The sequence below is a fragment of the Peromyscus californicus genome, unplaced genomic scaffold (assembly GCF_007827085.1).
Source record: "Peromyscus californicus insignis strain IS unplaced genomic scaffold, ASM782708v3 Scaffold_4__1_contigs__length_199733344, whole genome shotgun sequence".
NCBI classification, from domain to species: Eukaryota; Metazoa; Chordata; class Mammalia; order Rodentia; family Cricetidae; genus Peromyscus; species Peromyscus californicus.
This window is the reverse complement of record NW_026294562.1, coordinates 22,301,269-22,356,572: the sequence shown is the minus strand read 5'-3', so window position 1 is coordinate 22,356,572 and position 55,304 is coordinate 22,301,269. Positions and strand designations below refer to the sequence as shown.

General features: G+C 39.0%; 1 protein-coding gene across 3 annotated transcripts; it reads right to left on the bottom strand.

Annotated features, from left to right (window-relative positions):
- Positions 1-13,447: 13,447 nt before the first annotated feature.
- On the bottom strand, positions 13,448-35,163 carry LOC128125368 (cytochrome P450 2C29-like). 3 transcript variants are annotated; one of them, XM_052762723.1, is made up of 9 exons: positions 34,996-35,163; positions 33,661-33,823; positions 33,337-33,486; positions 30,059-30,219; positions 28,585-28,766; positions 26,353-26,489; positions 23,100-23,287; positions 18,964-19,105; positions 13,448-13,629 (listed from the first exon to the last, which is right to left on the bottom strand). In XM_052762723.1, the coding sequence occupies exons 1-9, from the start codon at positions 35,161-35,163 to the stop codon at positions 13,448-13,450; spliced, it is 1,473 nt and encodes a 490-aa protein (XP_052618683.1). The 3 variants fall into 3 exon arrangements, with proteins under 3 accessions (XP_052618683.1, XP_052618682.1, XP_052618684.1); XM_052762722.1 differs by having other exon boundaries at positions 26,353-26,494; positions 28,590-28,766; XM_052762724.1 differs by lacking the exon at positions 28,585-28,766 and having other exon boundaries at positions 26,353-26,494.
- Between the last annotated feature and the right edge of the window lie 20,141 nt (positions 35,164-55,304).

Sequence of the window (55,304 nt, the reverse complement as noted above, 5' to 3'; positions counted from 1 at the left end):
CTCCCATTACATCCCTGTCCTAGACCAACCATCAAGTTCCTTTATGTTCTCAATTCCCAGTCCCCTCCCCTTGATTACCCCCCACCCTTGCCCTGAGTCTACTCAAGGAGATCTCATCTATTTCCCCTTCCCAAGGTGATTCTTGCATCCCTCTTTGGGTCCTCCTTGTTAGCTACCTTCTCTGGAGCTGTGGGTTATAGTCTGGCTATCCTGTGCTTTACATCTAGTATTCACTTATGAGTGGGTACATACCATGTTTGTCTTTCTGAGTCTGGGTTACCTCACTCAGGATGATATTTTCTAGTTCCATCTATTTGCCTGCAAATTTCATGATGTCATTGCTTTTTACTGCTGAGTAGTACTCCACTGTATATATGTACCACATTTTCTTTATCCATTCTTCATTTGAGGGGCATTTAGGTTGTTTCCAGGTTCTGGTTATTACAAATAATGCTGGTATGAACATACTTGAGCAACTCTCCTTGTGGTGTGACTGAGCATCCTTTGGGGTATATGCCTAAGAGTGGTATTACCAGGTCTTGTTTCCCCATTTTCTGAGAAGTCGCCATACTGATTTCCAAAGTTTGTACTCCAACCAACAGAGCAGGAATGTTCACCGTGCTCCACATCCTCTCCAATATAAGCTGTCATCAGTGTTTTTTATCTTAACCATTCTGACAGGTGTAACATGTTATTTCAGAGTCGTTTTGATTTGCATTTCCCTGATGATTAAGGATGTTTAGCAATTCTTTAAATGTCTTTCGGCCATTTGAGATTCTTCTGCTGAGAATTTCTGTTTAGGTATGTAGCCCATTTTTTAATTGGATTGTTTGATATTTTGCTGCCTAGTTTCTTGAGTTCTTTACATATTTTGGTGATCAGCCCTCTGTCAGATGTGGGGTTGGTGAAGATCTTTTCCCATTCTGTAGGCCGTTGTTTTGTCTTATTTACTGTGTCCTTTGCCTTACAGAAGATTTATGCTTTCAGGAGGTCCCATTTATTAATTGTTGTTCTCAATGCCTGTGTTATCCGTGTTATATTTAGGAAGTGGTCTCCTGTGCCAATGCATTCAAGGCTATTTCCTACTTTCTCTTCTATCAGGTTCAGTGTAGCTGTTGAGGCCTTTGATCCACTTGGACTTAAGTTTTGTGCATAATGATACATATAGATTTATTTGCCATCTTCTACATTTAACATCCAGTTATGCCAGCACCATTTGTTGAAGATGCTTTCTTTTTTTCATTGTACAGTTTTGACTTCTTTGTCAAAAATCAGGTGTTCATAGGTGTGTGGATTAATGTCAGGGTCTTCAATTTGATTCCATTGGTCCACATGTAAGTTCTTATTCCAATACCAAGCTATTTTTATTACTATAGTTCTATAGTAGAGCTTGAAGTCAAGGATGGCGATGCCTCCAGAAGTTGCTTTATTGTAAAGGACTGTTTGAGCTATCCTGAGTTTTTTGTTTTTCCATGTGAAGTTGAGTATTGTTCTTTGAAAGTCTCTGAAGAATTTTGTTGGGATTTTGATGGGGATTGCATGGAATCTGTAGATTGCTTTTGGTAAGATTGCCATTTTTACTATGTTAATTCTACCTATCTATGAGCATGGGAGATCTTTCCATTTTCTGATATCTTCCTTAATTTCTTTCTTCAAAGACTTAAAGTTCTTGTCATACAGGTCTTTCACTTGCTTGGTTAGAGTTACCCCAAGGTATTTTGTATTATTTATGGCCATTGTAAAGGATGATATTTCTCTCTTGGCCCATTTATCATTTGTACACAGGAGAGCTACTGTTTTTTTGTTTGTTTGTTTGTTTGTTTGTTTGTTTGTTTTTAGTTAATCTTGTATCCCACTACATTATTGAAGGTGTTTATCAGTTGTAGAAGTTCCCTTGTACAATTTCGGGGTCACTTATGCATATTATCATATCATCTGCAAATCGGGAAAGTTTGACTTCTTCTTTCCAATTTGTATCCCTTTGATCTCCTTATGTTGTCTTATTGCTCTAGCTAGGACTTTGAGTACTATATTGAATAGATATGGGGAGAGTGGACAGCCTTGTCTTGTTCCTGATTTCAGTGGAATTGCTTTGAGTTTCTCTCCATTTAATTTGATGTTGGCTGTTGGCTTGCTGTAAATTGCCTTTATTATGTTTAGGTATGTTCCTTGTATTCCTAATCTCTCCAAGACCTTTAAAATGAAGGGGGTGTTGGATTTTGTCAAAGGGCTTTTCAGCATCTAATGAGATGATCATGTGGTTTCTTTCTTTCAGGTTGTTTATATGGTAGATTGCATTGACAGATTTTCATATGTTGAACTATTCCTGTATCTCTGGGATAAAGCCCACTTGATCATAATGAATGAATTTTTTGATGTGTTCTTAGATTCGGTTTGCCAGTATTTTATTGAGTACTTTTGCATCAGTGTTCATGAGGGAGATTAGTATGTAATTCTCTTTTTTTCTTGCATCCTTGTGTGGTTTGTATATCAGGGTAACTGTTGCCACATAAAAAGAGTTTGTCAATGTTCCTTCTGTTTCTATTGTGTGGAACAATTTAAGGAGTATAAGTATTACTTCTTCTTTGAAATTCTGGTATAATTCTGCACTGAAACCATCTGACCCTGGTTTTTGTGGGTTTTTTGTTTGTTTGTTTGTTTTGTTTTTTTGATTGGGAGACATTTAACGACTGCCTCTATTTTCTTAGAGGTTATAGGTTTTTTTTAAGTTGTTTATCTGGTCTTGATTTAATTTGAGTGTACCTATGTGGTACCTATCCAGAAAAATGTCTATTTCTTTTAGATTTTCCAAATTTTTAGAGTATAGGTTTTTGAAGTATGACCTGATGATTCTCTGGATTTCCTCATTGCCTGTTGTTATGTCTACCTTTTCATTTCTGATTTTGTTAATTTGAATATTCTCTCTCTGCCTTTGGCTAGTTTGGATAAGGGTTTTTGTACCTTATTGATTTTCTCAAAGAACCAACTCTGCTACATTGATTTTTTTATGCTCTTTGTTTCTATTTTATTTATTTCAGTCCTCAATTTGATTATTTCCTGGCATCTATTCCTCCTAGCTTAGTTTGCTTCTTTTTGTTCTAAAGCTCTCAGATGTACTGTTAAGTCACTAGTTTTAGATTTATCCAACTTCTTTATGTAGGCATTTAGTGCTATGAACTTTCCTTTTAGTACTGCTTTCATAGTGTCCCATAAGTTTGGGTATGATATACATTCATTTTTGTTCAATTCTAGGAAGTCTTTAATTTCTTTGTTTATTTCTTCCTTGACCCATTGGTAATTCAGTTGAGCATGACACGGACAATGAGATGTGTCTGCTCCTGGCAGCACCAATTTACTTCAGAGAGGAGGATGGGCATTGAAGACACTCCATATGGAGTTTATCTTCTTCTTGGCAAAAATAGCCATTTGGGCAAGAGGCTGCTCTTTCCTGGACTGCTGATAATATGTTGTATAAACTGGACATGCAGGACCCATAGGAAAATGACCACTGAATTTGCCAAAATGGGGCAGAATGGTTCTTCACATTCCTGCTTCTCAAAGGAGACTGTCAGACATTCTACAGGACACAGGGAGAAGTGACTAAAAGACTCTAGGCTTATAGGCTGAACATGGATGCTCCAACACTACAGAGGAACTTTGGGTGACTGTCCAGGGAGCCAAATGTCTCTGTCATTCCAGAATTTTAGAAGTTGCTTACATTGCATTTCCTGTTTGCTTAGGTAATACTATATCCTTCTGGCATCTTTGATGTAGTTGAAAACTAGATAGTTATAATTTTCCTTGGTTATGATAAAAGATAAATTAGATATAAAACTTTAGACTAATATGGTGATATTTTATTTGTATTAAAATGTTATTTGTATGTTAATAAATAAAGTTGCCCGGGGGTCAGAGCTATTAGCAAGCCATAGGAAAGCAGGGCAGTGGTGGCGTACACTTATAATTCCAGCACTTGGTAGGCAGAGCTGGGTAAGTCTCTGTGTGTTCAGGGATACACCCATTATTGGATACACATGCCTTTAATCTTAATACCAATCATGGAAAACCTGGAGGCCTATACAGACAGGCCGTGAGGAGGCGGTCATGTGGTTGGGTTTACAACCAATGAGAAGGCAGGACAGGAACTCTATATAAAGACTTTAACACAGGGGTGGTTCTGGTTCGGAGAGGTAGGACCACCGCAGGAGGAAGGGTAAGGTTTTAGCTCTTAGCTCTGACCTCTTGGCTTTCTTCTTTGCATTGGTTCTGTGTTTCTTATTTAATAAGAAGGTTGGATACATCTACAGACTCACAATATAGAATAGATGACAGAATATTTTCTTTAATTTTGAAAAATACAAATAGACTAGATATGAAACTGTAATTCTTTCTTGATAACCATTTTATTATATGTAATTTTTCTATGTTAAAGTTAAAACCTTCCTTTTTGATTAGACAGAAAAGGGGATATTCTATGGGATATTGTTCTGTATGCTGTGAATATGTGTTGCTCTGATTGGTTGATAAATAAAATGCTGATTGGCCAGTAGCCAGGCAGGAAGTATAGGTGGGGTAAGTAGATGAGAATTCAGGGAATAGGAAGGGCTGAGTCAGGAGTTGCCAGCCAGACACAAAGAAGGCAAGATGACTAAGCAGAACTAAGAAAGGGTACTAAGCCATGTGGCTAAACATAGATGTGAATTATGGGTTAATTTAAGTGTAAGAGGTGGTCAGTAATAAGCCAGAGCTAATGGCCAAGCAGTTATAATTAATATAAGCTTCTGAGTGTTTACTTGGGTCCAAGCAGCTGCAGGACTAGGTGGTACATGGGAAAACTTAACAACTACAAGTGGCAATCTTGAAAATTACAGTTAAGATGCAAAGAGTTCTGTGGAGCTCATGATTTCATTCCCATAGTACAGAATCAATAGTCCTAAAATTTGTACCATGCTATAAATCAATGGTATCGTGCTATGATGGTACAGACAGTAACCACAAATTACTTTTTTATGTTTATAGACCATAAAGAACCTCAAAAGAAGTTCAGAGGTTAGAAGAAAATAAACACAAGTAGAAAGTAGAACAAAAGTAAAAGACTTCAGTTTCTTTGCCAACCTATAAATCCTTAGGAGACTGGAGCTAAGTCAAAGATATTGTGACTCTGTGGCTTCCTAGGCATTCCATATATACCCTGTCATGGGAAAAGATTAGCTTCTTTTTTCCGTATTTTTATTGAAAATAGATTCCTTTCTCATACAATATATCCTAACCACAGTTTCTCCTTCTTCCATTTCTTCCAACTCTCCTGCACCACCTCCTCTCTCTGAAAAGATCAGGTCTGCAAGAGACCACAGCCAGATGGGACAAAACAAGATACAGTGCAACCAGGCAAAAACCCTCATACCAAGGCTGGACAAAGCAACCTAATAGGAGAAAAAGAGTACCAAGAGCAGGCAAAAATATCAGAGATACACCTGCTCCCACTGTTAGGAGTCTTAAAAGAACACCAAAATAGCAGTCATAATAAGTGCAGACACATACAGACCCCATGCTTGCCATTTGAATCTGTGAGCCCATGTGACCCCTGCTTGATTGATTCAATGAGCCATATTTTCCTGATATCCTCCATCCCCTCTGACTCCTACAGTCCTTCCTCACCCTCTGCTGAACTCCAAAGAGAGGAACCAATGGACAACTTGAATTAAGATTCCCTCTCAGTATATCTGGGTGTGGGTCTCTACACCCTGCTCCCATGTGCTACTAGAGGAAGCCTCTCTGGTGATGACTGGACAGGGCACTGATCCATTAGAAGAGCACAATATCATTAGGAATCACATCTTAAAATTACATTCCACAACAGTGTTACATTTGTTTATGCTGTCAAACATTTGTTTTAATGATGCAAAGACGTGTTGCACTGTTTTATGTTACATTTGTTTAACTCTGTGAAGCTGTATTACTTTGCCTGTCTAAACACCTGATTGGTCTAATAAAGAGATGAACAGTCAATAGCAAGGCAGGAGAATGGATAGGATGGGCTGGCAGGCATAGCAAATAAATAGGAGAAAAAAAATGAATCAGGAAGCAAGAGAGATCAAGAATGAAGAAAAGAAGGGGCCAGCCATGCAGCCTGCCATGGAGTAAAAGTGAGAGTAAGATTACAGAAGTAAGAAAAGGAAAAAGCCAAGAGGCAAAATGTAAATGGGGTAATTTAAGTTAAGAAAACCTGACTAGAAATAATCCAAGCTAAGACTAGGCATTCATAAGTAAGAATATGACTCAGGACTTCCCTTCTGGACCAGAGAGAGAGAGACAAGAGCTCCCATCCTGCCCCGGACTTCCCTTCTGACAAGAGCGCCCATCCTGCCCCAGACTTCCTGTCTGGACAAGAGCTCCCATCCTGCCCCGGAGTTCCCATTTGGACAAGAGACCTCCCATCTGGACAAGAGAGAGAGACTTCCTGAATCTGTCAGCTCTGTCTGAACCAAGTGCGCTGATAAGACCAAGAACAAACCACAAGGAGATGGGCAGACGTCAAGGCAGAAATACATACAACAAAATGAAGAGCAATACAGCATCACCAGAACCGAGCCCTCCTCCAAAATCTAGACCTGAACATCAAAAATTGGAAGAAGCAGAAGAAAACAGCCTTATGAATGACATCATGAAGAAGGTAGAGGCTTGTGTAGAGGAAAAGACAAAAAAAATGGGAAGAACGCTGTAAACAACTAGAGGAAAGGGCAAACAAATTAGAAGAAAACAATAAAGTCCTGGAAGAAAACAATAAAGTACTGAAAGAAAATCAAGAAAAAGTAATGAAACAAATGAAGGAAACAGCCCAAGATCTGAAAAGGGAAATAGAAAAAATGAAGAAGACACAAACAGAGGGAATGCTGGAAATAGAAAATCTGAGTAAACGATCGGGAACTTCAGATGCAAGTATAACCAACAGAATGAAAGAGATGGAAGAGAGGATCTCTGGCATTGAAGATGCAGTAGAAGAAGTAGATTCATCAGTCAAAGAAAGCACTAAAGCCAACAAAGTCATGAACCAAAATGTCCAAGAAATTTGGGACATCATGAAAAGACCAAACCTATGAATAATAGGAGTAGAAGAAGGAGAAGAATACCAACTCAAGGGCACAGAAAATATATTCAACAAGATCATAGAAGAAAACTTTCCCAACTTAAAGAAGGAAATGCCTATGAAGATACAAGAAGCCTATAGAACACCAAACAGACTAGACCCCCAAAAAAAGTCCCCTCACCACATAATAATTAAACAACTAAATGTACAGAATAAAGAAAGAATATTAAGAGCAGCTAAGGAAAAAGACCAAGTGACTTATAAAGGCAAACCCATCAGAATAACACCCGATTTCTCAATGGAGACTTTGAAAGCCAGAAGGACCTGTACAGATGTAATGCAGACACTAAGACACCATGGATGCCAGCCTAGATTAATATAACCAGCAAAACTTTCAATCATCATAGATGGAGTGAACAAGACATTCCATGACAAAGCCAGATTTAAACAATACTTATCCACAAACCCAGGCCTACAGAAAGCACTAGAAGGAAAATTCCAACCTAAGGAAGTCAGATGCACCCTCGAAAACACAGGCAATAGATAAAGCCACAGCAGTAAACCCCAACGAAGAGAAGTACACACACATTACCACCAAAAATAACAGGAATGAACAATCACTGGTCATTAATATCCCTCAATATCAATGGACTTAATTCACCTATAAAAAGACATAGGCTTACAGAATGGATACGAAAGCAGGACCCATCTTTCTGCTGCATACAAGAAACACATCTCAAATTCAAAGATAGACACTACCTAAAAATAAAAGGCTGGGAAAAGACTTTCCAATCAAATGGTCTTAAGAAACAAGCGGGTGTAGCCATCCTGATATCCAGCAAAATAGACTTCAAACTAAAATCAATCAAAAGAGATCAAGAAGGGCATTACATACTCCTCACAGGAAAGATCCACCAAGATGAAGTTTCAATTCTGGACATTTATGCCCCAAACACAAGGGCACCCACATATGTAAAAGAAACATTACTAAAGCTTAAACCACATATAAAACCCCACACATTAATAGTGGGAGACCTCAACACCCCACTTTCACCACTGGACAGATCTCCCAAATTGAAACTTAACAGAGAAATAAAGGACTTAACTGATGTCATGACTCAAATGGACTTAATTGATATCTACAGACATTCCATCCTAACAAAAAAGAATATACCTTCTTCTCAGCACCCCATGGAATCTTCTCTAAAATCAACCACATACTTGGCCACAAAACAAATCTCAACAGTTACAAAACAATTGGAATAACCTGTGTTCTATCAGACCACATTGGTCCAAAGTTAGATTTCAACAACAACAAAAACTACAGAAAACTTACAATCTCATGGAAACTGAATAATGCTCAACTAAATCACCAATGGTTTAAGGAAGAAATAAAGAAAGAAATTAAAGACTTCCTAGAGATCAACGAAAATGAAGACACCACATACCCAAACCTATGGGACACTATGAAAGCAGTGCTAAGAGGGAAATTCATAACACTAAATTCATGCCCACATAAAGAAGTTGGAGAAATCTCACACTAGTGACTTAACAGCACACCTGAAAGCTCTAGAAAAAGAAGAAGCAAAGTCTCCCAGGAAAAATAGATGCCAGGAAATTATCAAAGTGAGAGCTGAAATCAATAAAATAGAAACAAAGAGAACAATACAAAAAATTAATGAAACAAAGAGTTGGTTCTTTGAGAAAATCAACAAGATAGACAAGCCCTTATCCAAACTAACCAAATGACAGAGAGAGAGCATCCAAATCAACAAAATCAGAAATGAAAAGGGGGACATAACAACAGACATTGAGGAAATCCAGAGAATCATCAGGTTATACTTCAAAAATCTCTACTCCACAAAACTGGAAAACTTAAAAGAAATGGATAATTTTCTGGGTAGGTACCACATACCAAAGTTAAATCAAGACCAGATAAACTATTTAAATAGAGCAATAACCACTAAGGAAATAGAAAGTCATTAGGGTCTCCCAACCAAAAAAAGCCCAGGACCAGATGGTTTCAGCGCAGAATTCTACCAGATCTTCGTAGAAGAGCTAATACCAATACTCTCTAAATTGTTCCACACAATAGAAACAGAAGGAACATTACCAAACTCCTTCTATGAGGCTACAATTACCCTGATTCCTAAACCAAACAAGGATACAACAAAGAAAGAGAACTACAGACCGATCTCCCTCATGAACATTGATGCAAAAATACTCAATAAAATACTGGCAAACAGACTCCAAGAACACATCAAAACAATTATTCACTATGATCAAGTAGGCTTCATTCCAGGGATGCAAGGGTGGTTCAACATACGAAAGTCTGTCAATGTAGTACACCATATAAACAAACTCAAAGGAAAAAAACACATGATCATCTCACTAGATGCAGAAAAGGCATTTGACAAAATCCAACATCCCTTCATGATAAAGGTCTTGGAGCGATCAGGAATACAGGGAACATACCTAAACATAATAAAGGCAATTTACAGCAAGCCAACAGCCAACATCAAATTAAATGGAGAGAAACTCAAAGCAATCCCACTAAAATCAGGAACGAGGCAAGGCTGTCCGCTCTCCCCATACTTATTCAATATAGTACTTGAAGTTCTAGCCAGAGCAATAAGACAACATAAGGAGATTAAGGGGATACAAATTGGAAAGGAAGAAGTCAAGCTTTTCCTATTTGCAGATGACATGATAGCATACTTGAGTGACCCCAAAGATTCCACCAAGGAACTGATACAGCTTATAAACACCTTCAGCAACATAGCAGGATACAAGATCAACTCAAAAAAATCAGTAGCCCTCCTATATACAATGGACAAAGAAGCTGAGAAGGAAATCAGAGATACATCACCTTTACAATAGCCACAAATGACATAAAATACCTTGGGGTAACACTAACCAAGCAAGTGAAGGACCTATATGACAAGAACTTTAAGTCCCTGAAAAAAAATTGAAGAAGACATCAGAAAATGGAAAGATCTCCCATGCTCATGGATAGGCAGGACTAACATAGTAAAAATGGCAATCTTACCAAAAGCAATCTACAGATTCAATGCAATCCCCATCAAAATACCAACACAATTCTTCACAGACCTGGAAAGAATAACACTCAACTTCATATGGAAAAACAAAAAACCCAGGATAGCCAAAAGAATCCTGTACAATAACACAACCTCTAGAGGCATCACGATTCCTGACTTCAAGCTCTACTATAGAGCTACAGTAATGAAAACATCTTGGCACTGGCATAAAAACTGACATGTGGACCAATGGAATCGAATTGAAGACCCTGATATTAATCCACACACCTATGAACATATAATTTTTGACAAAGAAGCCAAAAGTGCACAATGGCAAAAAGAAAGCATCTTCAACAAATGGTGCTGGCATAACTGGATATCAACATGTAGAAGGCTGCAAATAGATCCATATCTATCACCGTGCACAAAACTTAAGTCCAAGTGGATCAAGGACCTCAACATAAATCCAGCTACTCTGAACCTGCTGGAACAGAAAGTAGGAAGTAGTCTTGAATGCATTGGCATAGGACATCACTTCCTAAATAGAACACCAGTAGCACAGACACTGAGAGAAACAATCAATCAATGGGACCTCTTGAAACTGAGAAGCTTTTGTAGAGCAAAGGATACGATCAACAAGGCAAAGCAACAGCCTACAGAATGGGAAAAGATCTTCACCAACCCCGCATTTGACAGAGGACTGATATCCAGAATATATAAGGAACTCAAGAAATTAGACATCAAAATGCCCAACAGTCCAATTAAGAAATGGGCTATAGAACTAAACAGAGAATTCTCAACAGAGGAAACTCAAATGGCTGAAAGACATTTAAGGAATTGCTCAACATCCCTAATCATCAGCGAAATGCAAATCAAAACAACTCTGAGATACCACCTTACACCTGTCAGAATGGCTAAGAGCAAAAACACTGAAGACACCTTATGCTGGACAGGATGTGGTGCTAGGGGAACTCTCCTCCACTGCTGGTGGGAATGCAAGCTTGTACAACCACTTTGGAAATCAATATGGTGCTTTCTTAGATAATTGGGAATCAATCTCCCCCAAGATCCAGCTATACCACTCCTAGGCATATACCCAAGGAATGCTCAATCACACCACAAGAGCACTTGTTCAGCTATGTTCATATCAGCATTGTTTGTAATAGCCAGACCATGGAAACAACCTAGATGCCCTTCAACTGAAGAATGGATAAACAAAATGTGGTACATATACACAATGGAATACTACTCAGCAGAGAAAAACAATGACATCATGAGGTTTGCAGACAAATGGATGGATCTAGAAAAAATCATCCTGAGTGAGGTAACCCAGACTCAGAAAGACAAACATAGTATGTACTCACTCATAGGAGGATACTAGATGTGGAACAAGGATGACTGGACTCCTACTCACATCACCAGGGAGGCTACCTGGAAAACAGGACCCCAAGAAAGACACGGGGATTGCCCAGTGACGGAGAAATGGAAGAGATCTACATGAACAGCCTGGACATGAGTGGGGTTAATGAAGGGCGAGGGTCGAGAGAAAGAGAGCTTGGAGGAGTGGGAGATCCCAGCTGGATCAACAACAGAGAGAGAGAACAAGGAATAGGAGACCATGGTAAATGAAGACCACATGAGAATAGGAAGAAGCAAAGTGCTAGAGAGGCCCACCGAAATCCACAAAGATACTCCCACAACAGATTGCTGGCAATGGTCGAGAGACAGCCCGAACTGAACTACTTTGGTGATGGGATGGCCAAACACCCTAATTGTCGTGCTAGAAACCCCATCCTACGACTGAGGCATCTGGATGCAGAGATCTATGACTAGGCCCCGGGTGGAGCTCTGGGAGTCCAATTATCGAGAAAAAGGAGGGTTTATATGAGTGAGAATTGTTGAGACCAAGGTTGGATAAAGCACAGGGACAAATAGCCAAACGAATGGAAACACATGAACTATGAACCAATGGCTGAGGGGTCCCCAACTAGATCAGGCCCTCTGAATGGATGAGACAGTTGATTGGCTTGATCTGTTTGGGAGGCATCCAGGCAGTGGGACCGGGTCCTGTGCTCATTGCATGAGTTGGCTGTTTGAAACCTGGGGCCTATGCAGGGTCGCTTGGCTCGGCCTGGGAGAAGGGGACTGGACCTGCCTGGACTGAGTCTACCAGGTTGATCTCAGTCCTCGGGAGAGGCTTTGCCCTGGAGGAGGTGGGAATGGGGGGTGGGCTGGGGGGAACGGGAGGGGGGCAGGAGGGGGGAGAACAAGGGAATCCATGGCTGATATGTAGAACTAAATTGTATTGCAAAATAAAATAAAATAATATAAAAAAAAGAATAAGACTCAGTGTGTGTATTTATTTGACCACTGGTTGGTGGGCCCCCAAAAGAGTAAAAAACAGCCAACTATATAAAAGCATATATTGCAGAATGAAAGAATTGTCTGGGTTTGAATATTGTCCTTAAAGCATTGCACCCATGTCTATTACTTTTTAACTTTATAACCTCAAGTAGCTGCCAGCTGTCATAAGTGCTGTGAGAGCAGGATGTGTCTGGCTTGATATTTAGTTAAGCCTGTAGAAATGCTCACCTCTGTGTCTACAATAATGTTATGTAGGGAGTGGGAAATTGTATTTGGGGAAGCATAAAGAGGAACAATAGGAACTTTCATAATAATCATTATGTATTCCTTAAAATATGATGTATTTCTTAAAGTCAATAATGGGAGCCAATAGTAAAGCTGTTCATGTAACCCTGGTAAGAAAAACTCTGTTAAAGTATAAATAAAAATGGCTCAAGCTATTTGGGGCCACTTGAGTGCAATTCACCTAGTGGTCAAAATTTTTCCTTATGCCAGTGCCCCTTTCCTACCTCAGGACTTGAACCTGAGCTGAAGCTGGACCCCAGAACATCACTTATATGAATTGAAGGTTGAATGATAGTCTGATTAGAACAGGAATACAAACTGAAAATGTTTTTATCAAGAACATGCAGAAGATACACGTGACTGTGAATTATTTATTTATCTGTTTTTCGTGGTAGGAATTTATCTGTTTTACATGAAATTCATGTAAATAGCTTAGGTTTAGATTCATGTGAGTTACCAGGAATATTAACAGTGTTACAGAGAATATACAATGGCAGACATATTTGTGCAGTGACTTCAGAGACTGCAAAAAAGAGAACTGATGTCCCTGGGCAATGAGAGAACAGAAGCTGTGAGAAGGGGGAAGGACACAGTGTCCCTGCTGGGAAAGTGGTAAATGTAGGCCTTGGGGTGATTTCATAAAAGAATACAACAGGAGTCAGGCATCTGATCTTCAGGCAGGAATGAAGCAGAGCTGGAAAGGGAGAGGCACTGAAGCAAAACCATTGACTACTGGGGTCATATTGATGTCCTTTGGATGAACCAGAGACTTCAGCTTGAAGTTCTGCAAAATGGTGGTCAGGAACAGAAAAAGCTCCATGCGAGCCAGGCCCTCTCCTGCACAACTCCGTTTTCCTGGGGGGAAAAGAGACAAAAAAAAAAAAAAAGGTAGCCATGCCTTCCTTGTACATAAGTGAGTGTGAGATGCCCTGTGTTTGTAACTTGATGAGTGGTTAGATGTATGGATGAAGGAGAAGACAATTAGTTAAGCAAATAGACAACAGTGGGTAACATTTAAGTAACAAAGTCTTAAGAAATGAATCATACAAAAGTCCTTATCAGCTTGGTTGCTCACATCTGTCATCAGAATATCTGTGAGACTGAAGGATGGTTTATGAGTTTGTTATCAAAATAGCCTCAGCACACATACTGCATGTATGAAGAGTCAATATTCATGACAAGCATCCTGATTGGTGGAGCAGCAGGAAGTTGTGTGATCACCTTATGGTGTGATGCCAGATCTACAAGGATTCCATGATCTCATGTGATCTAATACTTTCTTGCATTCTGAACTAAGAGAAAACATCCTGCTTCAGTAGTTCATTATTTTTTAAATAAGTAATCATGTTTATACTGTGTGGGACAATGAGCATGTCAAAGCCAGTTTTCCAGAGGGCCCAGAAGATTGCTCCTGATGTCCTGGAATTAGAGATATAGATGATTGTCAGCTACCCAAGATGGGTGCTGGGCATTGGACTCAGGTCTGTTGTAATGGCAGCAAGTTATCTTAACTGGCTAGCCATCTCTCCAGCCCATCCTTACCAGTGAAAACATGGCCTCCCACAGCCAAAATTCCAGCAAGGAATTTGCTCACACTGTCTCACCTCCAACTGAGGAGCAATTAGCTGTTTATAGCTATTAAGAGACAGAGAATAAGTTTTCATCATGGATGTGGTTTCAGATGTGTTATCAATGCTTGTGAGAATGTCACTGATCCTTGAATTTACTAGAAGCAAAGAGTGTAATCAGTAGGTTAAAAATAGAGTAGATGAAGATGGGAGAGAGAGTGCTTCTGGGAGTAATGCAAAGAGTGGAAGGAAGTAGTGTGCGTGGTTTTCATCAAAAGAAATGGGACACATGTATGAAAATCAAAAACAAATAAAACCATATCTTAAAACGGCAAGCATTTCTTTTCCTGTTCTGTCGAGTTCTTTGAAGCAGGTAGAAAGTAATCAATTAGTGCCACCACACTCTCATAAAAACCAGAGAGGTAACAGAAATCAATAAACAAAACATCCATCCAACAAAGACAAAATGAGGTGTCGGCACCTACTAGTATAGTCTTCTCAGTATGCCTAGATGCCAGTGTAAAATCACATCCAATAGCAACCAGGACAATATGTCTCCACCAGAGTACAGCAACCTTACCACAACAGGACTGAATATTCCAACATAGCTGAAGTACTGGAAAAATATCTCAAAACAGAGATCCTGTTATATGCAAACACACTGGGAAAAAAGACATTGTTTTCAACAAAATGATGCTTGTCAAACTAGATGGCTGGCTGTATGCAGAAGAATCCAAATAGTTCCATACTTACTACCTTGCATAAACTTAACTCCAAATGAAGCAAAGACCTCAACATAAAACCAGATACACTGAAACTGATAGAAGAGAAAGTGGAAAATAGCCTTGAACTCATTGGCACAGGAGAAGACTTCATGATCAGAACACCATTAACACAGGCACTGAGTTCTACTATTAATAAATGGGACCTCACGAAACTGCAAAGCTTCTGTAAGGCAAAGGACATTCAGATGACATGGTAGCCTAGAGAATATCAAAAGATTTTTACCAACTCCACATCCAGTCCAGGACTAATATCCAAAATATATAAAATACTCAATACTTTTATATCTAGTATATAAAAAGACACAAATAATCCAATTAAAAATGGGGTACAGATCTAAACAGAGAATTCGCAATAGAGGAATTTCAAATGGCTGAGAAACACTTAAAGAAAGACATCAACATCCTTGGTCATGAGAAAAATGCAAATCAAAACTACTTTGGAATTCCATCTTATACCTCTCTGTTGTAGAATATTTGTTTAACTAGGCAAAGATGTTTTACATTTGTTTATGCTGCATTTGTTTAACTATGTAAAAATGTGTCATATTTACATTAATTTAATAAAATTAACCTGGACTCAGAGAGGTGGGGTTAGCAGCTAGTTTACAGGAAGTAGTAGGGAGGAGTGCAGTATGTTTTTTGTTGTTGTTGTTTTAGTTGGGGTGGTGTGGAAGGAGAGAGGCTTCTGGGGACACCAGTAAAGAGAGAAAGTCAGTTTCTTCTCTAACTTTCTGAGCTAACAAGTTTCACCCTAGACTTTGAATCTTGAGTTTTATTAGAATGATAGACATTTAGTTAAAGCTACCTTTAATGGCAGCAACAGAGCTATTGTCTGGGGGAACAGAATTCCCCCCAACCCATGGCCTGAGTGGCCCAGCTGCTAGTAGTTTAAAGCACAGCTACTCTGATGAAGGTAAAACAGCACTTCTCAGAATGACTAAGATCAATAACACAAGCAACAGCTCATGCTGGTGAGGATATGGAGCAAGAGGAAGATTCAACCTTTGCTGCTGGGCATGCAAAGTTGTACAGCCATTATTGTTGAGTAATATTAGTTTAAGATGTGTTACATTCATTTATGCTGTGGAATATTTGTTTAATGATGCAAAGATGTATTGCATTATTTCAGTTTGCATTTGTTTAACTCTGTGAAGCTGTTACTTTACCTGTCTAAAACACCTGATTGGTCTAATAAAGAGCTGAATGGCCAATAGCTAGGCAGGAGAAGGGATATGTGGGGCTGGCATGCAGAGAGAATAAACAGAAGGTGAAATCTAGGCTAGGGAAGAAGAAGTGAGAGGGAGGAGTGAGGAGAGGAGCAGAGAAAGACACCAGGGTCCAGCTACAGAGTAAGAAGGAAAGAAAGATATGTAGAATAAAGGTGAAAAGCCCAGAGACAAAACATAATTAAAGAGTAATGGGATAATTTAAATTAGAAAAACTGACTAGAAATAAGCCAACCTAAGGCTGGTCATTCTTAAATTAGAATAAGTCTTCCTGTGACTATTTGGGAGCTGGGTGGCAGGCCCCCTAAGAGTAAAAAAAAAAAAACTATATACTATGGAAACCAGTGTGGCAGTTCCTCAGAAAGATAGGAATCAATCTACTTCAGGGTCCAGCTGTATATACCACTTGTGCTGGATAGTTTTATGTCAATTTGACATATGCTAAAATCAAATGAGAAGAGTGAATCTTGATGAAGAAAATGCTTCCATAAGATCTGGCCATGGGCAAGCCTGTAGGCATTCTCAATTAATGGATGGCAGAAGGCCCAGACCATTGTGATTGGTGTTATCTATAAGCTGGAGACCCTGGATTCTGTAATAAAGCAGGCTAAGCATGGTAGAGGAGGCGAGCCAGTAATTAATACCCCCTCTATAGCCTATAAGGTGGAAGTATAGGCCAAATAAACCCTTTTTCTCCCCAACTTCCTTTGGTCACGATGTTTCATCACAGCATTAGTAATCCTAAGACACCACTCCTGAACATATATGCAATGGACTCTACACCCTACCACAGAGACACTTACTCACGTATGTTCATTGACGCTCTATTCATAATAGCCAGAAGTTAAAAAACAGCTTAAATGTCCCTCAACAGAGGAATTGATAAAGAAAATGTGCTACATTTACACAATGGAGTATTATTCAGATGTTAAAAACAAAATAATATCAAGAAATTTGGAAGCAAATGAATGGAAGTAGAAAAAGTAATTCTGAGTGAGGTAACCCAGACCCAGAAAGATAAATATGGTCTCTATTCACTCTAAGTACATATTATCCATTAAGTAAATGATAACCAAACTATAACCCATAGACCCAGAGAGATTAGGTATAAAGAAAGGTACTAGTGGGACACACATGAATCTGGGAAGGAGAAATAGAATAGATTTCATGGGTGGACTGGGGATGGGGGGACTCTAACAGAAGGACCAGGTGGGAAAGGAGAGGGACTGCAAGGAGAGACAGATAGAATTGAGGGGCATTTGTGTTGTAATATAGAAACCTAATCAGTAGAAACTTCCTAAAATATATGAAGGTGAAGCTTCCAGTACTGGTACTGGGTTACATCCAATTGAGATTTTGGCCAAAGGGGTCCCATGAAAATCTCTAAACAACTCAGGCTGTTGCCAAGAAAATAGGTTGCTCTCCGCAAACTGACAGCAAGACCCCACTGATGAAGACAACACCCACACAACTCATGGAGAGGTTGATGCCTACATATAACCTTCACCCCTCTGTTCTATTGTCTTTGGTACAAGAAGGTACTCTGCAGGCTACCAAAGGAGAAATGTATACACCAACTCAGCTACAACACCTTTGATTTACAAGGCTGTCCTTCCTGGAAAATATGCTAGGGCAATGGTAACATAAATCTTAAGGGAGTAACTAACCAATATTTGATTTGATTTAAGGCCCACTCCACAAGATGGAACCTTGTAGATGGAAGTTTCTGTCCCACCCAGCCCTACAGCCATTCAGTCTCAAATAAATACACAGAAGCTTATATTAATTATAAACTATTTGGCCTATTGTTCAGGCTTATAACTGACTAGCTCTTATGCTTAAATTATCCCATAATTCTTGTCCATGTTTAGCCATGTGGCTTGGTACCTTTTCTCAGTTTAACATTCTCATCTTATTTCCTCTGTGTCTAGCTGGAGACTCTGTCTCTGCCTTTCTTCTTCCCAGAATTCTCCTAGCCTGGTCACTCCACCTACACTTCCTTCCTAGCTACTGGCCAATCAATGCTTTATTAAACCAATAGGAGTGACAAAACTTTACAGTGTACAAGAGCATTATCCCACAGCAGAACCTATATCTGACACTGCTTTTGTGACCAAGAACCAGAAAAAATATAGCCCAGAGACCTATGGTAAAACCAAATACTACTGGTCTTTAAAAATAAAAAAAGTAAAAAATAAAAATAAAAAGTAAAAATAAATAAATAAATAAATAAATAAAATAAAAACAACTCCTAATGATATTCTACTATACTCATAGATCAGTGCCTTATTCAGCAACCATCAGAAAAACTTCCTCCTGTACCAAATAGAAAAAACAGAGAGACCCACAACCAGACATGGAGAGAGAGAGAGAGAGAGAGAGAGAGAGAGAGAGAGAGAGAGAGAGAGAGACCTAGGAACACTAAGTTCTACATGGGATATCTCCATCCAATCTTTCCCCCTCAGAGCTCAAAATTTGATCTTAACACAGCAATCTCATCATCAAGGAAGTCATGCTTCTGATTATTCAAAACTTAGACCCTTGGGAGATACTGCATAAGTTCACACAGACCCTCATGTCACTGAAGCCATGGAAATAAATTTCTATTACCTGTTGAGAAAGGCATGAAGTAGTCACTTTTCTTAAAGTTTCCATTCTTATCTAGAAAGTGTCCAGGGTCAAATACCTCTGGGTTGGGGAATTCCTTGCTGTCATGCAGGACTGACGACAGTGATGTTACTATGGTTGTTCCCTGCAAACAACAAACACAGAGACACCCAGGTACAAAGAAATCATTGACCTAAATGCATAAGGGAAATAACCTACTTCACCTTCCAATCCCTAGACAGGGTTAAGTGAAAAGAAGAGCAGGAACATTTCAGCACACAGTATGTAAGGAGCAGGAAGGAGTCCGAGACCCATTCACAGTGATATAGTTACCATGCCTCCAGTGACATCTGAAGTCAGTACTTGGATGTTTGGTGCTAATTATTTCAAGTCTGTTCTCGATTTCCTCAGATTTGGACATGTGTGTCTCACCATCTGCTGCTCTCACATGGTTCATCATCTGGTTTTCACAGGTCACATGGATTATGATTGCAACTGAAGTGCAGTATTATATGTTTGTGGAACAGGAAATCACTCATGAAAGTATACAAACAAAATCTAAAGAGTCTGATATGATAGTTTTCTATCATTTGCATGTGATTCGTGGTAGATGTAGATATTACATGTCATGTAAAGAAGAGTCTACTCTCATATATAGAATCTGTGTATGTAAACACATACACACTCACGTACACACCCAACAAAAGCAAAAAGGAGACTATTTGTGAGGTGAAGGGTACTAATGAAATGGGACAAGAAAGAGGAGAGATATTAAATATGTCATGATAGTCATGTTCTCTATGTAACAGCTAAATAAAAATTGTTCTGAATATGTATGTAAATAGTTTGTGCTGGTGCTTCCAAGTTTTCTTCAGTTAATACACATACTGACCCCTATCACTCTCAAATTTCTCTCCTTTTTTAACTTTTATTGATTCTTTGAGGATTTCACATCATGCAGTCTGACCCTACTTTTCTCTGTGTCCCCTTACATCTGTCCTTCTGCCCTTTCAACCTCCCCTCAAATCAAAACCAAATTTAAAAGAAAAAAACAAAACAAAAAAGAAACTTGTCATGGAAGCTGTAGTGTGGCCCATTGAGTCAACATTTTGCTCTTTAGTCCATTTCATTCATCTTTACTTGCAAGTGTTCATTGCCATGAGTCACTGGTCTGGCTAGGGGCCTCTGGTTTCTGCTACATCACTGACAATGGGCTCTTACTGGGGCTCCTCTTGGATATCCTGTTGTCCTGTGTCATGGAGATGCTGCCGTTTTGGATCTGTAGGTTTGTACCCTTCACATGCTCTAACAGTTCGTAGATTTGATGGATGTTGGGGTGGGTCAACTCATAGCCTTGGTTCTGGGCCTGGGTAGTAGCTGGGTTGGTCAGCCCACTAGCTTTCCCTCATCATCACTACCTGGGCCAGGTAAGCTCTCCATCACTGCCTAGGCTAGTTCACCAAATGCAGCCTACAGCAAGGAGCAGGGCCAGTTCTACTTTCAGACCCTCAGATCTGGGTCCCCCACACTTAAATCACCAGTGCCAGCTCTACTGTTTTGCCCAGGCAAGGGTGCAGGGCCTTCTCTCCTGATTGTTGTGCTGAAATGTGGTGATATTTTATTTGTATGTTAATAAATAAAGTTTGCCTGGAGATCAGGGGACATAGATACCCAGCCATAAACAAAAAGTTAGGTGGTGGTAGCACATGCCCTTCATCTGATCACATGGCAGGCAGAGTCTCTGTGCATTCAAGAACACCGCCAAGTGTGGTGAGACACGCCTTTAATCCCAGTACCAACCATAGAGACCTGGAGGTCTGTACAGACAGGCAGTGACAAGGAAGTGAGGTGGCTGGGCTAAGAGCCAATGAGAAGGCAGAACAGCAAGGCAATAAAGGCATAGGTTAGAAAGGAAGAAGCTGGTTCACTTGGGAAGCTACAGCAGTGGTGTGGTGAGCTAAGGTCAGCTAGTGGCTCTCACTATTTCTCTGATCTCTATGGCCTTCACCCCTGTATTTGGCTCTGTGTTTCTTATTTAATAAGACTGTTTAGAATTTTGTCTACAGCTAGTTCTCTCATTCTTGTGACCCTGGGGCTAGCTCTCTGACCTGCCACAGATAGCAAGGGGCAGAGCAGGGAAGGCACCTTTCCCTCACCCATGTCACCATATGGTAGACCAGGGGAGTGGAGTCAGCTCTGTTGCTCTCCTGCCCTCAGGGCTGGCTCTCCTGTATCCCTGACAACAGGAAGCAGGGCCAGCTCTCTAGTGTGCTGCAGCCAGTGAGGGTCAAGGCTAGCTCTCCCACTCTTGCAACCCTGGGGCCAACTCTCTCACCTGCCACAGGTGGTAATGGGGGAGGGCAAACCAAGAGATGGTGAGGTCAGCTCTCCTGCTCTCATGCCCTCAAGGTCGGCTCACCTGCATCCCCCAACCACAGGGTCAGCTCTAGTGTGCTGCCCCTAGTGTGCACAGGTGAGGTACATAAACACTTGCGGTGAGGCGTGGGACCACTCTTCCTGAGTACAAGGGTGAGATCTCCCCTGAGGGATAGGGCCAGTTTATCTCCTGCTGTATCCAGCAAGGGGCAAGGCCCACCATCCCAGAGGCAGTGAAGGGTGGGGCCTGCTCAGAACAACATGGTTCCAGTGACCCTCATGCTGACACAGGCCATGGACATCATCACCACAGACCCCAGGTGCCTGGCATGTGCTCAACAAAGCTTTCATGAGACCGTATCCTGTATTTTCATATCAACTGAACTAAACGTGTTCTGGTAAAGAAGTTACTCACCAGATTTCTAAGAGAGTAGAGTCAGCCATAAAGTCGTGATTATTTCTGTATCAGGCAGTTCCAGTATGGAAAGGAACACTATTTCAGTTCTCAAGATGCAAAGCGAACAGTCACATCATGAGCCATCAGCCAAGAGATACAGGATTATGAGCTTTAAGCAAATGCAGTACTTGCCTCAAGCAAGACTGTAATCATGGCAAGGGGCTCTAGGACACAGGTCATTCCTGTTTCATTCTTCAGTCTATTGACCATTTAGCTATAAGGACTTAAACTAAATGTTGTTATACTGTGCATAGACCCCAATAATAAGAATCATAAATCATATTTCAGGAAGATCTTTTGGCAGATCTTAATCTAATTAAAACATTTTTCAAATTTTCTAAAGACATCAGAATTGACAGGAAAAAATTGATAAGAAATGAAATAAGTATTTGCATTAGATTAGTTGGACCTATTAATTCAGTCATCTCTCTCATAATATTTATGCCAACTTCATCTGTTCTCTGGGAAAGTTCATGAATCCGTACCCTAACTGACCGATATCTGTCTCTGCACTCTTCTAGTTTCTTGTTGCTCTCATGTTCCTAATGTCCTGATTCGTTTTTACAAACTTTCAATTTTAGTGAGCATAGAAATAAAAAATCGGACTAATGCTACCTGGAATTCATAAGTCAGTTCAATCATAACATAAACTGAAATAAAAGACAAGAATATAAAAAATATAGATAAAAATATTAGCCAGGAAACATCTTGAAATTCCACCACAAAAATTTATAGATAAACCATCACCTGTAGTTATTAGAATTATACATAAGTTTGGGTTAAAACAAAAAAGATCACCCATGATTGAATCAATTGTTTGTATTAACCAGGTCAAAAGAAAGGTGGAAGTTCTAGAAAATGATCATCAGAAAACATGGATTACTCAGTAAATTTCTAAAGAAAATATTTACAAGCTACATTATGGGGGAATGAAGAAAGCATAAACTAACATATGACATAGCAGCTTTTTGATGAGTTAAAGCATTCAGGATATAAATTCTTTCCAATTATTTGGAGTTTTTTTTTCTCTCAATAAAAATTTCAAAAGTGTCTTCAGGAAAATTTAACAGTAAGTTGGAAAATACACACAGAAGTATGTATGCAAAAGATTTGTCAAAACAAAATTTGGAAGATGGAGTAGCTGTGGAAGCATCATTGCCATGTCCCTGCCTACTGTGGAGTTGCCCTGGAAATCATGGAGCAGCATAAGAACCTGCAGCACTGTGTGACTTAGAGGACTGAAATCACACTGTGAACCTGGGGGCATCAAGAGGTCAGAGGTGCAGCAGAGAAGAGACAAGCTTACCTTGGGGATAAGGTAGTTCCTGAACTTAATGTCACAGGTCACTGCATGGGGAATGCTGTTAGGGAGAAGATCAATGAATCTCTGGACTTCATGAATCATGGCATCTGTATAGGGCATCTGGCTCCTGTCCTGCATGCAGGGGCTGCGGTGTCTGCCAACCACACGATCAATCTCTTCCTGTACTTTAGCTGGTTATAAACACGAGAAATGATGGAACAGCAGGAAAGTAGCATGTCTGTCGCAATAAGTCAGGGCAACACAGTGCACAACCAAGGTGCCCAGCATTAAGAGTATAAACGTTGAAAGAACCCCCGATGAGTACATTTAGATATATAGAATGCAAAAGTATGGATTCACACCATCCTCATACTACATAGCTGCTACTTTGGGTGCATAAGTATGTACTGTGTGTTCACGTGTGTGTCGACAAATACACAGATGCATGTTCACATGAGTACACTGCATGTGGAGGCAGAATGAAAATGTCAGATATTCTTCAGGAGCCATTCCATTTGCCTCCTCATAGGGTCTCAGGGTCTGCAGCTGACCATTTAGGGTAGACCCTCTGCCTGGTGTGCCCCTCAGTTCTGCAGTCTCCATCACTCCAGTGCAAGATTATAGGCATGTTCCACCACAATAAGCATTTTTACACGGATTCAGGGAAAAGTGATGTGTTTGTCACAATGATGCAGTACTACATGGACATGAAGAAAGCACCTATGCTGCATTGTAAATGTACATTTCTTGTAAAGGAATAAACTTATGTAAACATAATTTTTATTATATATACTTATAGCTTTATCAAATGGAATAGATATCATGCTTCATTATCATATACTAATTATTTACAGCCATATATCAAATAATATGTAAGATAATTAAACATTTCAAACAATAAAATACAGTACAATTAACCAGATATTACTGTGATTAATAAAAGACATCATAAACAGTTGTTAAATGTGGGCATGTACAATTTTAAATGATAATCCAGTTATGTTCCCATTATCTAACAGTGGTCAGGGTTAATGTCAACAACTACTTGTGAAATATATTCATATTTTAAATAACTGCTTCTTACATACTCAAATATATATAATATCTATTGAGTTATTGATATCAGAAATGAAAATATAAGTTATACCTACATCTTGTATACAAATGTATAACTACAAATAGATAATAAAATATGCACCAACACAACATAAGTACACACATACACACACACACACACACACACACACACACACACACACACACACACACACACAAATATACACACAAATATAGTGAACCTGTCACTTCCCTAACTGTTGATCTTGAGTTATAATACTTAAACCAATATTCATTATTGGAATAATTGTATTTATATATATACTCTGTATTACAAAAATTACAGTAGTTTTTGTTATTGATATGCTTTGTGACTGAAGTATGCCTCTTCTTTTTAGCTTGTAATCAACCCTTTATGAGTTAGCATTATTTACAATTATTAAAGTGATGCTTCCACCCCAGGAATAAAAGCTCAGTTAGTGAGGAAGCCAGACCATACATTTCTCCTCATTTGCTGTTCATGCCTGCAGCATCCATGGGGTAAATACATAATTGAGAGCTTTCTAAATCTGATCCCCAAAAACCAATCTGAAACTCTCACCATCTTTCATGGGCTGTGTAGATTTCTAGAGCCCATGACTTCCAAGGACGTTGCGTTAGACAACAGGACAGAAAACACCCCCCAGCGTTTCATGAAGTAGGGTGTGAAATTTATGGGGTGCGTGGGGGTTTATTCCTTCATTTTATCAACACCTAAGACACCACAAGCTTCTCTTGAGAATTATGGTGCTGTCTCAGTGTGAATCAGGGATCTCCCTGAAGGATTTTTCCTTCTGTTAGACCTGGTGTTTGGAAATTTCATGACTCTTTGCCTTGCAGTGATGATTTTATTTTATTTCTTCCAATGGATATTTGGAAAGGATTGCCTATGAAGATGATAAAATACAGAGATCTTTACACTGCATCATTGTCTGGAGGTAGATCCAGTTGCCGATATTCATGAAATACAATGGAGAAAGGACCTCTCAGACTCTCCAGGGACTCAGCATACCCAGTTCTCCTCTTTCATCCTACATTATTCTTCCCCTGCCATCCACTAAATGTTCCTGTGCACATGGCTTCTTGTACTCAGTTTATTTTGAGAATAATTCAGTGTTTTCTTTGTTGGAAACTGTCACCTGCAGGATGTAGGAACTATAGCTAGACAAGCCTCTGGTTTCTATCTGGCTCACATTTAGACTCCTTTAATCCAAAAGGGCCCCTTATGTAGAATGGGTAGGGGTTGTTTTTCTTATTTCACAGCAAATCTTCAGCCATATCTGTTATACTATTCTCTTCCAGGCTTCTTTTCCCTCACTCCTCATTACTATTTTGTTTCTGGAATTTGGTAAATGCTTCTTACTTGTTTACAGTTGTCTATTTTCCTACTCTAAATACATTGATTCTCTTTCATTTCAGTGCACATTGGACACAGGATATAAGTTGTATTTCACATATGGTGATCAACTGGTCAATTTAAAGATAAATTTCTAAAATAATGTTATTTGTAAAATAAAATATTTGGGGCACATTTTAAAAAATTGTTCAACACACTGAGTGGTGGTGGCACACGCCTTTAATCCCAGCACTTGGGAGGCAGAGCAGGCGGATCTCTGTGAGTTTGAGGCCAGCCTGGTCTATTGAGCGAGATCTAGGAAAGGTGCAAAGCTACACAGTGAAATCCTGTCTCAGAAAAAAAAAAGAAAAAGAAAATAGATTTTCCTTCTCACATAATACATCCTGATTAGAGTTTTCCCTCCTCTGCTCCTCCCAGCTTCCCCTGCATCTCCTCCCCCATAGGACTACTTCTTATGCTTCAGTGAAGCGAGTTTTCGCCAAATCAGATTTATTAGAAAGAAGAAAGTCAACTGCAAGAATTTGCCGCTTTAAAGCCAAATGTTGGTGAATACAGGAAAAGAAACAACACGCTAAAATGTGCCAGTGGTGCCTTCCCCAGATGACATCCAAGGAAACTCAGACAAAGAACTGGGTTTGATGGTGTTTCCTAAAGATAGGGTCTTTTCATTTCTCTCACCCTCCTCCCTACAAGTTGAGGAACAGAAAATTCAATACTGAGGTGTTGAATAGCAACACTCAGGACACTGGCAGCATCTTCCCATCACCTTACAGGAACTCTGTGCGTCACCACCTGAGTCCTCACCTGTGACATGTGGGTGCTTCAGCAGGAGCAGGAAAGCATACCTCAGCGTTGTGCTTATTGACTCTGTCCCAGCACCAAACAGATCAGTCACAATCACTATCAGATTTTCAATTGTGTACTTCAACTGCTGACTGCAGCTTTCCTAAGAATGGTGTTACAAAATTATCTGATAATTTGTTACTGACACATCCAATTACAACAAATCTACAAAATTACAAAATTTCATATTGTTGATAACACAGAATGTGGACTGTACACTAGTAATGGCAACCAATGTGGCATTTCAGAGCCTGTGATGTAGATAGTCAAAATCCACTCATGTGCAAGCACTGGAAGATGCAATAGTGGTAATAAGGCAATAATACTTCTCAAAGAATTCTAATGAGTCACTTCTATTTGTACCAATGTTCAAATAAGAAAGCAAATCCTAAGATTCAAGTGGAACTGTGGAGAAATATCTAAACCCCACAAACATGAAAATCTACTGCAGACTACAGCATGAAATTAGCGTGACATTAATCACAGATCAAGACCCAAAGAGCTTTGAGGTCCAGATGTGCACAGACTCACATGTGGGCAAAACTGCCTTACACATGAAATAAAAACTTAAAAATGGAAAATAAAAGATCTTGTAGCTATGAGACTGTATAATGTCTGTTGAGAACTGAAGCTATTTTTCACAAAGGTAAATATGAAATTACAGTTTAATCAGAGACACCAGTATTGGGATATGCACACAGAAAATGAAAACATGCCATAAAGAAATGCATGCACACATGTTGATAGATAAATAGCTCAAAAGAGTCCAATGGAGAAACAATGCAAAGACACATGAATGATGCATGAGTGCATTGTGGTTCTCATGCTTGTAAATGAAGTTTGCTGTAACAGAAATAAAACAGAAAGAAACTGAGCTGAGAGGAACATCCAAGATTTTATAAAGGTGCAAGAAGAAAGAAAGCAAAGCCTCGTATACTCTGTCAGAGATACAAAGGAACGTCTATATAGAAAAAAATCACAGTGACAGTTACTAATAAAAATGGAGGAAGGGGAGTGATGGTTCAGTGGCTGTGGTTTGTATTGTAGCGCGCTGGAGGATATTGAAACTAGAGAGTTGGTAGTTAACAGTATTTGTGGATACATTAAATACCATCACAGTGCGCACAAAATGAGTGACTGACATTACATGTGAGATTTTCCTCTGTTTCTACAAATGGCATGTATCCTTACAATTATTGATGGATTAAACGCAATGTCTGTACAAATCACTACTAGCCTCTTTGAAGGAACTGACAAGCTTATCCTACAATTCATATTGGAATTTAAAATATCCAGAATGGTCAAGCAGTCTAGAAAAAGAAAACAGCAAAGTACAGGGACTCACAAAAATCCTGGATTTTAAATATTACTAAAATGTTTTATTAATGAATAACTTGGTACATTAAACCACTAGCAAGGACAAAAATGATGAATTGAGCAAAACTGATTCCCACAATCAAACCTGCATGTTTATTGTTTATTGATTTTTGGTAAGAGTGCCAAGGAAATTGCATAGGGAAATGTATTTTTCTAATTGCACAATGATGACACAGTTAAACCTCACAGGATATACAATGGTTACCAATCTCCAACCCCACTGTGGCATATTTATCTGAAATTATACTCAATTAAAATTTATTCTTCTATCCACATACTCTATCCCATTCCACACCTCTCTCTACATCATTCAGGCCTTTTATATTTCCCATAGCATCTACAATTGCAAATATATTCAGATCAATCATGTATAGGATGTGCAAGTAATCCATACACTAGAAGATGATGCCAATGTTCATGTTTAAGACAGAACAGTTTATTATTTGTGATCAGGTTGAAATTTGTTTCATATTATCTGCCTTTTGTGTTGTCTTTCTACTCTGCTAGATTGTTTTAGCTTTTCCTTTTGGTTTTTAATTTAAAGAAAAAGGCCAATGTGCACTTATTAACAAATTCACTTTATTTCTTCTAGGCATACTCATACACATAATAGATATTAAATTGCTTTTCAAATGATATTGGGCTGCTCTTTAGGAATCACTGGTAAATAAGTATTCAATGAACTATAATCTTATAGAACTTATCCAGTAAGTGTATAAATGTATATTAACATGTAATTGTCATACACATATATACGTGCACATACAAGTGCATACATGTATATATACCCCTAAGTGTATAAATATATGTTAACACTTTACCTGCCTTCTTTTAATTAGGTAATAATCAATGAAGTCCCGAGGATTTGTAACATCTGATGATTCTCCATGTTCTTTTATTTTCTTCGAAAAGTAACTTTTCATATAAGAATAATTTTCAAAAAATGTATTATGACTTCCTGGACAATAATCAAGCAGAGCAGGAAAAGTATTGCAAACCTACAAAAAATGCAAAAATTTACTAAATGAATACACTGTAATGATCAAATTAAGACACATTTATAGCACACAGCAAGCCTCATTTGCATTTATAGCTTAGATATAAATGTTCTCCTTGAGGAGCTGGTTTATTTGCATGTATAACAACTCTCTATTCTCATAGAGAGATGTGAAGGAGAAATCTCTGCCTAAATGGTCAAAGACCACAGTAAATTTTCCACATTCATGAATCTTTTTAGTGTAAAGCATGTTCATGTCAGGTCATTCATTGATGGTTCATATAAATTCTTTCCTACAGGTTTGAAATAGCACGTGATGCAAATTACTCACACTCACACTTTCAGATGACAGTAGAAATTAAGATGGTTGGGTGACCTGATTTATAGTAGAAATCTAGTGCCTGAAGATTTTATTCCTACCAACTAGCTTTTCACACCAAAAGAGTATGTAGAAGTGGGTGGGGCTCAAAAATGCCTTGAAATCATTGGCCATCATAGCCCTTAGGGAATATGTGTGTGTGTGTGTGTGTGTGTGTGTGTGTGTGTGTGTGTGTGTGCGCGCGCGCGCGCGCGCGCATAGGACATGCAAGTGATCCATACACTTTCTTCCAGGCATACTCACATACAATAAATATTAAATTTATAAAACAAAATCATATATACATATATATTACAGTAATTCCTTGTGCAATGGACAGGAGATGCCAATGCAGCACTGGAAAACTCTGTGGGGCTGTTTAAAGTCCAAGCACCATTAAACCATTCATCTAGTCATTTCTACCTGTCACCATGTCAACTAGGATCCCAGCTGATGCATCAAACCACTGAAACTACTCAGTGTTCCCTGGCAAGTTTCATTGCCACAAATATTCTTCCTCTTCTAAGAGAATAGTCTATCTGAACTAAGATATCCCTATATAGTAACATGATGAGGATGTACATAATTATGGAAAAGAGACCAATAAATTTACATAGTAGAAGAATGACCTATGAGTGACTGACCAACCATTCACTGTAGAAGTGAATACAGTACTCTATAAAAAGAGCTCTTTGGAATTCAATGGTAAAATCAATGTATAGGAAGCTATCAGGTTTGAGCCATCCTAACATTTTCCCTTCTGTCTTTCTACTTGTATAGCAAATGGTTTAGACCTCCCTTCCAGATAATGTTTCCATATTAGGTTAGTTAGAACTGTGGTGTCTGGTCATCTCACTGCTTGATCCATATTGAATTTGACCTGTGAAAAGAAAGTCCATAAATGTGTTCTCAGGAGGAAAGGCTCTTGGCTTCACCTGTAACCAGGGAGAGCCCAGAATCTTGGTGTTCTCATCCAGTTTTTCCATCAAGTTAAGAAAATCCTGATCTTTGTAATCAAAACGATTCTGGAAAACAATGGAGCAGATGACATTGCAGGGAGCACAGCCCAGGATGAAGGTGGGATCACAGGGTGAGCCTGGAGAGTTGGGAACAATTGTAAAATGCCATTAAAATATACAAAGACACTCTGCCCTTGTTAACAGGTAAATTACTTTCGAAGTTTTAAGCAGTGTCTTAATTATTAATATTCTTTTGTTTGTTTGTTTGTTTTGTTTTTCGAGACAGGGTTTCTCTGTGTAGCTTGCGCCTTTCCTGGATCTCGCTCCATAGACCAGGCTGGCCTTGAACTCACAGAGATCCGCTTGGCTCTGCCTCCTGAGTGCTGGGATTAAAGGCGTGCACCACCACTGCCCGACTGTGAATTATTAATATTCTTAACAGCCAATACTCACCTGGTGAAGAATCAGCAACCACCTTAACCTTAATCTTGACTTGGCCTTCATTATCAGTGGTTAAGTAATGGCAGATCATGTCTACTGTATTGAATTATAAACATTAACCTCAGGTGGATGCTATTTTGTGAAAAAGACTTTAATAAACCTAATGTTCTAATGATCAGACCTGAGTCAATTTTGTCTTTAGACCATATAGAACAGAGAAGGAAATTGAATAGTGGAGATCTGGAATTTTGCTTTTTAGTGAATAATTGTAAGCATCATGCACCATTCCAATAAAGTGTAAATAAATGGCAACATTATAGTTACATACAAGAATAAGGAGGAACAATTTAAAAAGTAGGATATATCATTGTTGTGTGAACGAAAAAGTAATATCAACAACTGTAAATATAACATGATCTACATGATCTGCCCACATAACTAAATGATGTGACAGCCTTTATTTTTTTACTTTTTCATCCATTTTATTGTCAGATAGCCAGAGTTTATTACATAAAACTTTCAAAATAATGAGATATTTCAAGAATAGTTTACAAGTCAACTCTGGTTGCACAAATACTTGACACAGGAAACTGTCTTACAAATACATACATTTTCTTACAAGAATACTTTAATAAAGAAAATAAGCCTCTATATGTCTTAAAGCAAATTTGATTCAGTTTCTTTTTCCAATCCTTCCATCATTCTGGATTCTCTTTTATAATATATCTATAACATCCACAAAGCAAATTACACCATATGATTGCTTCTCATTCAGCTACTACTAAGATTCACAATGCTAAAGGACTTTAGGCTTCCTTTTCTGATCTTCCCTGAAAAGAAAAGAATTCTCTTATTCAGGCTTGAAGGGGTAATTTTTAAAACATTCCTTCAAAATTTGGATGAGATTAACCACCATTCTGAGTAACTGATCTTTTAGGGTCTCACTCAGGCTAGACCAGTTGATAGTTTAAACCTGCAATGTCAAGTCAATAGTTCATACACCATGAAGGGAGCCCTAAAAGCAAGGATGAAATTCAAGGATTAGGAAAGCTCAAACAATAGATAGTTATTAGAGAACACTCTCAAATTCAAGGTCTCTCCCAGGCTGGGTGTGGAAGTAGTTGTATAAAATACTGAAGAACTGAAAAAGGATAATTATTTAGGCCAGTGGCGTCTCATCTCCAAAATGCCAATGGATACAGAATCTTACATAGACTCTTAATCTGGCTGAACTCAATACATGACATTCTTTTTATGCTGTGGCTTAAATATATGCTAGTATATAGCCACTTGCCCAGAGCAAGCGATGCTCTATGCCAGGGGAACAGAATACTGACCATATTTGCCTGGAAACAGGACCCACCAGAGAAGACCTGTGACCTTCAGACTTTCCTTCCATTGTTTCTGAAAAGTGTGTGCACTTGGCAAAGCATATTGTCCTTACTTTTCAGGTAGCATGAATTAACATCAAGGAATTAGAGTGGCTTTCTAAAGTTAAGTTCTTGGGGGCTTGGGAATAATATCCAACACCCTTCTGAAGATTCCCATCCAGCTCTAGTCCAACAAGTTTAAAAGCACTTGGGGACTAAGGACAGCCTTTATTTTTAATATCCATCCCGGGGCGGGGGGGGGGGGGGGGGGGGGGGGGGGGGGAGAGACAGAATGAGGAAACAAATGGAGACTTTCCTTTTCTCATGTTCATGTTTCAACCAACTGATCTTTCTCCTCAAGAAATAAATATTTTGAGCTGGGTGTGGTAGTGCATGCCTTTAACCCCAGCACTTCTGAACTGGAAGTAGGTGGATCTCTGAGTCTGAGGCCAGCCTGGTCTACAGAGTGAGTTCCAGGACAACCAGAGCATTTAAAACTCAAGCAGATAAGACTTCTCATTACAAGAACTTACTAGATAAGTAGAATACAATGTATTATCAAAGGAACAGTCATCAATTTTCTAACACAGGAAAGAGTAAATATGAAAATAATGTGCAAAACTAAGACATGTAGGAAAATACTAGAGAGTCAATGAAAACGTTTCTCGTTTAGTTAAATGAATCATTGGATAAATTTCCATATATGTAAAATTTTGAATATTGGTGTTGAAACATGGTTTAATAAAAGATATGAATCCAAACATTAAGTGTTTTGTAACAAGAAAAATTGAAAACTTGTGAAATCATGCTATAAAAAGAGATACAATAATTGATGAAAATTCTATTACACTCAGCTAAGAAATGAAGACCATACATCACATCGCTGTTATGAAAGACTGTGAACATGGACCCTAGGATACACAAGTTAAGCAATGGAGAGCAATGTTGTTCAAAAAAATGAACATCAATATCATATAGTTTAGGTTCCTTAAGGGTATACTCGGTGACATTACCACCATTATCATTGACAATTGTCTGGTTAGATGATATGCAATAGGGAAACTACACTTGCGCTAAAGAGAAGAAATAGCTCCATAATGCAATGAAAATTAGTATGAGACCTATACTCATGACATCTCATTGCAAATAAAAGAAAGCTTTGAATGGAGTAAGAACCATGTGACTTAACACAGTCATACTAGACCAGTGGTTCTCAACCTTCCTAATGCTATGACCTTTTAATACAGCTCTTCATGTCATGGTGACTCCCAAACATAACATTATTTTTGTTGCTAATTCATAACTGTAATTTTGCTACTGCTAAGAATCATATTATAAATATCTGTTTCCCAATGGTTGACTCCCAAAGGGGTCACAACCCACAGGTTGAGAACTGCTGTACCAGACCAAGATGTAAAGGTCAGATTATTAACCTGCACTTACCATTGGTTTTCCTCAGTTCCTCCACAAGGTACTGTGCTTCCTCTTGAACACGGTCCTCAATGGTCCTTTTTCCCATGCCCAAATTTCGCAAGGTCATGAGGGAAAAGCGTCTCATGTCTTTCCACATATTTCCATTGCTAAAAGAAATTCCTGAACAAAAGGGAAAAGAAAATAGAGAGTAGATCCCAGAGACAGAAGAGGGAGCTGGCTCGTGGCAGCCATAGAGTCCCAACTGTGTCTGAGGAGCAAGTATGGATTATATTGTCCATCCCCTGGCTCACTATGGATACTGCCTAGCATACACATAAGCACATGCACACTTACCAAGGCCATTAAGAAGTTTATCCACAGCCGGGAGCCTTCCTCTTCCAGAAAACACCTCTCCATGATCAATTAGAGCTTCTTTCACTGCCTCATAGCCATGCAACACCACAGTGGGCTGTGTGCCAAAATACAGAGTAAAGACAGGGCCGTAGGCTTTTGAGAACTAGAAACAAGAAAGAAAAGGCAAAAATTAGCAATAATAATAATAATAATAATGTCACCTCATTCTCCATATAGTCGACCTCATTTAGGCTGACATTATTATTATATTTTAATGTTTTTTTTAGGCAAACTCAGTAGCAAATGTTTTTGATATCTATCATTATGGTGATTTCACTTATGTATTTCCTACAGTGGCCCAGGCAAACACCTGGTCAGTTGATCCACAGATGACTATGAAATCAATTACACTAAGACATTTGCCAGATCTCTTTGTCTCATTTCACAAATAAAAATGAAGTAAAAAAATTCTCCATTAATTTTTCTGAAACCCATTTCAAATGAATAAAAACTCAAATTGGCACTCTGCTTATTCATTATTGGATGCTTGAGCAATTTATAATCACTTCATGCTCATTACAATATGATATTGAGATCAATAGTTGGATGGCATCTGTAGGATCAGCTGTGAAACTCCCCCTGTGGAAAACTAGTGAGCCCTGTGATAAAGAATAGAAATATATCTGAGGTCATCACAAATTATTACATTCAGTTTCCATCTAATGTTACAAAAAAAATAGAGTGGGCCCATAGAATCTGAACTAGAGCATTCAACATCTGTAGAATAAACAGATTTGTATCATGTAGTGTTTCTTGCCACAGCATAGGTTTGTATAAACTGAAAATAGATTTTGGGAACTCCTATATATATTAGTCACACATTATATGTATTTCATTTTCTGTGTGAGCCCATGCCCATAAGCATTTGCTTCAATCAGACACCAGTTAGTTCTTCAGAATCTAGCATCAATGGTTAATACCAATAACAATAAGTGTCTAAAATTCTGACTTATCGATGAACTATTTCTCAATCTTGACCTTCATCCAAAAATAATGAAAAACAGTTTTAAAAAATATATGAAGAAGCATAAGAACTTCTAGGAGTTCATGATTTGTATCACAAATTGCAATGACTTAGATGTTCATCTACCTGAAACATATTCCTCATTACTGAATTCTTGACCAGGACAAGAGACAAAAAGAAGAAGAAACATAAAACTTTAAATAAGTTTTGACTATATGATCATTTTTAACAATATTGTCTCCAGTGTTTCATTGAAAATATTAGATTTATCTCCCTTTTTAAAGTACTAGAAGAGCATAAAGCATACTTACATTGGTAAAGGATTGCTGGATGTTCTTCACATCTATCTGGAGGAAATTGCCAATAATTGGGAGAGGAGTTGGGCCAGGAGGGAGCTTCCCTCTCCCAGAGCTCTGTCTCCAGAGTGAGAGGAGAAGCAGACAGGAGAGACTGAGCACCAGGACCAGGACTGGCTCCATGGACACCCTTCTCACTGACACAGCTGTGATCAGACTGCACAGAGCTTTTATCATGCAGCTGCAGAATCAACATGTTGTACTTTGTGGCTTCATTGACTCATCAGCTAGACAATGTTTAATCTCTCATCCAAGTAAACTTTGATCTAGTGATAAGACAACCCCAGTCCCTCTTTAACCTCATCCTTTTGTCAAGTTTGCTCATGAGAATATTGGGCTTAATTCTATTGAGTGGTGACTGAATACTCTTTGTTTTTTGTAAGACAAGTTGCTAAATGATCTTATTAATAAAACCCTGGAGTCAGATATTGGGGTGAAAAACTGAGAGATCAGAGGAATAGGACAAGCCATAGACAACCTCAACTCACTAACACCTCAGTCTCCAAAGAGTGTTACTTCCTGTGTACCCACCCCTATATGCCTTTCTGTTCTGCCATCTCATTTCCTCTCTCCACCCAGCTATATCACTTCCTCTTTCTGCCCAGCTCTGTCACTTCCTATCTGTCTGTACAGACCTCCAGACTTTTATGGTTAACTAGTGTTGGAAATAAGGCATGAGCCACCACACCTGTCTCTATTCCCCAGTGTGGCCTTGAACTCACAGAGATCCAGATGGATCTCTGACTCCCAAGTGGGATGGAGTATCCTTTGGGTATACGCCAAAGAGTGGTATAGCTGGGTCTTGAGATAAATCAATTCCCAGTTTTCTAAGGAACTGCCATATTGATTTCCATAGTATCTGTTCAAGTTTGTACTAACACCAGGAACATTATTTGTAATAACTAGAACCTGGAAACACCCTAGATGCCCCTCAACTAAGAATGGATTAAGAACATGTGGTACATATACACAATGGAGTACTACCCAGGAATAAAAAAAAAAAAATGACTTTGACTTCCTCCTTTCCTATTTGTATCCCACTGATCTCCTTAAGCTGTCTGATTGCTCTAGCTAAAACTTCAGTACTATATTGATTAAATATAAGGAGAGTAGACAGCCTTGTCTTGTCCCTGATTTTAGTAAAATTGCTTTAAATTTCTCTCCATTTAATTTGTGTTGCCTCTGGGATTTCTGTAAATTCCCTTTATCATGTTGAGGTATGTGTCTTGTATCCTGAAAATCTGAAAAACTTTTATTATGAAAGGGTGTTGGATTTTGTCAAAGTCTTTCTCAACATCTAATGGGATGATAGTGTGTTTCTTTCAGTTTGTTTATATGGTGTATTACACTTACTGATATTTGTAAATCAAACCATTCCTGAATATCTGGGATGAAGCTTACTTGTTTATGATGGATGATAGCTTTTATTTATTCTTGGATTCTGTTTGCAAGTATGTTATGGAGTATTTTTGCATTTATGTTCATGAGAGAAATTGGTCTTTAATTCTGTTTTTTTATTTTATTTTAATGTATTAACTCTTTTCATTTGTTTCATATGCCCACCACTGTTTCCCCTCCCTCATCTCCTCCCAGTTCTCCCCTGCTTCCCATTTACCCTCTCCCCTTCCACTCTTCCTCCATCTTAATTCAGAAAGGGGCAGACCTCCCATGAGCTTGAACAAAGCATGGCACATCAAGTTGAGGGAGGACTGAGCTCCTCCCCCTGAATAAAGGTTAGGCAAGATAATCAAGCATGGGGAACAGGTTCCCAAAAGTCAGCTAAGGGCCAAGGACAGGTCCTGATCCCACTACTAGGAGCCTTACAAACAGACCAAGATACACAACTGTCACTCATATGCAGAGGGCCTAGGTTGGTCCCATTCAGGCTCCCTAACTATTGGTCCAGAATACATGAGCTCCCATGAGCTCAGGCCAGCTGTCTCTGTGGGTTCCTCTGTCATGACCTTAACCCCTGGCCCCAGCTCTACAATCCCTCCCCCTTGTCATCAGATGGACTCCCAGAGCTTGGCCCAGTGCTTGGCTGTGGATCTCTCTGCATCTGTTTCAATCAGCTACCGGGTAAAGGCTCTGATGACCATTAGGATAGTCACCAATATGATTGATTACGGTAAGTAGCCAGTTCAGGCACACTCTCCATTAGTGCTAGGAGTCATAGCTGGGGTCATTCTTGTAGATTCCTTGGAGTATCCCTGGTACCAGGTTTCTTCCTAACCCTGAAATGGCCTCCACATCCCAACCCTCCTCCCCCACCAAGCCCATCTAACCTGCTCTCTCAAGTTCCCTTCAACCCATCCACTCCCAGGTTACCCAGGAGATCTCTTCTATTTTCCCTTTCCTTTTTGGGCTCCTGTTGTTATTTAGTCTCTCTAGGGCTGTGAATTGTAGGTTGGTTATCCTGTACTTTACTCCTAATATCCATTTATGAGTGGGTACATACCATGTTTGTTTTTCTGGGTCTGAGTTACCTCACTCAGGATGATATATTTCTAGTTCCATCCGTTTGCCTGAAAATTTCATGAGGTCATTGTTTTTTACAGCTGAGTAATACTCCGTTGTATAAATGTACCACATTTTCCTTATCCATTCTTCAGTTGAGGGGCATCTAGGTTGTTTCCAGGTTCTGGATATTACAAATAATGCTGCTATGAAGATAGCAGTGTCCTGGTGATATGATTGAGCATCCTTTGGGTATATGTCCAAGATTGGTATAGCTGGGTCTTGAGGTAGATTGAATCCCATTTTTCTGAGAAACCACCATATTGATTTCCAAAGTGGCTGTACCAGCATGCATCACCAGCAGTGGAGGAGTGTTCTCCTTATTCCACATCCTCTCCAACATAAGCTATCATCAGTGTTTTTGATCTTAGCCATTCTGATAGGTGTAAGTTGGAATCTCAGAGTCCTTTTGATTTGCATTTCTCTGATGACTAAGGATGTTGAGCAATTCCTTAAACATCTTTCAGCCATTTGAGATTCCTCTGTTGAGAATTTTCTGTATAGATCTGTACCCCAATTTTTAACTGAATTATTTGTTATACTGATACATAGTTTTTTGAGTTTTATAGATAGATAGATAGATAGATAGATAGATAGATAGATAGATAGATAGATAGATAGATAGATAGAGATAGATAGATAGAGATGGATATGTCAGATATGGGGTTGATGAACATCTTTTCCCATTCTGTATGCTGCCATTTTGTCTTATTGACTCTTTTCCCTTACAGTAGCTTTTCAGTTTCAGGAGGTTCCATGTCTTAATTGTCAATCTCAGTGTCTGTGCTACTGGTGTTATATTCAGTGAGTGGTCTCCTATGCCAATGGATTCAAGGCTGGTTCCCATTTTATCTTCTATCAGGTTCAGTGTAACTGGATTTATGTTGAGGTCTTTGATCCACTTGGACTTGAGTTTTGTTCAGGGTGATAGAAATGGATCTATTTGCATTCTTCTACATGTCAACATCCAGTTATGCCAGCACCATTGTTGAAGATGCTTTCTTCTTTCCATTGTATAATTTTGGCTTCTTTGTCAAAAATCAGATGTTCATAGGAGTGTGGATTTACATCAAGGTCTTTGATTCAATTCCACTGCTCCATATGTCTGTATTTATGCCAATACCAAGCTATTTTTATTACTATAGCTCTATAGTAGAGCTTGAAGTTAGGGATGGTGATACCTCTTTCTTCATTTTTTCCTTGACCCAGTGGTGATTCAGTTGAGAGTTGTTCAGTTTCCATGAGTGTGTAGGCTTTCTATAGATTGTGTTGTTGTTGAACTTTAACTTTAACCCACAGAGATATGATAAGATACAAGGTGGTATTTTAACTTTTTTGTATCTGTTGAGATTTGTTTTATGACCAAGTATGTAGTCAGTTTTAGAGAAGGTTCCATGAAGTACTGAGAAGAAGGTGTGTATTCTTTTGTGTTTGGGTAAAATGTTCTGTAGATGTCTATTAAGTCAATTTGAGTCATAACATCTGTTAGTTCCCTTATTTCTCTGTTAAGTTTCTTTCTGATAGACCTGTCCATTGATGAGAGTGGGATGTAAAAGTTTCCCAGTATTAATGTATGTGGTTTGATGTGTGATTTAAGCTTTAGTAATGTTTCTTTTATGATTGTGGGTACCTTTAACTTTGAAGTATAGATGTTCACAACTGAGACTTCATCTTGATGGATTTTTCCTATGATGAATATGAAATGTCCTTCTCCACCTCTTTTTATTAATTTTAGTTTGAAATCTATTTTGTTAGATATTAGGATAGCTACATCAACTTGTTTCTTAGGTCCATTTGATTGGAAAATATTTTTCCAACCCGTTACTCTTCACTAATGCCTGTCCTTGAAGTTGAGGTGTGTTTCTTGTATGCAGAAGAAAAAATAGATCCTGCTTTCATATCCATTCTGTTAGCCAGTATATTTTATACGCAAATTGAGTCCAGTGATATTAAGGGATTGTGGTAATATTTTGTTTGTACTCTAACAAATAAAGTTTGCCTGAAGATCAGAGGGCAGAGCTAAACAGTAGAGGCCCTGGCAGTGTTGGTATACACCTTTAATCCCACCAGTAGTGAGGTAGAGACAGGAATATAAGTGGGTGGAGACAGAATCTCAGCCCATTCAGTCTGAGGATTCATAGAGACAGGATCTCACCCCCTTTCAGGCTGAGAATTTGATAGAGGTAAGAAGTGGCTGTGACTTGCTCCTTTCTCTCTCTCTCTCTCTCTCTCTCTCTCTCTCTCTCTCTCTCTCTCTCTCTCTCTCTCTGATATTTCAGCATTTACCCTGATATATGGCTCCAGGTTTTTATTATTAAGACCAATTAGAATTCACTATACCAGGGATATTAATGACCAGTGGTTGTTTATTCCTGTTATTATGTTTTGTTTTGGTGGTAGTGGTGGTGGTAGTGGTGGTGGTGGTGGTGTGTGTGTGTGTGTGTGTGTGTGTGTGTGTGTGTGTGTGTTTCACTGCTTTGGAATTTGCTGGTATGAGATTATCTATTGTCTGTGTTTTTATGGATATAGCTAGCTACCTTGAGTTGGAGTTTTCCTTCTAGTACTTTCTATTGGGCTGGATTGGTGCATTTCCTTGATGTTATGTATTAGAAATTTATTGAATTTAACATTTTCTTTGACCGATGAATCTATTTCCTCTATCATATCTTCAATGCCTGAGATTCTGTCTTCCATCTCTTGCATTCTGCTGGATATGTTTGCATCTGCAGTTCCTGTTTGCTTACCCAGATTTTCCATTTTCCAGAATTCCCACAGTTTGTGCTTTCTTTATTGCCTCTATTTGAATTTTCAAGTCTTGAACTGTTCCCTTCACCTGTTTGATTGCTTTTTCTTGGCTTTCTTTGCTTTCTTTAAGGGATTTATTGATTTCTTCCTATTTCTTCTTTGCCTTTTCCTCTATTTCTTTAAGGGAATTTTTCATTTCTTCTATAAGGGCCTCTATTATCTTCATAAAGTTGGGGTTTTTTTCTGCTTCATCTGCATTGGGATGTTCAGGTCTTGTTGTCATAGGACCACTGGGTTCTGGTGGTACCATATTGCCTTTTATGTTGTTCAATGTATCCTTATACTGGCATTTACCTATCTGTTCTTCCAACTGGCATACTCAGCAGAGAAACTTCCAACTTCCTACTCAGCTGAGAAAAACAATGACATCATGAGGTTTGCAGGCAAATGAATGGAACTAGAAAAAAAATCACCCTGAGTGAGGTAACCCAGACTCAGAAAGACAAACATGGTATGTACTCACTCATAAGTGGATACTAGATGTAAAGCAAAGGATAACCAGACTGCAACTCACAACTCTGGGGAGGCTACCTAGTAAAGAGGATCCTAAGAAAGTCACAGGGATTGCCCAATGATAGAGAAATGGATGAGATCTACATGAGCAAACTGGACATGGGGGGGGGCGGGTAATGAAGGGCAAGGTTCGGGGGAAAAGAGAGCTTAGGGGAGCAGGAGGTCCCAACTGGATCAGGAACAGAGTGGGAGAACAAGGAAAGAAATACCACGATAAATGAGGACCCCCATGGGAATAGGAAGAAGCAAAGTGCTAGAGAGGTCCCCAGAAATCCACAAAGATACCTCCACAATAGACTACTGGCAATGGTTGAGAGAAAGCCGAGCTGACCTACTCTGGTGATCGGATGGCCAAACACCCTAATTGTCATGACAGAACCGTCATCCAGTGACTGATGGAAGCAGATGCAAAGATCCACGGCCAAGCCCCAGGTGGAGCTCCAGGAGTCCAATTGGCGAGAGAGACCAATATGAGCAAGAGATATTGAGACCATGATTGGAAAAAGCACAGGGACAAGTAGCCAAACTAGTGGAAACACATGAACTGTGAACCAATAGCTGAGGAGCCCCCATGGAACTGGATCAGGCCTTCTGGATAAGTTAGACAGTTGATTAGCTTGAACTATTTAGGAGGCCCCCAGGCAGTGGGACCAGGACCTGTTCTTGGTGCATGAGCTGGCTTTTTGGAACCTAGGGCCTATGCAGAGACATTTTGCTCAGCCGTGGTGTAGGGAGGAAGGAACTGGACCTGCCTCAACTGAATCTACCAGGCTGAGCTGAATCCCCAGGGGAGACCTTGCCTTGAAGGAGATGGGAATGGGGGATGGATTGGGAGAGGGAAGGCTGGGAGGTGGGAGGAGGAAGGACAGGGGTATCTGTGGCTGATATGTAAATTTAAATTAATTATAAAATAAAATAAAAACAAAAAAACATTTAGCTACTGAAGTTCTAGAGTCATGTATATCTTGTGACCCTCACCACCTCCCGTCTTGCCTGCTCTCTGACCCACTCATTCTCCTCCCCTATTCCCCACATCTTCGTGTGCAACACACATTCATACGCTGATATTAGTATTAAGGTAGCTTCATCATTTCATATTTTCCCATGTGACTGATCGTACCTGACACATTAGACTATTTGTTCACCCTCTAATGTTTCTCAAGAAGCTACTAGACAACTTCCTTACTTTTCAAAGTTAATACAACCAAGATGTGTATTTTCCTTCTGGTTCTCATAGCTAGTCACCCTCCTCAAGTTAGGTGTGGTCCTACTGCTAGATAAAGCCTAGCAATATAAGGTTAATTTTCTGTGCTACTTCCATGTCTAACTTTAAAAATATTTCCTACTTTCTGTAGCTTTCTCTCCTTCAATAATCACATGAAAGCAAGAACCATGGGTAATACTGAAAGTTTCTAGCACAAAACTGGTCAACCCAGGTCCTGGAAAGGCTGGCATCATAACTATTTCATTTCTTTCTTACTATTCTCCTGTGAGCAGAATAACCTTCAATATGCTTTTGACTTCATGACTATTAATAAAAAGCCTATTTATAATAACATTTTATCTTCCCGATCTGTTAATTATAGAAATAGATATACATCATTGGTTTTTCCCAATGCTTCCACTAGATAAAGGGCTTCAGTTCAATCTTCAATAATTTTCTTCCCCATCCCCGTAAACCATAAGACCATTAGTGAAAAATACTATGTTTGCTTCCATATTTCTCCATTGCTAAAAATGATGCCTGTTGGGACAAACACAAAACTGTCATGAATTCTAGTTGAGAGTATTCATCACAGGTGATAATACTGACTCTCGTGCTTGCTTAAACTCTTGCAGGTATTGTGTGATCAGCACATCTTAGACAGGTTTACAGGGATGTAATCTCATTGTGACCTGAGAAACTTCTGAACTTAAGTTTTAAAATCAATTCCAATTGGTGGAAATAGTGTCCTGGGGAAAACTATTTCTTCCACTCTCAACATCCCTCAGTTGCCTGTAGATCTGTGTGTGGTGTTGAGGCCTTTCAGACTTTTCCCCATCCACTTTGGCATGTCTATTGGTGCCATCCTTTTTCACCTCATGTTTGGGAAGTCATGTTGGTGAGACTTATGGATATAGAGCTTCTGACATTATTAGGAGACACAGTCTCATAGCAAACTCCCTGATGCCATGGCTCTTACAATCTGTCCATCCCCTCTCCACAATGTTCCCTAAGCCTTAAGTCATTTGGAACCCCAAGTGTCAGGGGATTTTTCTTGACCCCTGATAACATCTTCATGGAGTCTAGGACCACACATTATTTGTACTAAGAATATATAATTCACTCATGGAAAACCACTGAAAGGAAGCTAAGCTCACAACTCTAAGAGATTTGCCTATATTTTTATTATTCACTTGCAAAACATTTCCAACAACTAGAAGAGGAGAGGGTCTGGGGGGAGCTTCCCTTTGCCATGGTGCTGATTCCATAGGGAAAAAATCAAACAAGACAGGCAGCTCCCCAGGAAGATGAAGAGGGCAATTGGTTCACTTGGAACAAATGCACTGGAAAGCTTCACTACAAGTTTCTATAAGTCCTGTACGAAGAAGTATACAGTATTTGGACTTTGGATGAGACCTTTTTATCTTTAGTACACTTTGGTCTGTATAACTAGAACTGCCCATTTCCTGACATTACTTTTCTGTGTGTTTGCCATTTCAACATATCTCTCCCTTTTTTGGTGTGGCTTTATTTTAACAGTAAAGTTAAATACTATATGTAACTATCCTGGCAAGAGGGAAGATATTCTAAAGAGAGATGCATGTGTCCCTTCCTTTGACCATCAGACTATTAAAACTATGATCAGCAAAGTATTGGAATATCACAAGGAACCTCAGCCTAGGGGAAGGGAATAGATGAAGCCATGGTACCAGCTTTGTCTTCCAAGAGCTTGTCTTTGGGAATAAGAACTCTTAGAAAGGTTATTGAATTCTAAAAGCTGATCAACTGATTAGAATTTCAATGGTGTAAGGAGATTAGGATGTTGCAAGTCAGAGACAAATTACCTTGCAACACCTTTAACCCTTCAATAGACAATTATTTCCTTCCTCTATATGAGACCTAACAATTTTGTGACTACTAGATAAATCCTTTGGATGTCAAACACACACCCTAACTTCTAGGAATCAACAGGCCAAGAATGTCATCAGACAGCATCTAAGGCCTATGTAGGCTAAGATTCCTCCATTTTTCTGAAGCCCATATATTTGATGTACCCACCAACGCACTTGAAAAATGTCTTCATTTATGATTATTTTTGTTCTGTTAATTTTAAAATTTCATGGAACTGGAACCACATTGAGACTTGCTATTTTGACAAACTTGAATCTTTTCCTGGACCCCTGTCACTCATATTTGGCTCTAGAATAATCTGTCTCTCTTTTATTTTTGAGATGGAAACTGTGAATTTCCTGACACTTTTTGATGACCAATATGGGGCCTCAAAAGAATGGCCCACTATTCACCAAAGTACTCAACACCAGACACCATTACAAGGACTCCCCTGCAGCAAGCTGTCTAGCCTTGTCTCCTTGTTTAGAAGTTTGTGAGTTCTTTCTGGGAGCTGATTCCTCTTTAGATTTGATCGTTAGTCCAGTGTTGTATTTTGAGCTCTGATTTTTGCAGGATCCTGTTCATTTGGATGCTTACTTTGCTTTCAAAGTGATTGTTTTAAAGCAGCTGCTCTGTGTGCGTCAGAAGCATTTTGGTATCTGAGTTTTCTGTTTGTTTTCAGTTTCATTGGTTCTTGGAACTTTGAAGACATTCAGGTTTCTGTTTGGTTTCTCTTGGTTTTGTGTGTTCAGAGTGTTTGATTTGCTCATTGCCCTTTGTCTCCTGACACTCTTTAACTATCTATTTGTGTATTCCTGCCCCGTGGCTTCTTCTTGCCACCAGGCTCATTTTGGCATAGAAATTTCTTTTTGTTGTTGTTGTTGTTTTTGTTTTCTGTCTTTCTGCAATATAATATTTTATTGAGCAACAATAAATTCACATGAGGTGTCAAGTCCATGTCTGCCCAGGTCCAGAGTCATCCTCAATAAACAGTCAAAAGCTACTTGTAAAATAGAGTCTTAGAGAATAGCACAGTTGGAAGAACACTGCCTTATACAACATAGAGTAACTTAGAGTCAGGCACAGATGATCTGAACACAAACATCAAGTTGTGCATTCTACCAGTCCCAAATCCAGCTGAAAAGGGAGCATTCTATTCTCTCCGAGTTTGGGATTTACCTACAATATTTCTTAAGCATCTGATGAGAAACATCCACAAAGTAAGAGGCACCAATCCGATAGGGTGGTGACAGCAGGGAGGACTTGTGATGTCCAAAATCCTCACAGTGGATCCAATAAAACACACCCTGCTCTCAGGCTGGAAAGAACTTCACCATCTTGTCCCAGAACACAGAAGAGTCTGGTCATGCTCATGTCCCTGTAAAACATGTAGGACACCAATGACACTACAGGAGGAAATGGTCTTGGGATGACAGTTGAGACGGTTAGTCCCAAAAGCAAATCCCATAAGCCTGATGCACAATGAACATTCCCTAGCTGGCATAGAAAAGCTCGCAGTTTTCTAGGAGGAAATGGGAGACACATATTTGAAGAAGGAAGGAGTATTTACATACCCACCATCAGGAACTCCAAACTACAGTATATGTGATGATTGTGGATTTTCATCTTACAAGTATATAAAAAAATTGAGAGCTGTAACCAAAAATAACAGCCTTACAGTTCCCTCAGTGGGGACTATTTGATGTTCCAAAATTGATATTTTAGCATGCTAGCCTAGAAGTCCTACACAATAAAACAAATGATGATGAATGTACAGACAATTTTAACTGGAATTGGGAAGCATTTAAGAGAAGAAATGATAAAATTCCTAACTCACAAGAAATAAATGAGTTTTGAATCAGTATCAGAATTAAAAATATTGAAGGGCAGATTAGTATGACATTTTAGCAGCTGTGTGAAAACTAAAGTTAGTCTGTAGAATTTGACCTTTCTCTACTTCTGTCTTCATCTATCCCTCTCTACTCTTTTGACCAACAACTCAATTAGATCTAACTCAATCCCAGTACTGGAAGCTTCCTTTGGTGTTAAGAGATGACCATTTTGGACTCTGTCTCCTCCATTATTTGGTGATTTCATTTAGATTACCATCATATATGTACATAATTAAGGTTCTGCTGTATTAGGTTTCCATACTACCCCTCAAATGCTCCTAAATTTTAGCTATCTCTCCCCATATTCTCTCCCTCAGCTCTCTCCCCTCCAGACTCGATCCACATGTTCCAGCACCCCCATGCCCCATAATCACCTAATATATATATATATATATATATATGTGTGTGTGTGTGTGTGTGTGTGTGTGTGTGTGTGTGTGTGTGTATGTAATTATATATATTTATAATATATATTTATATATATATATATATCCCCTTTCTAACAAGATCTATCTGTAGCCTATAATCCCTTACTCTGTATTTACCTTCTGTAGTTCTATGGATTGTAGCTTGGTTATCATTGACTTAAGTTAATATCTACATATAAACAAATACATGCTATATTTGTCTTTCTGGATCTGGGATATTGTACTCAGGATGATTTTTCTAACTCCATCCTTTTGCCTGCATATTTCATGACATCATTTTTTAACAGATGAGTAATACTTCATGGTGTAAATGTACACCACATTTTCTTAATCCATTCCTTTATTGAGGGACACCTACCTAGATTGTTTTCTGTTTCTAGCTATTATGAATACAGCATCAATAAACATGGATGAGCAACTCAATTTGTAGTAGGATGAAGCAACCTTTGGATATACGCCCAAGAGTGGTATAGCTGGATCTTGTGGTAGATCAACTCCCATCTTTCTAAGAAAATGCCATGGTGAATTCCGTAGTAGTTGCACAAATTTACATTCCCACCAGCAATGGAGGAGTGTTCCTCTTCCTCCATATCCTACCAGAATGAACTGTTATTTTTTGTTATTAACTTTAGCCTTTCTGACAGGTTAAGATAGAATCTTAAAGTAGTTTTGACTTGAATTTCCCTGATGGTTAAGAATATTGAATATTTCTTTGTTTCTCAGCCACTTGAGATTCTCCTATTGAGAATTCTCTGTTTAGATCTGTACCCCATTTATAATTGGATTATCTGTTTTCTTAACATCTAGGTTTTTTTTGAGTTTTTATAAACTTGATTATTAGCCCTGTGACAGATATGTGGCTGATAAAAACCTTTTCCCATTCTGTAGGTTGTAATCTTGTCCGAATGATGATGTCCTTCTCTGTGCAGAAGCTTCTCGGGTCCATGCAGTCCCATTTATTAATTGTTGATCTTAGTGCCTGTGCTAAAGGTGTTCTGTTCAGAAAGTCTTTTCCTGGACCAATGAATTCAGGCTATTCCATAAACTCTATTCTATCAGATTCAGTGTATCTGGTTTTATATTGAGGCCTCTGGTCCATTTGGGGTTGAGTTTTGTTCAAGGTGATAGATATGACTCTATTTGGACTCTTCTACATGTAGCCACCAGTTTGACAAGCACAATTTGTCAAAGATGCTTTCATTTTTCCAGTGTGTGTTTCTGGCTTCTTTATCAAAAATCAAGTGTCCATAGGTATGGAGATTTATGTCTGGGTCTTCAATTCAAGTCCATTGATCAACATGTCTTTTTTGTACCAATACCATGCTCTTTTAATTACTATAGCTTTGTATTCTAACTTGAAATTGGGGATGTTGATACCTCCAGCAGTTCTTTTATTGTTCAGGCTTGTTTTAGCTATCCTGGGATTTTTGTGTTTCCATATAAAGGTGAAAAATGGTAAGATCTGTGAAGAATTGTATTAGAATTTTGATGAGGATTGCACTGAAACTGAATATTGACTTTAATAGAATGGCCATTTTTACTACATTAATCCTTCCTATCTATGAACATAAGAGATCCTTCCACCTTCTGATAACTTCTTCAACTTTTTTCTTCAAAAACTTAAAGTTTTTATCAAATGAGTCTTTCACTCACTTGGTTAAAGGTGTGCCAAGATATTTTATATTATTTGAGGATATCAGGAAAAGTGATATTTCCTTGATTTCTTTCTGAGACTGTTTGTCTTTTGTATATAGGAGGACTACTGATTTTTGTGAAATAATTTTTTATCTAGCTACTTTCCTGAAGTGTTTATCAGTTGTAAGAGTTCCCTTGTGGATTTTTTATGGTAATCTATGTATACTTATGCATAAGATCCTATCATCTGCAAATAAAGATACTTTGACTTCTTCCTTTCCAATTTGTATTCCCTTGGTCTCCTTTAGTTGTGCTATTGCTCTACTAAAAACTTCAAGATCAATATTGAATAAGTATGGAGATAATTAACAATCTTAAGTTGTTCCTGATTTTAGTGGCATTGCTTTGAGTTTCTCTCTGTTTTGGTTGATGTTGGATATGGACATGTTTTTTTCAACTGTCTTTATTATGTTTTTTTATCCCTAATCTCTCCAAGACTTTTGTCATGAAGGAATGTTGGATTTTGTCAAAAGACTTTTCTTCATCTAATGAGATGATCATGTGTTTTTGTCTTTCAGTTGGTTCATATGGTGGGTTACATTTATTGGTTTACATATGGTGAGCTATTTCTGCATCTCTGAGATGAAGCCTACTTGATCATGGTGGATGATCTTTTTGATGTGTTCTTTGATTCTGTTTGCAAGCATTTTATTGAATGTTTTTGCATCTATGTCCATACAGGAAATTGGCCCATAATTCTCTTTCTTTGTTGGATCTTTGTGTAGTTTAATTACCTATGTAACTGTAGCCTCATAAAATGAATCAGGAAATGTTCCTTCTGTTTCTATTTTGTGGAAAAAAAATTGGAGTATTTCTATTAACTCATTTTTGAACTACTGGTAGAATTCTGTGCTAAAACCATCTGGACCTGAATTTTTTTTGTTATTGTATTTGTTTGGAGACTTTTGATGACTGCTTTTATTTCACTAGGGTTATATGTTTATTTATATTGCTTGACTGTTCCTTTTATAACTTTGGTAAGTGGTACGTACTGAGAAAATTATCTATTTCTTTTAGATATTCTAATTTGGTGGAGTACATGTTTTTAAAGTATGGCCTTGTATTTTCCTGGAATTCCATGATGTCTGTTATTATGTCTCCATCTCCTTTCAATCTAGGTATCGTGCTGGGAGTTGAGACAGTGTTCCTGCATATGTTATCAATTCTTTCTATTGTTAAGCTGAATCCCACATGTGGATATACCACATTTTCTCCATCAAATTACCTGATGATGGACATTTAGGCTATATCCAGGGTGAGGCTTTGATAAATGCTGTTCATCATTTATAGCACATATACATTTCCATGTCTCTTTCTTGGACTTTGGGTAGGACCTGTTTATTTTTGGCACACACTTCTGCTGGCAGCAATATAAAGAAAACTACCCATTTTCTTATTTAAGCTTCTATGCATTTGCCATTTCAACATAACTCTCCCTTTTTCAGAAATCGTTATATTTTAACAGTAAAATTTAACATTATCTGTACCTGTCCTGACAAGAGTGAAGATATTCTAGACAGAGATACATGTGCCTCCTCCTTGAGAAATCAGACTATGGAATCCACGGTCTGCACAGAACTAAAATTTCTAATTCATATATATAACATTATTCTCATAAGCACATATAATTATTATAAATTATGAACTGTTTATTAAAAACAGAACAACCAAAAACACCAACAATTTGATGAGAAAATTCATACACTGGGAGGGTTGGATTATGGGATAATTAAATCCCCACTGAGTGACACAATGGGTAGAGTTTGTGACTCAGGAGTAACTGATCTGAACACTGGGTGGTCATGGGGAAGCACTCATTTAATAGTGGTTACAACACAAACTAAGAATTGGATACCTAAGAGTTGAGTTGCTGAGTTATGTGATAACTTCTTGGTTAACATTTGGAGGAACCAATAACTTTTCTTCAAAGTGACTCTCCCATTTTATATTCCCATCAGCAATGCATAAGCTTCAATTGCTTCTTGTCTTCAGCAACCCTGTGCTGGCCAATCATCTAATCTTTGTCATTCTACCAGCTGTGAAGAGTTTGCACCTTATCCTTTACATGATGATTAGTCAAGTCACAAAATAAAGATAGTAGATGGGAGAGAAAGGAGACACAGTGGCCAGAGAGTATACAGTCAGTTAGGTAGGAAGAATACATCCAAGTCTTGCATTGCTTGCTATGGTGACTACAGTTAATAATATAATATATATTTTAAAGTCTCTGAGCAGGATTTTAAGGATTCCCACCAGATATGAAGTATTTGAGTATGAATAGCTATGTTGGTTAACCCCAATCTGCTTATTTCAAATGTACACATGTATTGAAAAGATAACATTATACACATAAGTATATACAATTATCTGTTAATTGGAAGAAGAACAAAAAATCAACAGTATGATATGGGAATTAACACACCATGTGTGCTGGATGATAGGATAATTAAATCTTCTCTACAGGATGCAGTGGCTTGAGCTTGTGTCTCCACAATAACTGCTCTGGGCACTGAGTGGTCATGGGTAAGTAAGTACTCAGTCAATAGTGATTACTGTACAAAGAAAGTTTTCTAACAGGAGGAAAATCTGTTACTTTGTTGCTAAGTATAAAAAAGAGAAAATGAGACAGAAAGAAGGCATTCTCAGGGAGGAAGATGCTAGGAATTGTTCATAAAGAGGCAGCCCTTAGAAATCCTGGAGCCCACTTTTGTTTACAAGTGCTTTGTTGGGAGCCCTAAATAAATGCATGGCCTAGCTCCAAAAGAACAGCCAGTCAGAAAATAAGCACTGCTTGGTTTACTGGCTTATCAAAGTGAGGAAAAGGCCATCTTTAGAAGTAAGTAAATATTCAATTAGGAAAGGATACCTAAGTTGAGGTACTGAGGGACTAGAGAAGCCTTAAAATGTGATGATTTTTCTCTAAGTTATGAATGAGAAGGGATTTTCTCAGTCTGAAAAGTACCTGTACAAAGTACCCAGTCAAATAGCTCCACTTTGTGTAAGTACATGGAAAGTTGGAGATCAGTTTGGGGATGGAAGGATATCAGTTCCTTAATATGCAATAGCACACCAGGGCCAGAAGAGTCAACTGAAAATTTGATGTTGCTGCCTCCAGGACACAGATTTCCCACTGCATTCAATTACAGACATTTCACTTACCTAATTAATAGTTACTGGTACTGAGGGCAGAACCCAAGGCCTTGTGCAAGCTAAGGAGATATTCCACCACTGTGCTATATCCCTATCTCAAAAACCATTTTACTATGGAAATTTTCAAGCATAGGAAACTAGCATGACTGTAATAAACCACACTGCACCCATCTTAGGGCTTTGATAAACATTAGCATTTTTCTATTTCCATTATATGACACCTTACTCATACTCTTTTCCACCCCAACTTGCGCCTGCTTACTTTATTTTATTTAGGTTTGGAGAGAGGACTTAACCATACATACCACACTTGCCTCAAATTCATAATCCTCCTTCTTCAGACTGCTAGGATTAAAGGCATGCATATTTGGCACTGTTTGTTTGTTTGTTTGTTTGTTTGTTTGTTTGTTTATAAGGCTAAAGACCAAACCCAGAACCACACATCCTAAGCAAGCATCTATTGTGAAGGAAAAAGGTACAGAATGGCAGTCACATGGGCCGCAAAAAGCCTGCTTGTTCAGATGTAGCTGAAGTTCTCCTTCAGCAGCCTGCCAGCCTGCCATTTCTTCAAGTGGAATTAAAGAGATTTCAAAGGATAAGGGTACTGAGCCTAATCCAGTTGAAGCTAGACTAGTATCAATATCCTCTAAATCAACCAGAGATGTCAAAGAAGAATGCTGTAAAATAGTGGTCAGGATTAAAAACAGCTCCATGTGGGCCAGATCTTCTCCAGTGCAAACTCTTTTTCCTAAAAGAAGGGAAGAAAGGAAGAAAGAAAGAAAAGAGATATGTAGAAATTGATTAGTCACTTAATTATACTTCTTAGTTAACACACATAAATAAATGTGGTATTAATAAATATATTAATGAATGACTAATTAAACTACAGCTCCCTCTATGCAGAAACCTGAACTTTTCCATACATTCAGCACAATTTCTATAATGCATGCTGTAGAAAAATTTTCTGTGCATAACATTAAAACTGCTATGCTGAGGTTCACTTGGCAGCATCTATACACACACACACACACACACACACACACACACACACACACACACACATACACACCTATTCCCATTGAAATGATACACAGCAATGTACTTTTCATGTACTCACATCTCAGCAGATTCATTTTCTCTTGTCTGCAGAATCAGTGGGTGGAGCCTCTAATCCAATGAAAAGCATCCTTCACCTTAAGAATGCTGCCTCTGGCCTCACAGAGATGGCCCTTCGTGCCACCCACAGGAGCCTCCATGTACTGTCAGGGACCAAATATGAACAATGGAAAAGTACTAGCTACGCCAGAGAACAAGCCCCTGCCCTAAACCAGATGCCCCCAAAGATAAAGAACAGGTCAGGTAGGTCAGGTAGCATAGCAACAGAACAATGGGCCCTGATCAGTGACCTTACCACCTAGCACAACACCCTCACGACTTGCACATCCCCCTTCACCTACACGTCCCCCTTCACCTTCACGTCCCCCTTCACCTTCATGTACAGCACATCGTGCACCCCTTCCCTCCTTCCTGCCCCCTCCCCCTCCCATGCTATATAAGCCTTGCTGAGGAGAATAAAATTTGCAGCTTGATCAGAACACTGTCTTGCTGTCTTCCTTTCATGTCTCCCCGTCCCTTTCATTTTCTCCCACAGGTGGGTCACCCCCGTTGACACCCCGCTGGCCGGGGCAATGTACACCTCTTCTCACCTTCTCACCTAACACACATGGAAACAAAGCTTGCTTGCCTGCTGAGAAAACCATGAAGTAGTCACTCTTCTTGAAGTTGCCTTTCTAATTCTGAAAGTGGCAAGAGTCAAACTTTTCTGAGTGGGGAAACTCTTTTTCCACTGTACAAGACAGAAGTCAGAGATGTTACTATGTTTGTACCCTGAAAGCAGAGGGAGGAGGGGGGTAACAAAACTTGAAAAAATATTAGACATCCATCATCTAACTTTTTTGTTTTGAAAGGGAAGGAACTGATAGAAAAATAGATGATAGATAGATAGATAGATAGATAGATAGATAGATAGATAGATAGAATAGATAGATAGGATAGATAGATAGATAGATAGATAGATAGATAGATAGATAGATAGATAGATAGATAGAGCAAATGAAGCTGTGCCTCTTTTGATGATAATGCCTCCCCAATAACCATGGACTATCTAAAAAAAAAAGCTTCAGATCTCCAATCCGGTCACCCCAGTCTCTAGGCTCTAGATTCAGAGGCACAATCTGTGCCCCTATCCCTACCCATTGCAGCCTCAGTTGCAGGCCAGCAGGCAAGACTCCTGTAGACAGGCTTGCCCACCATCACCCCTATCAGATCCTGTAATGTACAAGCCCCACTCCATCCCCCAAACCCACCCATCCCCTGAGACCACAACTGCTCCCTGAAACACAGACTCTGTGGGCTCTGATTGGACCAAGAGGTAAGAGACTCTTCTCCATGCCGGTCACCCCAGCCTCTAGACCCTAGGCCCAAGGGAAGAACCCATGTTCTCCTACCCCTACTCATTGCAGCCCCAGTTGCAGGCCTGTAGGCAAGACTCCTGTAGACAGACCTGCCCACCACCACCACTCCCATTAGACCCTGTAATCTACAAGCCCCACTCCATTTCCTAAACCCATCCATCCCCTGAGACCATAGCTACTCCCTGAGACACAGACTCCACCAACTGTGATTGGACCAAGAGTTTGGATTGGACAAGAGCTCCCTGAGGCACAAACACTGCCAGTGGCAATTGGACCAAGGGCTGCTCCCTGAGACAGAAACACTGCTTACACTTGTTGCTGAAATTTTCTCCAGTCCTGCCTGGCCCATGGTCAGGACAAATCTGTCTCACCTGCCAGTCCCGCAGCTGCTCAGACCCAACCAAGTAAACACACATAGACTTATATTGCTTATATTACTGACCGTGGCAGGCTTCTTGCTATCTAGTTCTTCTATCTTAAATTAGTTAATAATCAATAAATTAATCCATTTCTATTAATCTATAAGTTGCCACATGGCTTGTGGCTTACCAGTATCTTTACATGTTGCTTGTCATGGCAACGGCTGGCAGAGTAGCCCTGACTCAGCCTTCCCGTTCCCAGAATTCTCTTCTCTGCTTGTCCAGCCTATACTTCCTGCCTGGCTACTGGCCAATTAGCATTTTATTTATAAAGAGCAATATCCACAGCATACACCCATTGGAGGAAGAAATAGGTAGACTCTAGTGCAAGAATGCATTCAACAATAAAGAGCAATATAGCACCACCAGAAACTATCAGTTTTATAACAGTAACACCTGAACATCCCAATGTAGAAGAAGTAGAAGAAAACGACCTTAAAAATGACTTTATAAAGATGATAGAAGCCTTTAAAGAGGAAATGAAAAATTCCCTTAAAAAAATGGAGGACAGACAAACAAAAAATTGAAAGAAATCAATAAATCCCTTAAAGAAAGCCAAGAAAAAGCAATCAAACAAAGTCTTCCTCAAGACCCAGCTATACCACTCTTGGGCATATACCCAAGGAATGCTCAATCTTACCACAAAGACGCATGCACAACTATGTTCATAGCAGCATTATTTGTAATAGCCAGAACCTAGAAACAACCTAGATGCCCCTCAACTGAAGAATAGATAAAGAAAATATGGCACATATACACAATGAAATACTACTCAGCAGTAAAAAACAATATGAAGAAATTTGCAGTCAAATGGATGGAACTAGAAAATATCATCTTGAGTGAGGCAACCCAGACTCAGAAGCACAAACATAGTATGTACTTACTCGTAAGTAGATACTAGATGTGAGGGAAGGGATGGCCAGACTGCAACCCACAGTTCCAGAGAGGCTGGCTAACAGGGAAAGACCCTAGGAGGGACACATGGATGACCCAGAAAAGGAGAAGTGGATGAGATCTACATGAGCAGACTGGGGTGGGGGGTGACGGAGGGTGAGGAGTGGGGGATGAAAACATAGGGAAGTGGGGGGGTTGAGCTGGAACAGGGACAGAGAGGGAGGGGAGGGAGGGAGATACCGTGATAGATGAGGACATCATGGGAATAGAAAAAGGCAGGGTGCTGGAGAGGCTCTCAGGAATACACAAGGATGACCCCACCTTGGTCTGCTGGCAATGGTCCAGAGGGTGCCTGGTCTGGCCTATTCTGGTGACCAGTCTAG

Excerpts from the sequence above, each read along its gene's own strand:
- LOC128125368 (XM_052762723.1), bottom strand. The coding sequence starts at position 35,163 with ATGGAGCCAGTCCTGGTCCTGGTGCTCAGTCTCTCCTGTCTGCTTCTC. Across the intron at positions 26,490-28,584 it reads ATTAAAAGAAGGCAGGTAAA|CTGCAGTCAGCAGTTGAAGT; the intron begins GTGTTAACATAT and ends TTCTTAGGAAAG. Across the intron at positions 13,630-18,963 it reads CTTCATGCCTTTCTCAACAG|GAAAACGGAGTTGTGCAGGA; the intron begins GTAATAGAAATT and ends TTTTCCCCCCAG.